Raw genomic sequence first — 72,089 nt, forward strand, 5'->3', positions numbered from 1 at the left:
CCGAGTCGATTCCAAAGTGCAGCTCACTCTCTGGCCATCGAATCAAATCATATCAAGACAAGCGAGCAAACATGCAACATGAGCACATGAGCAGGCAACCCCAACCAAAACCAGACCAACAGAGAGAGACACGCTCGACTAATTATGGAAATGTCATCAGACGTTGATAGTTCCCCCTGTGAGGTCTGCGGCCAAAATGGGAAAAATGCATACATTTAGTGCGCGCAATTTGCCTGCAATGCCTCGACACATGCGACAATTTTTAAGCAGCACTTGCCTGGCAATTTATTAAACTCGTGCGACTCGACTCCTTCGTCTCTCTCATTCTTGTTTTGTGGAAGAAATTAAAATTTTCGAGCTCGATTCGGTACCGGTACTGTGGATTGGGGAATGAGGATTGGGGCTTGGAGGTCGGGAGTCGGGAGTCGGGAGTCGGGAGTCGGGTGGAGGTGACGACAGACACTGGTTAAGACAGCCAGCGACGCCTCTGAAGTGACAAAAGTTCAGATCGTGGGTGGCAAAGTCAGACAAGACGGTGGCGTTGCCTCCATGCACAATGATATATGGTTTTGTCGGCTGTCATTTGGTTTTGAAAATTATTGTTGTGGCCTGCACTTCGGGTTTGCTGTCTTTTGTTTATACTCTTCGCTGACTCCGTCCCACTATGAGCCACTGCACTACTGCATCATAGTTGCTTGTGCTTAAGTGCGAGACTGTTGGAAACAAACGAGTCATTCTTATCCACTCACTTCAAATGCTTAATACTTTATGAACTATTTTATTTTTACTGCAAAAATGTTTTTTTTTCAAGTAAGTTACAGTATTCCATATTCGCTTAGACTTTCTCCCGCCCAAGTGTTTAGCATTCTGTTGTTTTTCTTTCATTTGCCGGGCTGCCAAGCTGCTGCTGCAATCGTAAATTTCAGTGAATTACGATTTACCTGCTTTCGCACAGAGCCAGCATGTCTGCATTTTAAATATGCAGTCGGCACTTATCACGAGCGCAGTATTGTCAAACAAGTCGGCGATTTTAATGGTCGCCAGGACTGACTAAGAAGGATCACCCAAGTCCCACGGGTGCGGTAGACACTCCGATCGCGATCGTGTATTACATACACTTCATATATCTCTTTAGGGGCTTTCCTACCCAATTGGCTACCTTAACAATTTACATGGTGGCCAGAAAGGACAGTCATATTTTATTCGAGCTTGTCGTTCGTTTTCGCTTTTCATGGTTTTATTTTTGCTTCGCGATGTAATATTTTTGTATCTTTTGGCGATTTTTCATCTCCATTATTTTGCAGGAAAAATAAATTTGCAAACGGTGGAAGAAATATTTTCACAAAATCCCCAACCAATAAATTTCATCCACCCACCCGTTTCCCATTCCCCATTTTCCATTCCCCGTTTTCCATTCCCCGTTTTCCATTTTCCATTCCCCTTGCCCGCCTGCCGTCGCCATTGCCGTTTTCCTTTCTTTCTGCGCGAGGTTGGGTGACAAGTCCAGCCTGGTCGAATGGGTTTTGGTGGGAGGAATGGGATGGGATCGGATGGTGGCTCCAATGATAAATGGTCGCGGCTAGAGGGAACTATAATGGCCAGCGCGATGGCGGTGGCTTTCACCTGCGATGTGGTATGGGCAAAATAAAACAAGAATCGGAAAGAGTATTGCGGAGGGCGAGGGCCGGCGAGATCTTCATCCTCGGCTTGTCAAAAGCACTGAACGTGAACATCACTTATATATGAGCTGCATGCCCCACAGCCCCTACCAAAACCCATTTCCAGGTGCCCACTCTGCTCCACTTCTTGTCCAGAACGATTCTCGGCTATATGTGGCGAAATGGACATTTATGAAAGAATTATTGATGCCAACGCCAATATGTGTGTGCGAGTGTGTATGTGAGTGTGTGAGTGTGTGTGTGTGCGGGTGGTTGGAAGGTTTGTGGCATATTTTTTATGACTCCCGCAGAGGGACAGAGATGGTGACCAGAGTCGGAGTCTGAACCATGTCCTGGCCTGGCCAGGTCAGAGGGTGTACCCAGTTCTCCCAGTCCCACTCCCCCGCCGTATAATACAATAAATTGTCAGGTGGGGCGGCTAGCTGTCAAAATGCAGGGGCATAACTCTCTCTCGACCTGCCCCACCACCCACCACCCACCATCTATGGCAAAAACGAAAATTTTAATTTATCGACGCCATATGTGGGCAGTGAGCAGAGGAACTATTGCCAGTCAACTGTGTGTGCCGCCTGCTTGCCCCTTAAGTTCCACCTACCATTTCTCAACTTCTTTTTGGGGAAATATAAAACTTGATTTACTGCCATTTCGTGTGTGGTAGTGGTAGCGGCAGCGGTAGCTGTTCCAGTAGCTCCACTGGTATAATTTAGCGGCAAACGTAACCGAAATGTTATGATTTGTGAGCCAATGGATACGTACTTGCTACATATACATACATATGTATATAGACTTTTTTCCGGTGGCTCTTGTTTGCCTTTGGCCATGACTTAAATCTTTTCCGATACGATTTTAGGCATCTGGTTTTGGTCTGCAGCCAACTGTTTGTGTCACTTTTCCCTGAAAAATGAACAGGAAGTCGGGGAAATGAAATATAATTGTAGGATTTTGAGTTTCGCCCTAAATTGACACTGAACTTGTTTATACAAACCCTTTTGTGTGGCCCTAATCCCTAAGTACTACTTTCAAATTTTCCATTCACAAATATAGAAGAGAAGACTGATTTGGTATTTAATTTTCTTTGATTTATTGATTTCTTTGTAGTGACTTAATTGAACATTAAAATATTGTTCATAATTACACATTTATGTTTAGGCATATGTATAGAATTAATATTTAGCAGTTACTCATATATTTTACAAGAATTTTACAACTTTTAGTTTTTGGACAATCTTTTCATTTCGTTAATTCCGTAATCGTTTCGCTTGAATAGAATAAATTAAATTAAAATTACCGTATGCGTTTAGTAGCAACCACAAAACACACAGACACACAAGGACGAGCGATATTTGATGTGCTGCACTATGTAATATATCATCGATATTTAGATATACATATTTATATCTAGACGCTAGAGACTCCTTAAGCTAAATTGTAAACACATTTGTATGTAACTACAGTACATTAGATCACTAGCTTTTCGTTTCACGAGTGAGTCATACATATACACCAAAAACACATAGAGATACGACGACGACTCAAGAGAAATGATGGGTTTGACTGAAGGCCGAACTTTCGCATGGTGCGATTCAATCAGCCGCCTACTACGGATGCGAAGATCCCATCCTGGGCCCGTATAACGAGTACGGCGCAAAGTACTGGGCCAGCGCCGGATGCGGTGGCAGTCCGGGCATTCCGGGTGGCGCCAGCGAGGGCGGCAGCATCGAAGGCTTTCCGTACGGATGATAGCGGGCCGCCGACAGCGGACTTAGCGGCGGGGTGGGGTAGGTGCGCTGGAAAAGCGGATGATTGGGCGGTATGCCGCCGGCGGCCGCTGCACTCAGTACCGCATCCGGCACGGAGGCCGTGTGGGTGCGCAGATGCTGGAACAGGTCGTCGGAGGTGCCGAATCGCTTGCCACAGTACGCGGCATCACTGCCGATCCACGAGCACACGTACGGCATCTGGGAGGCGGCGGCCAGGGCGGCCAACTGGGCGTGGTACGAGGAGGCAGCTGCCGCCGCCGCCGCTGCTGCCGCACTCGAGGATCCACCCGCTCCGCCCTGGCTGCCGCTGGACTTGGATGCACCACCTCCGCCGCCGCCACCGCCCTCGCACTGCGGACATCCCGCCGGACACGGCTGCCCCGCCGCCTTGTTGATGTAGTGCGGACTGGCCGGACATCCGGTGCAGTAGGGATCACGGCACACGTTCGGCGTGGCCGCCATCATCGACTGCTCCGTCAGCCCCTTCATCCGGGCGTAGTTCAGATACGGATTCATCGCCGACGCCTTGAACATGGCGTGGTGTGGCGACATCAACGAGCTGGCGGTCATCAAGTCCATGGAATAGGGGCTGCCATAACCTGCAACGGAATCGTAGAGAAATTTGTTTTAGCAACTGCTGCAGTATGATCTAACAGAACTGATTAGGTACAAGGCTCCAGAGTAATACTAAACTATTGCGAAACATATTTCTCTTATTTAAACCAAACTTGCAGTTTCTTAGTTATACTTCTAGTCAGCACCCTGAATTTCTTGCTCGTGCTTATAAAATTTGTTATATTTATCCCAGAGAATACTTTTGAGAATATTTATCAGCAACATTTAAAATTCCAGCACATTTCCAAGCTTCTATCTTGGGATGCCCTTCTAGCTTGCCTAGGTTCACCTAATCCCACCCGCCCACAATCCCAGATGGCACTTACCGGGCGGATAATAGGATGCAGCAGCTGCTGCGGCTGAGGCGGATCCTTGCTGGCTGGCCGCGTGCAGGGCCTTCACATAGTTGGCCTCCTTGGCGGCGGCGAGGGCGGCTTCCTGCAGGCGATTGGAGCTGGCGATTTGGGCAGCCGCCGCAGCCGCTGCCGCTGCACTGGGACTGTGCATGGCGGCCGACTCCTTGGAATTGCTGCGGCCGGGCGTCGAGGAGGCGGTGGGCGGCAGGCCGGGACTGCCATTATGATGCACACCACCGGCCAGTCCCGAGGTGGGGGTCCTTCTCAGTGAGCCTGAGGCTGCTGTGGGCGATTCCCGGTGCTGCGAGCTGGCACTTTGGTTCGAGTCGCAGCGCTGTCCACCGCCGTTCATGTTCGCCGTAGATTTGGGGGTCTTAACCCGCTGCTGGGCACCGGTGTTGTTGCTACTGAGATTTGTGGCGCCGCAATCGGCGGCTGTGGTTATGTTGCTGATGTTGTTGTTCGGCTCGTAGGGCTTGAATGTGGTCGGTGTCGGTTTGCTGCTGCCGCCATGGGCGGGAGGCAATTGCTGCTGCTCCACGGAACCGGTGCTAACGCTGGATGAATGACTGCTAACCGGCGAGGATTTATCGCGTGCACTGCCATCCATTGATGCCTGCTGGCCGAGGCCAAAGGAGCCGGATCCACCCGATCCGCTCGAGCCTTTGGACTGGTGCTGCAGTTGCTTTGTGGACTTCTCGATGTTGGCCGCCAGCAGCTTGGGGTTTGTGGTATCCGCCCCAATGGCGCTGCATGTTTGGGCCAATAGCGCCAACGGACTGCTTTTGTTGTCCAGCTGCTGGGTGAAAGAAGAAAAAAAAAGCAAAAACTTGGTTAAATTTGTGTACGAGTACAATATCGTGCGTTTTGTGCCCCAAAGATAAGATCGCGTCCTCATTGTCTTTTACTCCACCTCTACTTTGTTCGGCAAACACTTCTTTGCTGACTCTGGCCCAGATCCTTATCTTTCGCCACAAAACTGGTGCGATCTTGAAATGCTCGTGCAACTCGGCTTCATGCTCCTTTCTTTCAGGCGACATAAATAACAGGGCCATGGTCGTAAATATCTATAATCCCACAGCATAATAAAGGGAATTATGAGGCCATTAAAATGTTTGCCAAAAAGAGTCGAACGGAAAGATATAGAAATACATAAATATTGCAATGTGGTGTCGGAAAAAATCTAACTACGCCCTTGGGAGTGTTTGTTATTTGGCCCAAGGGTACAAATAAAAACTAGGGGCGTTTCCTGCAGTTGACATCATTTTTTGGATTGACTTTTTATCTGTATAAATAAAAACAATTCATAAGTTCCGAAATCAACCTATTCAGATTCTGGTTATCATAAATTAAAGTACTTAATATAGTGGGCTTTGACGACCAAGTCGATCCATCTTACTCGTTTTCTGCAGTTATGTGCACAGCTAATGTTAATAACATTTAATCAGCGCTCATCAGGTTTTATGGCCATTTCCAAATGAGCAATTAGGCTAATGAAATTATTAGCCATTCGTTATATATTGTGCAATAAAAGAGTGCCAAAGTTATGTGAGTAGTGCTGGTTGCTTAAACGGGTTGAGTTTTAGGTAGTTATGTGGGCAGTGAAGAAAGTTCTATTATTAAATGAACCACTTTTAGGGGATTTTGGTAATAAAAAGATAGGCAATCTTTATATAATCCAATTTTAGATTGATTTTATCCAATAAATGAAATGTTAGTACCAAAAACTATCTTTCATGCATTCGACTGTAGGTGATCGACTCTTTTAAAGATTGTAGTTAGGATATCGCTATGATATGATAACTTCAACTTAAACTAATTATAGATGGCTCTACACTCATTGCTTATCAAATGAGGTCTTCCTTTTATGACTGTATGTGCAATTATATCCATACTATATATAACTAGTTGGCCCATAAAGGCGATCGTATATATCAGCATTTAGAGCTATACGAGTGAAAATTACCGATTGAGTAGTACAAAGGGGTATCGAACGAGTGCCGACAAAAGCTGAAATTACAGTCGATCGTAGTTATAAGTGTACATAAATGAAATGAATATTGCCCACTCACAGTTTGTGCCATAAACACGAAACACGGTTTTTGCAATAAAATCCATTTCGCCGCATGCCATAAATTATGGCCAACGGAGGAAGAAGAAGCAGACGGCGTGGAAGCGGAAAGGGAAAACCCGAAACTGAGGCGAGAGTTGAACGTTCATAACTCATCGCCCAACTACAACGAGCACTCACACTCACACTCACACTCACACTAACACTCACACTGGCACTCGCAGCCACATTGAATATAATGACGTACACTCACTCGGCTTGTTTGTGGCAAGTCTGTATATACGAATATACGAGAGCGTAATTACGCTTATGCCCAACTGGCGCAAGTCGTAAACTACAAAATATTGAAGCTTTTATAACACTCAATGGGCCGCCATAAATTATTATGATACTATTGTAAAAATGGCAGAATTTCTTATCGGTACTTAAGAGTACTTTGGATGCCCTGTAATCAGAGTGCTTGTGTGTGCTCATGAAAGGAGTAACATTCATTTTTATGCAAGGGGATAATTCAGTGGCGAGGACGATGAGGCTTTATAGTAATAATTCAACAGGCCACAGCAGATGGTTAAATAAATAAAAAAAAACTTCAAGGATGTTCCACTTGTTACTATACTTCAATTTTCAAATATGGTATGTTTGAATTGTTAGGTATGGGTACTTAAAGTGCTTGCTATAAATATATTTTTTTGTATCAAGTATTACAGAGTATAGTCTTAGTCAACCTATAGCCACCCCTATCATACTTTATACAAATTTGATTTGAATTTTATGTGGGCATGCCAAAGAACCCCCACAGTCCAATCCTCCCCATCAAGACTTTATTAATTATTGGCGCAAACAGAGGGGCGAAACTCACTATATTCCGTCTCGTTTTTAGCACAATTAGTCATAATTTATTATCATGTTGATAAAGTTTCCGTATTGATTTTCGGTATTACGCATATTCGTGTCGCACATTTTGTGCTTTGTTTGTGATTTAGTTTATAAATATTTCCCAACCCCAAGCTACGTACATACGTACACGTACGTATACGTGTGCGTAGATAGAAGGGCCCATATGGGGCTTGTTTAATTTATGAGTGGACAATAGCTTCATAAAACGTAGATATATTTTATTTATATGTGCGATTCGAAATGGTATTATTACTCTGTGTCTGACCTGTTCACATAATAATTGAGGCCATGTGGGGGTAATTAAACAAATCAACTTCTGCTGTAGTGTAACTAGGCCTATCAAAACTGTTTACTAAGCGGTCTTCAATGCTTTTTTATGAACATGCTAAAACTTTAGAATATCCGCCCGAGCAAAATACTAGTTTTTAACACTTAATTAGCTCTTAAAAGCCAATGGAAAACGAAAACCGAAAACCAAACAAAAAAAACGTAATATATACGTATAAATTATGGGTATTGTGATAATTAAAATGTTACACCTTGTGAAAAATGTGTATTCAAAACATCGACACTAACAAGGTAAACAAACAACAACCTGAGTATGGCAATAAAAAACAAGTGACTACGACAACAGCAGTAGTCATGGCTGAGCAAGTTGGAAATGAAACCTCAACTGAAATGCATTTAGTTATGCCTTTGCACAATCAAGTCACAGCCGCTTGTTAAATGCGTATAATTTAATTAGACACTTTCGACTAAACACACTCAGCTGTCATGATTTGATTTGATTTATTATCGTCTGTGTACATATTTTTATATGCTAATTTAATAGTAAAGGTGTGTTAAGTTGGCCACAGGCAGAGCAAATGATCTGTTGTCCGACTTTTATAGTGTTTGAATTTTTCTTAGCAAGAGCACTTCCTTGTCTGTAAGACTGGTAAGCAAAGCCACCGATTACCAAGGCTGTCTAATTGATCCAATTTATCCAAGATCTTGGCCAAAACAAAAATAGAAACACCATTCATCATCACGCCATACAAGTTATTTGCTTGGCATTTCACACAAGTGTCACTAACAAATGCCTCAAGTATTATACAAATTAACAAGAAAAGCTAAATGTGTCAAACTATTTTATAGAGCCCCAAGCCACTTCCCCGCCAGCCCATTGAAAACACTCAGCATTTGAGAAGTATGACACGTCGACATACTTAAGTCATCATCGCACGTAAAGTTGGAACAATAAAAGAGTCTCTGGCAAATAAAAGTAAAGTAAATTATAAACAAATAAAAGCGGCACGCGAAGCTTTTGGGTTGATCGGGGGTCGAAGGCAAAGTGTATGGCTCACGCACTCGAAGAGCCCTTGAAAAAGCATACTTTATGTTAATATGACAAACAAAATGTTGAAACTTTGTGTGTTTCACTTCTTTTTTTGTTTTGTTTTTTTATTGGTAAAACGATGACATGACAGCCAAGTGGGGGGTACGTTTAATTCGAGGTGTTGCAAGGGAAGTCATGCAGACAACGAAAGTTGGTAAGAGACAAGACGAATGCTTGACTTCGGTCTGACAGTTTATCAAACTGAATCTTTTGATCGATTTACTTTGAACACCCTGCCGAAAGGTTTAATGTTTTGAAAAGAAGCAAGCGGAAGAGTGTACACTTGAGTTGCTTTTTTACGAGGGTTATCGTCAGGGTTATTAAAGCAAAGTAGCTTTAATTTCATATACTTGAATTATGTGCTAGTAAACAGCAATAAAAGTTATCTAAAATGGATTTCGAGATTTATCGTGCCACAACGACTCTTTCTTCTTTCACATTCTTTCACATTTTTGCCGGCCATATTTTGTAAAATGCAATTTTCAAAGATTCAGCGGCTCAGGAAATTTCCTTCCCTCGCTCACATTACGATACAGAAATAGCTGCTATAAATATGAATTACAGGATAAGCATAAAAAGCGGAAATTGTGTGCCGCCGCCATCGTCGACAACGTTTTGCATAAGCCAACGGCAACGTCTTCAGCAGACCTTTCCTCCCATTCGTAACCCAAAACCAACCCAACCCAACCCATTCCAACTCCTGACTCAGTTTTTTAAGACGCCCTTGCAGTTTTGCTGGAGAATTATAAAATAAGCGATAAAAATGGTATAAAACTTTATGCAGACTTTGTATTTTTTTCCCTTTCTTACTCGGCCCCTCCTCTTTCTGCCCCACATCGCGTATTCTGAAGACCCTGACACTGGGAGTGGGTACTCTGTCGTTATACATATTATGCATGTATATTATATCATTCCGCCTGTTAACACCTTTTTGTGTACGCTTATTTATATACGATTTTTTCTTCGTTTTCGGGCGATAATAAATTTTGGCGTGGTTGTGGTGAAAGAGGAACAAATATAAATGTATATGAGAAATTTGCATAAATGGCTATAAAAATATTAAGAGCCTTGCGCCCAAGTTGAATTAAATGATTCATCTAGAGTTTTAATACTGTGAGCTGGGCGGCATGAATATAGAAGTTTGAACAACTAACTGATCGCTTTTTTTTTTATTTTTAAATTCGCTTACATTAAGGATTAAGTAGCTGCCAAAAACTACTACCATATATGTACTCTTTATTTATGCAAACCTAATAATTTTAAAACCAAATAGTTTAAGACTCCCCAACAATCCTATTATTAGATGGTTTATTAGTTATACATTTTAATTATAATGATCAAGCTGTTTAACCTTTTTCAAACCCTCAATAAATTAAATTGCTTGTCAAAAAGACAATAATGTTAAACGATTACAACCATTTGTTTTCAGGGTGGCCTCACCCCTTAGGAAACCAAAGCACATGCTTAAAGGTCACAAATGATTAGACCCTCCGCTCAACCGTAACCCCTTTCCGCACCGTAGGTCCGTAGTCCGTAGTCCATAGTCCGTAGGTCCTACCACATGTATAGTAGATATGTAGACGGCCCGGCCAGTGCGACCACAACTGCAATTCAATATGCCTGTTGGTTTATTTTCAGCCGGCACGGCACAATGGGAGAAACACAAAACCCTGTCACATTAACTGTCAACTGCCGCACAACTGACACTTGTCATATTGACAACCGACAGCGTCATTTGACTGTCAAACGCGGGCCAACAGAGTGAACAAATGGCAAATAAAGCCGAGATCCGACGAGGCCATCCCTGGCACTAAAAAAGCCGACTGTTCGACTAGCCGACTAGCCGACTATATCCATGTGGCATGTGGCAATGCCTGGCGTGGCATAGAGTTGCCACTGCCCGTGAAGAGCACTTGGCGTTAGACAATGTTGCAATTTCAGACGTTGCATGAGTCTGAGTCCCAACTGTCAGCCATATCATTGCAATTGTCACAGTGGCTTGCTGCTGCTGCTGCAGTTGCTGCTGCACTGGGTGCACTTTGAGTGACACATTAATGCCATTTTCATGTGTCACTCTTTCTTTCATTTGCAGTGGCCCCACTCGGCGGGGTCTCTTGGAAAACTTGACTGGGGTCGTGTCTTGTTTCTCTGTTAGATTTCATGTCAGACTTTTGTCGACATTACGTGTCTATTTAGTTTTCAGTTGGCAGTTGTTATAGCTTCGCTGCTGCTGCTGCTGCTGCTGCTGCATTTTCCGCTGTTGGCCTTTTTTCGTTTTGGCTTCCAGAGCTGTGTATGCAAACATTTGTTTTTCGTCGCCGCATTCCTCACTTCGTTTTTCTTTACCAGCATTTTTTGTATACCTATCTTAGTTGTTTTTATTTTTGGTGTAGCTGTGCAAATTACTTTGTTGTTTCTGGCCTTTTTATTTGCATAGCGAGTTTTTTTTCTATCTTTTGTCAGGTGTGGCTTATTTGGCTGCCCAGGTGGGTGACTCAAATTAGGAAACAAATGCGATTACAGTAATTAGGGGATGAGCATAAATATTTAGGCGCTTAAAATAGTTTCAACCCTTTGGGTTGACGTAAGCGAAATTTCCCGACTGAACACGTGGACTATAACTTCTCATTTATAACAATGGCACGGAAAATAACTTTTACATGGATTTATTTATTTATTTATGCCAAGGATGGATTGTTTGTTTCCTAGATAAAACATCATTTAGACCTAACATTCCCACTTTTCTAGGTACTAAATTAAAGCCTGTGGGTAAAACAGTGCGTATACGCAATGCCATTAACCCCGTAGCCTCTACCAAAGTTAATTGCCACAGAATGGGAAAAACATTAACAAGGCAATGCTCGTTTGCAGATCTATCACTTAATCTCACTTCCCTCTGGCGATGTACACATTTTTTTTCCTGCTATTGATGTCAACGCCAATTGGCATATTCCATTATACCGCTCATCACTCATGTGGCAGCAGAGCAGCAAAACACAGCGTATACAAATAAAATACGACTCAAAAATAAGGCCTCTCAAGGTTGCTCTTGGATTAGCGCAGCTGTCTCAGCCTAATGGTGTTTATTTTTTCAATTCTCGCCATCTCTATCTGTGTATGTGTGTATCCTTAATTTGGACAACGTGTTTATCAATCATACGCAACGTGCGCCTGTCACCTGCCATCGTCTGTCCAGCGCTGTGATGGAATGCGTCAACGTGGGCGTTACTTTATGACGGGCTGTACTTCCTCCCGCAATAAAAAAAACACTGGCTTTATATGGTATTCAAAAAACAAAGTATACATATGCGTAAATAAATATGGAATTAACAGCTGTGAGGGTTATGCAAACGCGAATCATTGTTATTATCAGGATACGCAATTATTTACTTTTCGGATTCTTTCGGAATGACTCGGCTTAGATTATCTTATTTTCTTGGCATTATCTTTTTTTGTGGACAGAATGTCTCGCATTAGGATTGCTTAGAATTTTTAGTGCTATTAATAACATCACTTTATTGAGATTTTTTTGAGATTATCATAAGTTGTTCAAATATATTATTTATTTTTCTAACATGCCTATATACCAAATCAATCTATTTAGAAAGGTATAGTAATCATTAGGTCATTTGAATGGAATACTTAAGTTCTGGCAATCTCATTAGTCGAGTAAAGTGTATGCCTACAGTTTAGCACCTTAAAAATGGATCATGGGGGGTTCACAGAATTTCAATGTAGCATTCCCGCACCGAGCGCCGATTATTTCACCACAAATCTTTGTTGTTCATCACGAACAATAATTTCGATATTTTATTCCCCCATTTAGAGGAATTCGCATTTATTTGCGCCTGTGTGCTGTGGTGTGCTGTGTGGCAGCTGTTGGCCTGGCAAATTAGCATAAAACCAAGCAAAAGGTGTCTGTCATTGCTGTCAAGTGAATTGAATGCCTGTGCCCACATGCGGCATTCATTAATTCCTACTTTCCGACTGATCCGCGCCGTTTTTGTCGCTCATTTTTTCTCGATTTTATTTTTATTAAGAAAAATCTTTAAGCTGACAGCTGACTAAATTAATTTGACAATAATTAGCATTTCAAGTTGTCAGCGTTAATGAAATTTCCACCCCTCCCCGCCCGATGCACTCGCCGCCATCGCGATCGCATAATGAACCCAACGACACTTTATTATTTCAGTCCACTGCAACTGCAGCATTATTGGTGTCTCACTGGCATTGTTGGCTGTCAACTGGCTGTTGCCTTGGCTCGCCTGTCAAAATGCCAAATGGCCGACGAGCTGCGGGGTGGTTCGGGGTGCTACACGGTCCGAAAAGTCCTAGAACTAGTCTCTATTCCCCTTCAATTTTTTAAATACATACATCTTAACAAGATTTCCGAATGTCCAGACTTAAAAGCAAAGGCTTAAGCCAACTTTTAGGCAGCCGTCTTTGCAGAAAGAAAACATTCTGTTTCATAAGTAAACTCTTGCTTATTCACTTTCCTTAAGTCTTGCCGTTTCACTGTATCCCCCGTATAAAATCTCAAATCCGCATAGTATATAAAATTGCAAGAACGATTAAAATTCTCCGAGTGTATGCCGCTGACGATGAGCCAGAAGATGTGGATCACACCCCGCCCAGACTCACAAAATGTTCGTTCGGAGGTGTCATTCGCATTTGGCATCGCGTTAATTACGTGTTATTTATAATTATGCCGCTCTACAGTTGCGTTGACAAGTGTTGTCAGCATCCCGCCCTTCTTCCTGCCACGCCCTCCTTGCCCCGCCCTCTTCTGATTATGTTTTCATCTGCATTTGCAGCCTCCTCGTGTTTGGCATAATTCATTTTACCGGCTTCCCTTGCGTGCTTGAATTGCGTTTTTTTAACAACACCATTAAGTGGATTTTTGTCGTTCTAATATTCTTAACTTCTGGTGGCTGTTTTTTGCTTGTTATTTGGGTGAAAATTTAAATTTTTTGGTTGTTTCTTTTGTACATAAAAAATGATGTATTTAAACATTATTTTAAATTAGCTTCGGTGCCAGATTAGCCATGCTTCACTGTACATATGCAATAGATACCGTTACAGAAACGACTAACTGAAAGCTCGGTAAAGGAAAACAAATTGTTGTTGCACTTCCGTTGCCAGTCAACTCTGACAGCACGAAAGAGACGGCGCTAAGGGGGCAGAGGGAGATAGATGGAGAGTGGGATCTTCCACTATTTTAGCACTTCGCGCCGTTTCTGCCAAACTGACAGCTTTGTGTTGCACAGCTGTTAACCCATCTCCCCATCTCCTGACCAGTGCACAAAAAGTATGTTTTAGGAAAATGTTGTGTAAATCTAACTACAGCATTAGATCGCTGAAAAGATGTTGGCCTAAAATAATATTTCAAAAGGGTTCTGAATTTTGTAGTTATGTTTAAAACCTAACAGAGAATACTCAAGATCTCGTGTTAAATTTATATAAAATTTAAATTTTTCATTTTCCTCAGTGCATATACAATTCGCGAATAAAAAATGCACTTGGCCTGTCTATTCCAAAAAACGAAACTGAAGCAGCTGGATTTTCGAGGGGAGCAACAGAGACAGGGAGTACGGCTGAATGACGTGCTGACGCCTCTTCGCTCTCGCTCCCTCCCCCTGCCCCCTGTAAAGCCTTCTGCCTGTCTGCATAATAAAATGCGAAAATATGCAAATAGAGCCAAATAACGCGAGCAGTGCAACCAACAACACACGGCAGTGGAAAGGGGTTTTAGCGGGAGAAGCGGGCGGGGTATCAACCCCTTCGTTAGATTATTTCGCTGCGATAAGCCAAAGAAACTGAAAAAAAGGAGAAAAAACTGTGCACATTTTGTTGCATTTTTTATTCGCAAAAATACGCCGAAATGACAGGGCGACAAGCCAAAAAGACAGCGGAGACAGCTGAATAAATGAATTGCAGTAGGTACATTTTATTCGCAACACTCGCTCGGCTAATTTGAATAGGCAGGCCCCCTTAGTTCCCTCGATTTTCCCGATTCCCTCGATAAAGATGCTACCCACACGAAAAGTGTGGAAAGCCTTTGTTCGGCGCAAGATATTCGACACGTGATAACGCACAAGGCGAGCCTGGGAAAACTGCGGGAGGCGTGAGATGTGCATCGCATTGTTCTGTAACAACTCGATGCACTTCCTACCCTTTTTCTACCCAGCTTTTCCCCCCCTTCAAAGTCCATGAAAATGTATTAGCTCTGGCTTGGATGCAAGTCGAACAACAAATGTTTATAATTACTGTTCCAGATTGATTTGTTATTCAAACGTTCCCCAATGTTCCCCAATAGAAACGCTGTGCATTTATTCAGCATTTTTGACACATGATCATAATCAAACACACTGCATGTGGATCGTTGATGTGAACGATTGCCAATGTTCGTGGTGGCTGTCAGCAGCATTTCCCTGCGTAAGTCAAACGAATGTTTTTGTAGCTTGACATTTGACATGACATTCAAGTCATTGGAAAGTAAAAACTGTGACAGCGTCTTTAATTCGTTTTATTTTCCCTATGCGTTTTCTTTTATTTTCGTTTTGTATATTTCAACCTTGCCATTTTTGCCTTGAAGTGTCACAAGTACTGCCTGTCTATATGGGTGTGGGGTTGGGGAAAGTGTCAACGGCAGTCGAAAGACAACAAAGCGAAAGAAAAACGAAAGCCAAGAAGAACTAGAAATTTGTAACCGAATAGCAATCAAAAAGTGTCACTTTGACACATGTCAGTTTGTATTTAAATGAACTTTTCCGCCTCTTTTGTTGATGGGGCATATTTCATTGTTTTTTGTGCCCAGAAACAAAATTAAACAAAGTAGGGATAACATTTCTGCCAAGTGTCAGTCGCCTTTGAAGGCTTGAATTCAATTTTTCGGGGCAAACAAAAAATAATAATAATCAGTCTGCTTCTATCCTAAACGAACACATCTAATTTCATTTATTAGTAAGCAAAACTATAAATTTAATAAAATGTTATATGCAAATCATTTTTGGTGTATCCTAAAAAGTAGCACCGCTTTAAAGGCGAGCTGTAAATATTTAAATCTGAAGATTACTTATGAGCAATTTAATTTCTTTTGGTCTATTGTTGCGCCGTGTGACGACCGGGCCATAATTTCTGTATCGCAATCGGTCGAAAGTCACTTTCACTTTCGTTGCTCGCCGTAAATTGAGACCAGCTTGCAACACGAAAAGTAATTTGAAACGCTTTCAAATGACTGCCACAAAATTAATGGACACCAATCAGACACTCACACAGAGTGCGACTCGTTCAAGTGGCGCCAATTAAAATGATTAACATCGCGATAGAATAAATAAAAAAATACAAATACAGCCGAAAAAAGTGTCTACCAACGGCGGCCAACGGAAATAAACGGAATACCCGATGATAAGAGAGGGCTTTGATAGCTCACAAGTTGTTTCAGCGCATAATTGATGTGATTGAGATTGATTGTTTATTTGTTTTCCGCCCATTCAGCGGTTTGATTTGATTGAAATTGTCGCTGCCCAATCGAAGCCCAAAAAGGGCGCCACTTTGACCGCTTTGTGGGCTTATCAGCCTTACATTTTAGCCTACTTCTTTAAATACACTTTTTATGAGCCCCCTCTGGCTGCCTTTTACAGAGAAACCCATAAATATGAACATTCTTGAATGGCTTGCGTTTCTTTAGAATTTCAGACCTTCAAAAGCAATTTGTGTGCACTTAGTATCAAATGTTTTGTTGAGCTGTGAAAGCCCCCTTTTTTCCAGTGATCTGTTTTGGGGGTCTTGGTGAATGAGCATTTGGGCGACCAGTTGATTAATATTTATACACAATCTTAAGCCAATCACTCATACGCCCCGTAACCAACTTAATGATTGATACCATTTGAAACCCATTTAATTTTCACCAGATTACCAGGGCATTAAGAATGCCGCCGTAACGGTCAAGCGTTTCGCTGGACATGTGGGAATTATGGGATTTTTTCACTCTGCGCCTCGGCTTTAAAACCAATTTGGGAAAATGCTTAAAGTAAAACCCCTTTGTCACATGGCGACATGTTCATAAGCATGTGCTTGGACATAATTAAGGTCGTTATGGGGCGGCAAGTACCGAAACCTTTTAAACGGAATCTTTTTTAAGTAGCAATAAATACATTTTAAATATCGATATATATGACATGCAATTCTTTTGTATTCTAAAATAACACGAAGGTACTGAGTGAGTTTTGTGCATATACTTAAAACCTGGCGCAACCCGTTTATTCGTACAATTAAGTTTGTGACACATCTCATGATGCTGTTAATGGCGATGGTGATAATGCAATTGACAGTTATCAGCGGGCACATTAATTTGATTACTTCTATATGAATTTATTGGTTAATTTGTTGGAGCATTTTACGATTATTGACTTTGACTGTTTTATAACCCACATTCGCCTTTCCTCTTAGCCCCCTTCCCCTTCCCCCAAATCGATTATCTCGGGCCATAATTTGTAATGCCGCGACTTAACTCTATGGAGAAAAAAAAATACATAAAAAACGGGTTATTATTTTGCGGTTAAAGCGGCGATTGCAATTCATTATCATAGTTGCCGCCTCGCGTGCATTTAAATGAATTCATTGAGTTTCACCCATTCAATTTGTACATACGCAAGCATTTAGTTTTCAAAATGATATTTGCCGTGAATGGTTATGACTACAGTTTTGAATTGCAAGGGGTTTCGGAGGTGTTGCCAGCACGATTCGATGGGGCCGAGTTTTAACTGATAAATGCCGTTTGATTGTGCCCCTAAACGGCAGTAATATTGTTTGTGCGAAACGGAAACATTGTGCTGGACGCTGCTGTTCAAGTTTTATGGCTCTTTCTATTTCATACTCTATATTTATAGTTGCTTATTAACGAAATTGGATCGTTAAATTTATGGCCTCACCATAAAATGTCATAAATTTATTAATGAACTGCCACAGATATCGATCCAGTGACTGTATACTTTTTAAGTCTGTTCCTAATCGGTTTCTTATCTCTCCGCGAACCCAAGTGTTTCGCAGATAATCTATACCAAATTCGGTCCCATTGCAATTTTAACAAGCGAAGCTATTGTTAGACTGATCGATTGATTGATTTGTTGGAATTTATTGGGCATTTTGATTTGATTAGTGCATAGTATATTGTGCACAAGCGTGACTAATACTTTATTTACAAATGCTGATAAGAAGCAAATAAGAAGTAGGCTTAAAATGGAACAATCAGTTTTATTCAGGCGGAATTTTATGAACTTCCTGTATTTCTAGCATACTATCTTACTATATATCTTACTATCTGTATTGCTAAGCATCCAAATGGCTTTGCCAAATGTATACACCTCGTGTAAATTGACTTTTAACCCAGCCCAACCCCAATTAGAGTGCCATAACAATTTCGCTGTACATCTTGTACGTCGGTTGTCTGCCTGGCATTTCACATATTTAAAATGTTCCAAGAATTAATTAACACTTTGGACAAAAACTATTATTTGTGTGCGAGTACAAAAAATTAACATGACAGCTCTAGACATGGCAATTTATCACCAGCATAACACGTTGGGGCAACTCTACTCGACTCATTTGTTGTAGCCCGGCATTTCAGCTGTTGATGACACTTTAATTAGAGCCACACGCAAGCACAAGGCCCAAAGAATGGCCGTCCCCGGCCCATTGGGGGAAAATTCGCAGGGGAAAAGCCTGAGACAGAGCCGTTATGTCAAGCGCACACTTTAACTGCCAGATCCGAGCAGTTGTGTTGGGTTTATTTGGTGGCCCAAACCAAACCAAACCAAGCCAAAACGTTGGCTGGCAAGCAGCCTGTGGTTAACTGAAATGAACGTCGGACTGCATAAATGGCCGCTTGACTGACACATTTAATTATATTAATGATGTTTGCGGTCAGCTGACATTTGCACTTTATTTACCTTTTTCTGCTGCTCTGTCAGTTTAACTGTCCGAGTGTCTGAATGTCTTGCTATCCGACTGACTGACTGACTGGTCTTGAGCTCATGTTAAGCTCTGACATGGAACTGGAACCGAAGCTGACTTTCACGTTCACATTTCAGATTTCAGTTTTCAGTTTTCAGATTTTGAGTTATTGCCCAACAGATAGCTCCGGTCGCATTTATTTCCATTTTGCGACGCCGCTGCCTTTTTCGGGCGAAAAGTTTTGTAATTTTTCAACGTGTGACAGCAAATTATCAACAGTCACTTTGAAGATCTCTCTTTCTGTTTCAGTTTCTCTTTCTGTCTCTGTCTCTGTCTCGGTCTCTGTCTCAGCTTTTATGGGGCGCCACATAAAAGATATACAAATGATGACACTGACAGCTGTCAGGCTTAGTTTATTTGATTTTATTATAATTAATTATAAGCAGCTGCCATTAATCATTGAATAATTTATATATTCGCAGATAATATCGCAGATAAAGCGCTGAAGAAGAAGGCTAGTCAGTTACCGACAGACACGTAAACATAAATTAACTAAAAGAACTTGAGTCTTTAAAATAGAAAAGTATTGGTAGTGAAAAGGAAATATTTTTCCACTTTTGTGCATCTCATTACTTTAAGCCTCATCTCTTCACAGACATGAATCCTAGACTCGCAGAATCTGTCAGTCACTTGGCACCGGAACCAGTTCATCACGGGCCTCGTATTCAGATACGATCCGTTGATTTATGGGTTTTGCCTCATTTGCGCCACCGAAAAGCTTTCACACGACCAATATGGGCTCTCCCCCGAAATCAGTAAATCACGTAAGCTCCGAAAACGCTATTTCAAATTACCCAGTTAATGAATGTACTCATCGTGCTGGTGCCATAAACTGCTTCCGTTCTTTACGAACAAAATGCGCTGAACAAATTAAAATGAAAATTTATGAGTCTCACGGCAGTTCGAAGAGAGATAGTTTGGATAAAGTGAGTGGGGGAAATGGGGAGCACAACAACTTTGACTCTGATTAACTGCCATAGTTCCTCGAACTACGGGTGTGTGTGTGCCTGGTGTGCCTGTGTGTGTAAGTGTGCGAAATGGCATTTGTTTTCTGTCATTATAAATTCAAATTTGGCGCGCCATAAATTTAGATACAATTTCCAGAGGTGCACTCGACTCTCTAAACACTTTCAGACGGAGGCAGCTCGGCTGCAGATTTACATAGTTCAATATGAACAAAAATAAATAAGTTTTATGTGCAGATATTGCAGAATTTATCGTTTTACGATTGTGAATTCGCTATTTCCCTTTTTCCCTCCCCCTCCCCAGAAAGTGCTAGCAATGCACATGGCCCAAAGTCTTCTGTAAGTTTGGAGGAGGTTGTTCGTTTTGGATATTTCGCCAGTGGCGAGTGCTTCACGGTCGACATTTTTATTATTTATGAAATATGGCTCGGCAATCTATTTCCGATGTCTGAAATGTCGATAGTTTGTTATTCATAGCTGCTAGTCTTATAATCGAACGTAGCGAATTGGGTGTTATTGCTATGATCTGTGTTATTCATGACGATTCTGGCATTTCCCTTATTCATATATTCAGTAATCCGTATCTTTAGCCATAACAAGATTGGTTCTGCTTAGCGATCGGAACACCCAAGTAATGTAATGTGCTCCATAGAGAGCGTGAAGAATGCGAAAACAATTAGGTATGAAATGTACGTCGTTTTTTCCAAAGCTTGTAAATTTTTTAATACATTTTTTAACTCTTAACATAATCAAAAAAATGTACATATATTACAACCATTAGTTTTATGTTTCATTTAAAAGTTGCTAGGTATCCATCAGATATCAATTATCATTACTTCCAATATTAGACAGCTAAACGAGCTCACTAAAAAAGCAATCGCATTAATCAATGAGCTGTATTAAGCGATAAGCCCTATGTTCATACAAACGCAATAAATTTCCGATTGCCGAATAAAACACCTTGCGAATTATCCCCAAACCCCAAAAATGAGACAAAAGAGATGGGCTTACCGCTGTTGGGGCAGCTGCAGCTGTCATATAATCCGGTCTTAAATAATGATGATTGCTGGATTGCAGCATTTTATTATAATTTGTTAAATCCACTTTGACGGCTTTTCTTTGGTGGTTCGGTGGAGGTGTTGAGTGGTTGTTGTGGTTGTTTTTGCTGTTGTTGTTGAGTGGTTGTCGCTGTTGTGGTTGTTGCTTTTGTCCCGACCGCAAAGTACGGCAGCGCGCTTAACGGCAAATGCCAATTTATGTGGCGTGTGCTGCCAACTCGTGTGAAAAGCGGCGCCTGCGCCTTGCCTGAAATATTTTCCAGCTGCCTGACTTTTCGCTGATTAAGCCGTCCACGTTTCGCGGCTCTCGTTGATGTGAGTACTTATTTATGATAATATATTATTGTTTTTTTTTTTTGTTTTTGTATTTCTTGTTTGCCTTTTATTATTTATTCCGATTCCGATTTCGATTCGCAATCGTTATTGCTGATGCTCGCTGGGCTTTGTTTGTAATTCGATTTCATTAATAATTCAGTGCTGTGGCGCAGGGGGGATTTCTCATGCGTCGAGTTGTGACTTTCACGCCAGCGGCATATTAATTTGTTGTTGTTATTGTTGTGTTGTTGTGCTGGCTTCGCTTTAATTGTGCAATAAATTCATTAAGTATTATAATTGCCTCAGCGGTATTTAGTATTTATATGTGCACACGATATGTGTGTAAAAAAGAATTTACACATTACTTTCTTTGCTGGCCTGCATATGTATATTTATGTTTGATTCACGCATGGGCTTTTACAATGTATTCATTAATGGTTTTCCCTTTTGTTAGATATACTTTATTTATGTATTTCTTTGGCTTGGCCGTTTTTGGTTAGTGGTTTCGCTCGAATGCCTCGTTGAGGGCGCGTTTTATGATGAGGCACGTACGTTATTAGATGGTTCCGGGAACGTGGGGTTATCCAAAAGTTTGCTATTTACTGAGCTAATTTTGTTATTTTGTTTCACATGTATACTTGGTTTTGAACTCAGTCTAATTTTGATAAAGCACAAAGATCACTCGAAAACGATTTAAAAAATAGGCGATTGTGCGGACTTTTTCCTTCTATTTTTTTCAACTTTTTCTTTTTTTTTTTTTACTTATTTTTGCGTTTGGGGGAAGTGCATGTGTATCCGCCTGGCCAATTTTACGCTTTCGCACTCACAACACAACACTCCGGTCGTCACAGTCCGTCCGTTCAGCGCACGTACGAACTTTAAACGTGAAATAACGAAATTCGACTAAAAATCTATAAACAACATGACGTGCACGCTCCTTTTCGCTCTTCTCGTGTCACCCCCACTCTCCAAACGGCTCTCTCGCAGCTCAGTAGTTTCGCGCTCGCATGAAAACCAGTTCGCTCTTTGTTGTTTGTGGCCGTTTTCGTTTTCAACAAGTGTGCTTTTGTTGTTGTCCGAGGCCATGCGCTCCCCTTTTCTTGGGCAGCGAGAGCGAAAGAGCCCAGTAGTTGGGGCACGAGAGCAAAAGTTTTCAGTTCTGCGCTCTTTGCTGAGCGCGCATGCTTTTTGCTGAGGCAGCGAATTTGGCGTGGGAGCGGAGAGCCAAAAAGCGCAGTAGAATTGGCGGTTAGTAGTAGATGGGTACTTTTCGAGGGAAAAGCAGTGTTGACAATGGGAACTAAAGGAAATTTCTGGATATTTTTGAAAATGTATATTTACTGATTGAAATTTTATTGATATTAATTAAAGTAACAAACATTTAAAATAACCAACATTTTTTTAATACTTCTAAACAACTTTTAAATAACATTAAAATAAATCTTTCACATTCCTATAGTAGTAAAAGATTTGGGATTTGCCACAAGTGACTTTCCACTAAGATCAAGCAATAGGTCTTTGAAATTGCGTATACGCCCAGTTGGACCGTTTATCTTTTAAAATCGTTGTGTTTTCGTTTGTAGCTACATTGAAGAATTCCACAAATGTATAAATAAAATGTATGAAATTAAAAATAGAGGCAACACTCACACACTACGCTGGGCACACCGACACCAACACGCTCATTGGGCGATCGCCGCTTCTGTGTAGCCATTTTGGGTAATTTTGTTGCTGTTGCTGTTGTTTCGCAGTGTTTTGTGGGGAATTTATTTCCACACATGTGTGTGCAGCCATGGCGCCTGTGTGCGTGTGGAGAGCGCAACGGCGTCGGCCATAATTGTTTACGAGCAGGTGGGCGTGTGTGTGGCGCTTGTCGGGGAGCTAGTGTGTGTGAGTGAGTGAGGAGGGGTGGGGTATGTGTTAAAAGCTGCAAGCCGAGAAAATGTGATTTAGAGCAATAGAGACCCAAGGAGGGAGGCATTTACATGGAGAGAACACGATTCGGTGCATTTTCCTCACTTCGGAGAGAGAGAGTTTTCCCCACAGTAAACAGAAAACAGCTGGCGAAAATCTCATGTTGCAAATAAAGACGGGAAATGTCTGAGACGCACTTTTCACCCATTTTGCACACTGGAATCAATAATTCTCAAAACTCATTTAGCGGCTATAAATAAAGTGTTTTTTTAAATGAGGCCCTATTAAATTACATTGATGGAAATCAAAAAATAATGTTGATAAATTTGCACCATTAGAAATTCTAGAAATTCTAGAATTCTAGAAATGCTAGAAATTCTTCTCGTGCTCAATAATAATATCCTTGTAGCTTAACACTACAAGAATTTGTGTAATTCATTTTTGTTGCTTAAATTTCTACTGTTGTTTAATAAGCAGCTAAATATCTGATTCACAGCTCCCATGCTGAGACAATTAAAGAAATCAAATATAAGAGTCATAATCTCTGGTTAAATTGCTCTATTGGGGCCGCATCATCGTAAAAGGCTAAAAAGGTCGTAAAAACACAGCCAAGACCACGCAATTGGTTAAATATTCAAAAGACGAAATGTTGCTCCAGCTTTGCGGCATAAAAAAGTTTAGGATTTGGAAGAGAAATACACAATTATACTAATCGTGGCGCTTTGAATTAACAATCGATAATTTACATATTTTGGCCATATATTGACAGCTGCCACTGCTGCTCCACGCCTTCTTGGAGCATTTTTGGTGATGCTCTCATAAAATGCGCCCCTCCATTGTGGATTTTTGTCGTGTTCATTAAGAAGCTTTTGAAAGTTTCGCCTTTCAAAAACCATAAAATGTTTATTTAGATGCCACTTTAATGGCGGACAGAGTCAAACGTTTTATAGCTTCCTATTGTTTCACAATATGGTTTTAGTTTCATTTTCGGACTTAATAGACTCATTTCTGGTCTAACACAAAACAATCGAGTTTCAATTAACCACACAAAAAGTATATATCGCTCTCGCTCTCTGGGTGAACCGCAAAATTAAGTGGCTAACAGTATTTTGTGGCCACAACACATTACAAAACCCACAAGCGGACTGAAAAAAGGAAATTATAATAGAGAACCGGGTTTGCCCATATCCCTTTTTTTGTACCAGTTTGTCTGCCGCGCCCAAGCGAATATCCCCAACAGACAAATAAGCAGGGGTGCGTTTTTCACGGTGCGGGGGTCGTTTCCGTTTCGGGCTTTTGTTAGCATTTTAGCAGTTCATTTATGCGGTTCACAGGGGGTGGCGGAGGACGAGGGGGCGGCACATGTGACCGGAAAAGCCCTTTTAGTAACACAAAATGGTCACCAAAGTGGTTGAGTGCTTGTTAGTTTGCGGCATGTCTCGGGAATAATTTGAGTTGTGACAATGGGCTTAGAAAAAGTTCCTCATTCAGCTTCCACTCATATGTCGGGAAAACTACAGATGTGTATTTGCTTTGATGTTACTTGTAAGGGTGTCAATAAGTATGCAATGCTTTCAGCTCTCCCTGTAATTAAAGTCTAGATACTTGTTTCATTTAAATATTAAACAGTAGTTAAACAATATTAATGCGTTTCTTTGTTGGAAGCTATACAAATAAACCAAAATGCATATGTAATTATCCGCAGTGCTGCCAGTTGTGTGCTGTACCTCAGATGCTCTCGCTCTTATGTTTTTTTAGATAAAATTAATGCAAAAAAACGATGATATCGATGACATGAATTGACATGAAGATCTGTGCATTACATTAAATATGATCTGGCATATGACCACGGCTGCTCGGCTCTGACGTCCATGCATACTTTCCAATACCGTTTTCCATGTTCGTTTGCTTATCCGCATGACTACTTACCCCGTTTGCTTTTCCGATTTGGCCCACGTTGGATGATCGTTGGTTCTTTTCCGAGTTGGTGCCGCATGACGATGCCAACTGGTATCCTGCGCTGGTCGCCATCCTAATGCCTTGTTCTATACCTTACTTACTTACCGTTGCTCCTTGGTGGCCTGCTCATCCTGGCCATATTTTCCGGGCGACTTTCCCGCTGTACTCGTATATGTGTTTGAATTATATGCTGCACACTTTTTAACCCTTGGCATATTTTACAAGCTGCTTTACTAGCCCCGTACTTATACTTTGCTCTCCAATAAACATACAAATGCACTTACCCACTGTGTTTGTACATGGATGTCAGGAGTGTGTGTTTGTAGGGTTTTGTGTTTTTTTTTTCAGCTCGTTTGTCGTGGCCTCAAGTGCGCTGGTGAGTTCATAAATTTGACCACTGGGGCGTATGAGTAATGTGCCAAAGGGGCTTCGCTTTCTTCATGTAGAAGTGTGTGCAGCTCAGAAAAAAGGTTTGAAAATGAAAAAATCTAAAAGCCATAGGCCAGCAGGCAGCATATGCTGTCTTCAATTTAATATACTTTACTTTTCAAAATTGTTTTCAAAAGGAGCGAAGAGCTTTAAGCGGTAAAGTGTAGCTAAGCTGCGTCTTTAGATTGTGTTCGGTAAAAATGGTAAAATGTTTTGTGTGACATTTTTTTTAATAAATTTAAGAAGAACATTTCCCTCCTGGTTGATTACAACATGTTTTCTGTTTGTCCGACAAGCCGACAAGCATTTTAATTTCCTTCTCTTTGCTAACTCTAAGCATCTCATTTTTATTGTCCATTATATTAATTGCGCAATCTTCGCGATGCAAAAGGTGTCCCGGTCCTGGGCCAGTTTTACTTTAGTTGCCCACATCCGGTCAACTGGCGGCGTTTATCATAATTGCAGTTCATTTGCATGCCCGGGAAAATGCAGTCCGCTTTTCACGTGCACACTTTTTCCTGCTGCTGGTGCTCTCTTCATCTTTGCTGCTGTCGCCTGTCGCCGCCTCTCATGCGGCAACAGCAACTGTCGCCGTTGCTGTCACTTGATGTCGCAACGCATTAGAATATGTTGCATGTTGCCCTGCTGGCCCACTCCCCTCACGTCCCATGCCACGCAACTGGCAACCTGCAACGGTTGCAGTTGCATATGCAAAATGCAGGCGCGGGCACATTTTTATCTTATGACAGCTGCTGCTACCTCTGTTTTTTGTAATACCCTTACTGAGGGTAGTTAATATTATTTACAGTTGGTTTTATTTTCATGAGCCTATTACATAAATATAAATATTATATAAATATAAAATCCACTTAAGTTATTAAGTATAGTTATACTTTCGCTGTTCAGAAGTTCCCTTAATGGTAATAAGTATTTTACTTTGTTAGTATCAAGATTTTTGTTAGAGCATTAGCAAGTCGATCTTCGGTTTCACATGTGGCGCCTATGCTGATTCAGTTGCAGTTGCTAGTCGCAAAAAATATGTTGCTGTCGTGCCGGGTTGTTGTTGTTACTGTTGTTGCCGTGACTGTTGTTGTGGCTGTTGCCTTGTTACATGTTATGCCCTACGCACATGCGACTGGTGGCGGGGAAACGAGAGTCACACAGTTGCTGCGAGGAGGAAAAGGCGCCCGAAAACAAATGTCAGCTGTAAAAATCATAAATTTAATGCAAAATGCAAAAACGCTTTGCGCTTCGCTGGGCTTTTGCTCTCTGACAGGTGAACCCTTGCACCTCGCATTTGGTCCACCCTAGCTCACAGCACTCTGAATTTCTGCCGCTTCTAACTGAAATATGATATATGCGAGCTTCTGGGCGGAAGCTGCCACAATGCTGCTTCCTGAATACTCTAAACAGGGGAAAAATTAAGGATAGAGGACAGCTATTATAAATGGCATGGATATGTTGTTCTACAGAATTTTAGCTTGGGTGCCATGAATTATGTAAGATGATAATACATTTTCCTTTTGTAAAAGTATCAGAGAAAAATAACATTTCAGCTCCTTCTGTTGTGTTTCACCTATTTATTAATTAGCTGAGCCAAATCCATAAAATATTCGTTATGGTATTGTCCACAGATGTCAAATGGCATTAGGCTAAACTATAGTTATAATAAACACCACATAAATTTCAATCAGAAAGCGAAGCGATCTTCTTGTTAGGCATAAAGCTATAGGTGGACAAAGAGATCTGAAAAGAGCCACAGAAATACCTTTGAAGATAAAGCCAATCAATGATGTCACGCCTTCTTGTCTTTTGGCCATTAATGTGGGCTGATTGTGTCTGAGGGTTGAGAGCTAATACGGCAGTGTGTCTTGACACTAAAAGCATTTTTCCGTTCGACAAAATCTTTGTTGTTTACATTTCGCCTTGAGCTTTCAATAAAAACAAACAGAAATATAATTCACCGAATGACAAACAATCAAATTAATTGCGTTTTTATGCAAATGCGAATGGAGCAGAAATAATGAATTCGAAATGATGAAAAATAATTGCCAATATTAACGCGTTTTAACACAAAAAGTATGTTAGATATTGTATAAGCGATAACCAGCAGCAACCAGCAACAATAACAATAAAGTAGCATTCAAGTAAATGTTTATATTCTTTGTCCCCCTTTTTTGTGAGTCTCAAATTTGTTATTAATTAACATTCATTAATTATCATCAAAGTGACTCGGAAGAATATAGCAACTTAACGTTGCCTGCCTTTCGTGGTCTGCGTTTAATTTATAACTTATAAATATGCAGCAATTTATTTAACACGACGCATGCGTTCGATTAGCTCACAAATGTGGCCAGTGAGTGAAATTTATTGGCGTATTTATCGATCGGCTTGAATAATCTACACAATATTTTCCAAAAATGACCATTTTTTGGTCGTTATCCAGTACAGAATCATTCTTTTATCTTGATAACTTAAGATCCCACTTTAGTTTCAAATCATTTTCGCACTTGTTCTTAAATGAATGGCTCAAATCGATCCACACATCCCAGGTGATCTTCGAGTGAAGCTAAATGAGTTATTCAGCACCTGCAATGGAGCAGTAATTGTGTTGTTGTGGAAACCCGTTCGCTTACGGACTGTATAATTTGATTACCCTAATGAAATGTTAAAAGTTTTGAGTGATCCTCTGATCCCAGGTAGTTTTTTGCTCACCGCTTCTACGTGACTCCATCCGGGATGCAAGATTTGCCGAGAAAATGGTTTAAGTTGCGCTCGATGTATGTTATAAATATAAATATATAATTTATATTGTGTCGGCACGTTGCTGTTGATGGAGCCACTGACGCGCGATGCCACCCAGGGCCCCCCTTTCTACTCCTCGGGCGAATGGAGGAATCTTGGATGTGGATATGTGGATGTGGAGCTCAGCAGCTCTGGAAGATCACCGCGGCCTGATGTTAATGGGCGTGTCAACTAAATTATGAGTTTCGCACACACGAACGAAAGGCGGCAACTCAGGACCGACCGGTGGAGATCACATCCAGCTGAGCAGTAAGTATATGGGGCGCAGTGGAAAAATGCTTAAGTAAATTACAGTGCGTGCAAATGTGCTTGTGAACATGAAATTATAATTTAGCCCCAAACCGAGCGTGTTCCGTTCCAAGCCGCTCCAATTTACAATTAGTCGATGTTCTGCCCGCCCTGGCCTCCATTCACTGGGGGCTTTAATCAACTCAGCTGCGTACTCACTCGCATGTCTGAAATAAAATATAATAAAAAGGAGGAATAGGGAAAATAATGATGAAAATTAACAAGCAGAAAGCTGTTTTCATCTTTAGTGCAGTTTATGCCTGATTATTACGTTTGCGGGACGAGTTTCCGGGTGGTTAAGCATCATGTCCCGCACAGATGCCAACATAAATATTAAGAGTGCAATTGTGAGTGCCGGACCCTCGCACTAAATGAGTTAATTTGGTAGCCAGGCTGGGCCAAAAAGTCAATATGCTCGTTGCCATTTACATGGCCATTCAAAGTGCCTGGCAGAGGACGAGTGATGTATTCCATTTTGGTTACAATCAATTTTTGGCCTCCAGTGATATGTCAAACATTTTCCGAATCAGGATTGCATTGCATATTTTTGGGAAAATCAAAGTTCATGCATTCATGGAGTAACGCAAGTGCCTCTCAGCGAATTATGTGCTGTATTTTCAATCAAACAGATGTTTGTTAGCCTTCGGCTTTCTGCATATCTATACACACAATATTGCCTGAAATAGTAGCCAGTTATCATGAGTACCTATCACTCCGGAGTTGTAATTTGAACACACACAAATATCCACTTTAGGCATAAATTAAACTAGAAAAGGTCAAAATAATGAATTATTTCCTTCAAATATATTTATTTATTATATTAGGAATGGTGCTTTTCTCATTTTTGAATAGACATTGATGAAATATTTATTTGAATGAAGTTAGGATTTTGGATTTACGTGTTCCTATTAAGAAGGTGTGTCCTTATCATAACGTAAAATTCAAGAATTTACAAGATCTAAATTAGTGTGGGGCTCAATTAGAAAATATACTAAAAGAATTACACTCTCCAACTAAAACGAATGGATGCAGACAGCATATGAGTATATTGTGAAATGTGTGGCATTAACGTGTGAAATCGCCACATTTGAAGCACTTGCACTCAGTGGGCTCCCGGAGACGAATGTCCATGCTGCCCATTTCCGGAGAGGTCAAGCGGGTTCCGTCCGGGTCATAGCAGTGGGTTAGGGTGATGACCTTTTCCTTGAGGAAGCTTTCGCGGCAGCAGTAGCACTCCTAGAACACATAGTACCTTATAGTTCCCTACTAAATAGAGGCAGGATTGAGACTTACTTTCAGAAACCCCGTGGGCGTTATCACCGATGGCTGCACCTGGCTGTTGCACAATCCCTCGCATTTGTTGACGATGACGTCGGCGTTGCAGGTCCTCTGCATCCTGCCCAGCTCGTCGAACTCCTCCTTGATCAAGTGGATCTCCGACTTCAGAGTCTCGCAGTTCTCGTCGCCAGTTCCCTGGCTGTAGCGCAATGCCCTCAGGCATTGGGGCATTAGGATCGCGGCCACGAAGAGCAGTTCCTGGACATGCATGCTGACCCACTCCCAACGCCCAACTGTTCGCAATCGCTCCAGCCGGAGGCTCTTATATACGGGAGGAGGACTGGACCCGATTGGATTCCATGATATATGTCAATGACTGGCTGATGGAATGTTTGTGTCCTGCCCAGCGGGTGAAAAGTTGGTCGCTTAAGTTGCGGTAGGACATGGCCATTTACACATCGCTTTTGTGCTCAGTTAATTGGTAATTAAATCTAACGACTTGAACGGAAGTAGCCATGGTTTGGGTGTGAAACGCATAACGAATGTATTCGATTTTTTACATAAATATAATACATAAATATTATAAACACAATAATAAAATTGCTTAAAAAGTTACATCATATTTTAATAAAATTATATCTATTACAATAATTTATTGGTGTAAGCAACACACAGGCGAATGCTTTGAGCGTTAATCTTAAACGCGCCTGTTAAACGAGGGGCTTTCCCGAAATTTTCCGGCCACGTAAACAAAAAATGAAATTGCAATCTGTCTGAAGTTTTCCACCTCTCGTGTCTGAACTCCACTGCCTTCGGCCCTGTACTCCCCTGTTGGCATCGTCTTGGTCTCGCCCAATTTCGCAATAACCACATTCTCTCTCCCAGTATCTGTATCTGTATCTGAATCCCTCTGTGGGCCCGACGCCTTTCTCCACCTCACCCCTCTGTGGGCCATGGTCGATGGTTGCGCTTTAGAATCATCGACGCAAACGCAAAAAGTCTCAATGGCGCAGTAAATTATGTTTTATTATGCAATAAAGTCAACCATAAAAACGCAGCAATAAATTAAATTAACTACTAAAAATGCTGATTTTATTTTTACCCTCCGTTTGCGAAATGGTTGTTCAGTCAGTTCCAACTCCTCATGTATACACACACACGAGTATTTGAATACATAAACAAGGATGTATGTTTGTGTATCTATCGTTCGGCGCAAAGTTTGCTTCTGAATTTTTGGTTTACTGTCTGGATTTTTGCCTATTTTGCCTGCCTTTCTGTCTGCGAATAGTCTAAACTGCAGTTTGCTCGGAAAAACCATAGGGCTTAATGCTGGAATGCCATGATTGACTCTGGAATTCTTATTTTAAATTTAAAAAAAAATATCACTATATAAACTACTTTACATATTTAAACTGTACACACTGTAAATATTATACTTTAAAGAAAATATTTCTACCTTTTTGCATTCCTTGATAAAAGCTGAATAACTTGTGATAATAATACATGTAACATGGTGTAAAAAAACGTAAATATGTTCCGTCCAGCTTAAAAAACTGATGGTGCCCCAACGCAGATCAGATCAATGTTCAAATTAGTGGCATTCTCTAAGAAGTCCCGACATCAAAGGATAACCAAGGGTAAAAACATATCCTGCAGGCTTCGTGTCCATGAATGAAATCCAAAGCGACACACGACCAGCAGCAGAAAAACAAAAGCGCAATGCTTTAAATGAATAAATATGACACATAAATACCATCCAACAATGGCTAGCCCGTGTGTCGCTGCAAAAAATAAAAACATAACAAGGGAAAAAATTCAACAGATTCGGAAAGGCAAAAAATAAAAATAAATATAAAAGTAAAAAATCGCAAACATCGTAACAACAAAGCCAACCGACCAAGCGACAGGGACCGACAGTTAATTCCGCGAAAGAGGAAATTACAATTCATGCCCTTTGGCAGAACTCCATGATTATCAGATCGAATTAGTGTCTGCCTGGGCATCTCGTCCTCCCGTTCTCCGGTTCTCCGATCTGCCAGTCCTCCTTTCCGATTCAGGGATACTCTTCCGTGTGCCTGCCTGTTTGTCCTGGGGCCACATGAGCCACACACATTTTTTGCGACCCACAACCGAACCATTTGAATGAACTTGGACCGGCTGCTCCTTTTGTTTTCCGTTAACAACAAATACAACAATTATGAGTGTGTGCCCCGTCTGGCCGAGTCCTGTGGAACCTGTCATGAGCAGAGAGTTGCCCTTATTTTTTAGTTCACCGTGCGTTCACTTCGTTGTTGTGTTTCGCAGACAACCCAAACAAAAACATGTGGTAAAAAATACAATACAACGTTGTCATTTGGCCGGAAAGTGGGTGTGGCCATTGTAAGCATTGATTTTGAAAAAAAACAACGTTTTATGTTTCACTTTAAAGTACTAAGCTAAGCCTAATGAAGCATAATGCAGTTTCAAATTATGAAATACCTAAAAATATTTTTAAATGCGATGTCTGGACTTCTAATAGTTTTTTAATTTCCCCCCATTGATTGATTTGCCCTTGCCTAATTGATTTAGAATTAATACATACTGTCTGTGTCTAGTAACGCCAGCTGCAGGAATATACTCGATGATGAAAATGATTATCGGCAGACACATTAATTAAATTAAATCGACTTGGGAGCCTGGGGGCTGCCTGTCTGATGAGTAGAGACTGCGAGTGAGTCGGCTTCAACTGGCTCTTAGTTGGCCAAATCGCTGTTGACTCATTATGGTAAAGACATGTGTTAATTTATGTAACTTTCCCAAACGGCCCGAACGGCCATTGAGACGTTCATTAATCATTTTTCGTTTCGAGATTTTCAAGTTGGCCCCATGTCTCGCGGTGCGCTGCCTACTCTTTTATGTTATTTTTAGTTAATTGTTTGCGCTGTAAAATGTTTATGCGTTTTGGCCAGCAGCTCGGCTCGGCTGCCTTTGCCCTCTTTGACTAATGTGTGCCGCGTGTTCACATTTTTGTCTCAATGATTTATAGTTGTCCGCTGGACGAAGTCATTTTTGCTGTGGAAGCGGTTTTGTGTGCCTGCAAAACGAATCAATCATATCGGAAATTAATTTTGATAGCCACGTAAAGTCAGTCGTATAAAAAAGGGGAAAAAGTGGAAAAAACAAATCAAAGTATTGCAGCATAAGCAGAATCCTCAGTTTGGTTAATTACATGTTAATTTCTATCGGAATTCAATTGAGGCAAATAACTTGGCAGAGCACCTTATCGCACTTTGGATTGTTTTCCAGTACCTGTACTTTGCATAAAGCATTTGGGAGTAGCATTTTACAAGTGCCGCACTTTCCAGTGGAGAAGTTGAGAAGCGAAAGTAAGCAGCTCCACCGATTTGCCTGTTAGCCACCTCTACACTGCCCTGCATAATTACGGTGCGTATGTGGCCCCAACATTCAATCTCGCTGCCCCAACCAAAGTTTAAAAACAAAACCCCTAATCAGCATTAAGGCGCGCATAGCCTGTTATTAAGTTGATTACAATTCGGGATACGGGATAAGCGAAGGCAGCCAAATCAGCTGGGCTATGTGTGGGTAACACCCGGCGATCGGCGAGGTGAGGGTATATATGGCTATATGCTGGGAAGTGAGGATCATTTTGCACGATTTACGATTTACGAGTTGCAAGTTGCGAGCTGCGAGTATATGTATAGGTGTATAGAGTTAAGTACCCGGGGCTAGAGTGGCGGATAATGGTTACGGACAATGACGATGAGTGGATGGTGGCTTCTACTCTCTTCGCAGTGGAATGGAAGTAAAGACTGCCCCACCGTCGAGCACATCCATCAATCGTGATGGATAACTGACAGTTTGGGGCGTTGCGGGTTCTCAATTTTCATGGTCAGCTCTTCGGTGAAATAAAGAAAAATTCCATTTACCAGTCAACCCAATTTGTTGATCATTAATCATTGATACATGTAGTATGTACGAGTATACGGTGGTCAACCCGTTCGTCTATTCGGTTAGTTGCTGAGCTTATTTGGCTGTTTAAATGTAGCATTGACCCAATGGGGAATTGAATTGATTGCGCATGTGCCGCGTTCGATAATTGGCATAAATTAATATGGCCAACAAATTTAATTAGACATAAATCAATGAGTTTATTAAACAGTAGCCAGCAGACAGCAGCCAGCAGACAGCAACCAGCAGCCAATCATGCCAAACCGTTTTCCACCAATAAACTGCCGCAAATTGGCTAATACCGAATGGCGTTTATATGTCGACCCCAGAGTTATGCCCGCTTCCCTCTGTCTATCTCGCCAACGCCCACCAGTCTCGCCGCGCACATTAAAAATCAGTTAAATTCAGAAACACTCTACCCACACTACCCCCTGTCCCCCTGTCCCCCTTGGCCCCCAAAAAATGTTCATAAACAATTTCCATGGCAAAAAGTCCGGCCACGACTCACTGGAATCGAGGGACCTCTCACTGTGCCGGCTGTCGAGAGACGCAGCTGGATTCGAACTGGTTATGTGAACGGACTGGACTCGACTTCTGTGTGCGGTTGGATGTGCCACCAAAAGCCATTTGGCACATACATTTCAAACATTTATGGTTATTATAAAGCATTTAACATTATTATGGATGCCATGGGGCATCTGTTACAATCCGACGGCAGACAAACACCGGCAGCAGCAGCGGCAGCCCATATAGCCGGCTTAAATAATCACTCTGCGGTGTAATTAGCAAAATATTTATTGATATTTCGCAAAGTGTGCGCAAAAAAAAGGCAATGCAATTGGCCAAATGCTGCAGCTCTCGCTGCAATTCTGCAGTGGGAAGTGGCCATTCGGGAATCTAGGGGAAATCAGTTTTCGGAATTTACAGTCAATACAAATATTAGTCAATTTTTGGAGCCAATTTTTAGCTAATCAAAAATAATTTTAGTGAAGTTCCTTTATTGAATATTCAGCAAAGTTATGTCGAATACAGTATTTTTAAATATTCTTTTTTAAATAAAAGGTATTTTTAAATGAATTTATTTCGAGACGCACCATTCATGTTGGCACTTTATAAAACGACGTTAATTGATTTGGCATTTGTAGCTCATTTGACTGGACACAATCTCCTACCGAATCGAGCTTATTTATGTTTCACAAAAATCGTTCGCCTCACAAAAAGGCCAAAAACGAGCAGAAACTTGACAAATAAGTTACGCTTAATTTTCTGGCAAGCGTTTAAAAAACCGAAACACGCAACAAGGCAGGCAGCCACCTAAAGCAAAAGCCATTAAAAGCGACGCGACACTTTTGATAACAAATTCAAAGCCCCAAACCGAAGCCAAAATAAAAATCAAAATCAAAATCCAAGCCGCAGCCGAAGCTGAAGCTGAAGCAAGTTCAGCTTGAAAAAATCGAGCCAAACTTACTATACCGAAAATCAGAGGCTGCCCATAAACATTGGATTTTACGACGCTGTGTGGTCTCGTTTGACATATTGTGGGCTTTACGATTCCAAAATTAATGACACCATGGCCCAAGTCAGGTAACGGGCATTGGATTGGATTGGATTGGGTTGGATTGGGGGCGCCCTGCTCTCGGATTTGACTTGGCTGGTGCCATACCGGTTTGGGAATGCATATTTGGTTGGGCCAAACGACAGCCTCATCAGTTAATAAGACACATACCCATTTTTATGGCATTAAACGACGACAAGTGAAACATAAAATATATATTTACTTTATTTTTATGCGCGGATGGTCCGCTTTAGAGCTCAAAACTCACTTGACAAAGCAATTTGCAATGCAAATGGATCAACGCGTTTGGTTAGTTTCTCGCTTTCCTAAAAATTCATTCCGTTTTGCGTTTCGGCAACTGTGTTTTTTATTGCTTTGATTTCATTTCAAATAAATCGTAATCAAGTGAATTTACGACCTGTGGCAACAGCGACTTCACATTCCCTTGAAGCTTAGCTTAATTAATTTCAATTTAATTTTTTCCGAAACCAAATTTATGATTCAATTGCATTAGGTGGCATGTAAATTTTTCACTTGAGCTCATTAAGTGTCGCATCGCGTTGATTAAGGATCGTGATTAAGAAAAATTAGAATACAAAACGCATAATTTCCTTGAATGCCAGTTGATAATTTCTGTTTAATATTCAGAGATAATAATAAATGTGTAAATACTGGTACTTTATTTTAATGAATCTATCTTTTGACTGAAAGTAGGATAATGTAGTCGAAGCATTATGAAAAATACTATTTCTTGATTGATCTTTTAATATACTATAATATCTCTACTAAACCCATTTATTTCACAAATTATTACTAAATATTGCTTTGGGCAGCCTTACAAGTTGAACTTCTCAATATGAAAAAATGAAGCTCAATTAATCATTATTTGCAACACAAGACACAAAAATCCGGCAAAAAGTGCCATAATAAATATAAGTAATAGCTGTTGCAATTTTCGCACTATATCTCGCATATTACATAATGTAGAAAGTGCGTGCCGCACAAACACAAGGAACGTATAAATAAAAATAATAAAAAAAAATATAATAAATTACTCGGAGCGAGAGGCAACTGGAGTCCCGGTCGAGTTGGGTCGAGAAGGGATTTCTGTGGAGCGTTTATTATGCGCACAATAAACGCGGCGGGCGCAGCGGCGACATAAATTAAATTTATGATGCTTATAAATATTCCACAGTCATTTGTAATACAGCAACAAACGAGGGCAACAGGATAACGCAAGGATGTGCCGAGCCTGTCTGTTAAACAAATTGTAGCGAACTCGGATGAGGGGAAGAAGCAACAAACACACACACGCACTCGCGAATGCTAGGGAGATATATATTTGATTTATGGGTGTGCGAGGATGAATAAAGGACTTTCCACTCCGCAATTCCGATTGCCACCACTGAAAGTGAAAAGAAATCGTCCATAAAAAATCGCCATATATATAATGTGCATGCATGTATTAAAAATACAAGTTTCAGCCACCTGAATAGCCAGCGAATAGATATGCTGGCTAATTTATGGATAAGCTGTACAAATATGATTTATAATCATCGAATTTGTGATATATCTGGCCTGTCGTGTCGCACATTACTGATTCTGACCCGAATTACGGTCCATACGATTCTCGGTTTGGTGTTGAGTCGCGAATGCTTATTAAGTTCATAAATCACCATGTTCATGTGCCAAAATTTCTCTAATGACTGGAAATATTTCCATATTTGAATATTCCAAATAAAGTACTCTTTTCCGTTTCTTTTTTAAGTTAATTGTTCTGTGATATGAGCATAAGCTTTATAAAATTAGAAATAGCTGCAATAGCTAATCCAAATTGCGCATAATTTTAATTATGCGGTAATTTCTCAATAATAAATATAGCCTATATGGATGTGGCAAATGTTAAGGGACTTTGATCTCTATAGAGTTCTGAACCCTATTTAGGGAAATATAATTTGCCATTTTAATTCAAACTAGCCTTTTATATTTCAAAACGTTTGCCTGATTTATTTTGGTATAACAACAATGGGTATTTGGTAAGAGTTCAATAAACGATTGATAAAGAATTTGATGGTGTGGTGGTCAACTCAGTGATAGCCGTGTCCGTGCTCGAAGCCATGATCCTGGCCGTGGCTGTGTCCGTGTCCATGTCCGTGTTCCTGCTTCAGCGAGTAGCTGTGGGAGCTGCTTCCGTGTCCATGTCCATGGGCATGACCATGTCCGTGACCGTGCTCCTCGTGTCCGTGGATGTAGTCGTGTCCGGAGTGCGAGGAGTGCTCCTCGAACTCAACGTGTCCGCCCTCGTAGCCGCTGTGTCCGTGGCCATGGTGCTCCGCCTGGTGAGCAGCGTGGTGATCGTGGAGCTTCTCGCGATGGACATGGGCCTCGAATCCCTTGTGCTTGTCCGCCGTGTAGTGGACAGTCCGCTTGTGGCCGTCGGCGTCGATCAACTCATAGTGCCCGGTAACCGTGTGGCCATGTCGTGACTCGCTCTGCGCCTTTACATCCCCAGTCTTGTGATCCTTGACGCCGTAGTGGAAGTCATATTCAGCATGGGAGTCGTGGTGGTCATCGTGTCCGTGATGCTCCTCGTGATGATCGTCGTGCGATGTTAGGTGCACGGAGGCATGACTGGTGGCGCCACCGTGATGGCCATGGTGTTCGTGGCCGTGGAAAGGAGCTGCCCGGATAGCCGCAATGGCCAAGAGGGCAAAGGCGATAAAGAACTAGGGGAAATTATTTCCTTTGGTGGTTATCCTCTAAGTTGAACTCACCTTTTGAGCCATGGTACCGCAGCTAGTTTATGAGTTAATCTTGGCTAGACTACTGTTGTCTGATCACCAGACCAATGTGAACTGTACCAAAACACCTTTAACCCGGCCTTTTTATAGCTGGACTAAATCGACCCCATAGGTTAAACTTTCGAAAAAGAATGGGTAAATCGGCATTTAGTTACGCCCCAATTTGCAGTTCAAGTTCAGTTCAGGTGGTCGTACTTTCGCCCCAGAGACGTGCAATTATATTCGACTGGCCGTTCGACCCTTTTATTTAGCTGTTGTTTCGAAAATCGAAGGAAGGAGAAGAATGGCAGTGTAGTAATTCATTGTAAAATTTACTGTCGCAACAATTGCCAATTTAAAGTGGCATTGTTTATGCATCGCATCGCTGTCGTTGTCGGCCATTATAATCCCCCGACTCGGAGTTGGAGTCGGATTTGGATTGGGATTGGGATTGGGATATGTGGGCATAGCCAAGAAACAAACGAGCCAAAAGATTTATATGCCTGACAAACGTCTTCGAGTCGTTGACGTCAATCAGGCCTGACAAAAAGTCATCAGAATTGCAGTTTGCAGTTCTCCCCCTTGGCAGCGGCTTCTCCATTTTGGCCAGATCGGAGAGGCTTGTCTGCTCTCCTCAATCCCAGTTCCAATCCCAATCCCAATCCCAATGCCAATGCCAATCCCAGTCCCGTTTCCCGATTCCCGATCCCGATCGGGATACCTACTTTCGGTGGACTGTTGTCCCGCCAGTCCGCCTGTCAGCAGTCAATCGGCTACCGTCTGTCAATGTCGTGTCGCCTTCATCAAAGGCCACATTCGAGTTGACAATGGGGATATTGGTTCTGTTTCGTAATCCGCAAAGGATACGGATTTTCGAAAGTGCTCAAGTCTGGCAAGAAGAGCTGCATAGTTGAATGCAATTTGCATTTGATGCGTGAATTAGCTGGGAATATAATAATTGGATGAGAATGTTCAGGGAGAGTTAAGAGTTTAATGGACCATCTGATACAACCAATTTGAAATACTATTTTATCTACATTTGATTGTTATACTATTGCTAAGGGGAATTAAAATTCAGATTTATTCCACAGTTCTTCAGCATAATTTTTGAAATGCCTCTACAGATGCTTCTTAAACTGTTTATAGATCATTTTGTGCAGCAGACTTGGTTTAATTGATGCCGATTATGGTATCTGGCAATATGCATCCAAAGGGTCTGAGGTCTGTGCCCAGTGAAAGCCCCCTTCTTTCATCATCGAAATTGGCCTTATGGCAGTAGTGGTCTGAACGTGGCACAGACCCGCAATGTTGCTGCTGCAAGTTGAGAGTCGCAAGTTGCAAGTTGCCAGTTCCCAGTTGCCAGTTGCCCGTTGCCGTGGCTGTCGACTCATCGTTGTCAGTCAAAGGGGCAAAGGAAAGGCTGCGTTGGTTGGTTGGTTGGTTGGCTGGTTTCGTTGTCAGTGTCATTGCTGGCTGCGTTTTGTGGGCACATTTCGGCTGCTTGATTACTCATGTCAATCAGGCTTCCAAACAGCGACGACATGCTGTCAATCTTTGTGTCATGGCCGCTAAAGTTGTTGGTCGGTTGGCCGGTTGCTGGAGTCGTACAACAAGTACGCTTGATTGCCGGGCCCAAAAGGCTGGGTAAAAGGGTAAATACAGGACAGCAGCAACAACAAAAAATAGGAGGCGATGGGGAAAACCGATGATGCCACAAAGGTGCCCGGTGGCAGTGACAGGACTGTAGTTGTAGCCCATTCGATTGATGTGCATTGTATGTAAATTGGGCGGTCGTTTTCGCATTTGATGCCCTGTCAAGGGATAATCAACAGCAGCAACAGCAGCAGCAGCAGATCAACAACCGCAGACAACGAAGGGACAACTTTAACATTCACTTCCACTCGCTGCAAGTAGCAAGTTGCAACTCATTATGCGCTCGCATACGAAATTGTTTTCCACTGTAACGAGCTTAAGAAATACGATCAAAATGCCTCGATAATTTTTCGCACAGCTCCACAGCGGCCATAAATATCCTTCACTCGCATCCTGGCATCCTGCCGAAAATTGAAAACGACAATGTTGAGGGCTTGTTGACAGATACTCATTTGACAGGACCCCATCAACTGTCACTGTCAAGCGAAACACAAACTAAAGCGAAACCGAAGCTGAGTTCGCATATCCAGTTGAATCGCGATGAGCGAAGTAAAGAGGCATATTGCTTGCTAAAGTTATGGCCCGTAATTTAATTGGGGTTTTTACTCATCTGGTTACTCTTAATTCCAGGTTAATTCTATTCTATTTACTGCCAGCTAAATAAATCATAGAAAGGTCTTCTAAATCTAATGAAAATTTAATTAACAAAATTGTTTACTATAGTTTCTGGTTTTTTTAGTATAACTTAGTTTACTGATGGCGACCGATTTAACAGCTGTCAAGTGATTTATTCTCAGTTTGGTTTGGCAATTCGTCATGCGTGCTTACAAAATCCAACTCGTGCAAGAATTGAAACCAAACGATCATCAAGCAAGGCGTAGATTCGTCGAATGGGCCCAAAACGAGATTGCTGTTGTTCCCGATTTTTCATAAGCCTCCAAGATCTTGTGATTTAACACCGCTAGACTACTTTTTGTGGGGCTATGTAAAGTCATTGGTCTATGCGGATAAGCCACAAACGCTAAACCATTTGGAAGACAACATTCGCCGTGTTATTGCCGATATACGGCCAAATATTGGAAAAAGTCATTGCAAATTGGACGTCCAGATTGGACTACATCCGAGCCAGCCGTGGCGGTCATATGCCAGAAATCATATTTAAAATGTAATGCCACAAGATTATCTTTCATGTCAATAAAATTCATGTCAATCGAATAATCCATCGTTGTTTTATTGCAATTTAAAGTTCTATACCTCTAAAAAAAACACCCTATATTACATGAGCTGAAGAATGGAGACCTTATTCTCTACAGTCCTATATAATGTTGTTAAATTTGACCAGTTGTGTTCTTTATCGCTACAAGTTGTTAAGTTAACAGTGCTGAAATGGTATTGCCGCCATCGAAGAACCTGTTTAAATTTATTCACAATACTCATTAACAAATCTCTCACTCTATATACCATTTCTAAACTTAGCCATCCAGCACTACCTATGTACTTACATCCGAGGCTGACAATAAAATATCGCCAGGCGAAAAAGACGCAAGAAAATGCGTTGAGACAATTCACTGCAATTGCAATTGAACAAGAAACTGGTTGGCAGGCCATAAAGTTAGCTGTAATCGGTAATTGCGATAAATAAAGTAAGTGGCCGGGTACGAGGTGTTGGAACATCCAGCGGAGGATGAAGAGGCTGATGAGGATGAGCACATGCCCCCCAACATCCCGACATCCCAACATGCCAGGCATCCCCCCCATCTCCGATGCCTTCGGAGTCCCGAGGAGTGTTGACAATTCTCGTCAATTACGTTGTAATGCGTTTGCTCCATCGCAGCTGCCTTGACGTTCCAGTTGGGCCACTTGATGCATTGCTTGACACATTATGATGCTTGATTTGTTGTCATGGCAATTTTGCCACCATCCAGCGTCCATCCACTGACCATCCACTGACCATCCACTGACCATCCTGACCAGACCTCAAATGGCATCTACCCAATCTTCACCTCTCTCCATGTCAATAACTCCGCAGGCAGCGACGCTGTGTAATGTGAATTTTTCACTATGGACAAATGAGTTTGTCGCGGCCTTTTTGCGTTATAATTACAAACGCTTTTTGCTGCTGTCTCTGCTGTCTGTGAACAAAAATAGTTAGCAACGCAACAACATTGCTCAGCTTACCAGTTATTAATGGTTAAGTCTGGACACGTTGGTATTTATCAGGTTGCCTACATATCCTCTCCTTCTTGCAATTTGTGATCGCTTGTTGTCCCCTAATTATTTGCTGAGCCAGTCAGGCATTTATGAGGAATTTCCTACATATTTAGAATGCAAATGAAAACTTATATGAATGTGCTGGGATATTTCATAAACCACTGTGCCCCTTGGTGATGCAAATGCAATGCTTAGAACCCATTTAATTACTTAACTACGAGTCAGTATTATTCGCACTTAGAAATTAGTTTATGTGGACAATTCAGGAAGTTGCCTAGTTCAGTCGAATTTTGAGTGTGGGCAGGCAGGAAAGAGCTTTTCATAGACAGCCTGAGCTGCGAATCAAAGAAAAAGTGACTGTAATTGATTGTGAGGCCTTTTTTGAACCGAGCCGACGAATACGCTTAATAATACGTAATCACAGCATTCGAAATTGCCTCCCATGGTCTCGAATGGAACAGTAGCCACTGGATATGAGCAAATTATGCATGCTTCCATTCAAGATGGATTGAAAGACTTTTTCACAAAACGACTTACCAGTCATTATAAGCACTTGTCATTAATGACATTTTGGTCGCCGATACTTAAGACATTATCTCCACTCAGGTCCCACGAGTGAAGTAGAAGTAATAGTTGTAGAAGTAGTCCCGGTGGAGTGGAGGGAAAAAAGGCAAATTGTGTGGCATTTCCTGCCACTTGAGACTCCGTTTCTCATCTGATCTTTGGCGGCAACCAATAATTATATGCGCCATAAACGCTTTGTCATCTCGCTCTCGATGGGGTCTAGAAAATGCAGATTAATGCCCGCTTCTGGCCTGGCCTGGTCTTTTGTCATGAGCATAATTTTCTCATCGATCTTGTGATTAATCATAAATTGTATGCTTCGGCTCGAACTGGCCGCTCTTTTGTCCAAAAGCCGACACATATGCTTCATTAAAGCAACTTCTTTTTCTTCCTTTTGTACGAGGTGGCGGCAGCGACTCATATAGATTAATTTGAGGCCTGTGGGGCCTGTGAGAGATCACGTTCGATTACATCGGCTGCCAGCTACCAGTGTTCCACATTTGATCGATCTATCAATGATATGTGGCCCATTATGATCGAAATAAATGGTATGCACGATGGGCTCGAGTCTCAAGCTGAATTACACATGCTTAGAAACATACAATGGAGGGTAGTTACAGTTTGAACCGTTTTTGCAAAGAATTATAATTGGCTTGCAACAAAAATGAATTTTAGATGTGGAATTATAATCTTATATGTCAGATCAGCTAACTTGAGAAGCTTTCCGATTCCGTTTACTTTCGGGGTGATTTCCGTACTATACCTTATTTGCATACCTTTGTTTGAATTAATGGAATTTCTGTCACGAATCTCCCTGATCAATGAGCGATTTCAAGTGCTCCCCTTGGGAGAAAGGAAGTGCACCCAATTAGTTTGCAGTTTTGGCGACGCCCAAGGGATTGAACCAGGTACCTATACCTGTATACCTATTGTAGAGCACTGCTGGCTTCTGGCTTTATAGATGCCCGGACTAATCAGTGGCTACCAGATCTGCACAACAATAGGTGCATAGTGATGCATATCGTGTTACCTTCACCTAGGTCTGCATCGAATTTCACAGTTGTGTGAACCTAAACCGACAGAACTAAACCATACCGCATACGATAGCAATTGCTGGGGATTAGCCGAATTGAGGTACGACGGCTCGTCACTTGTATTGTTTGGTGTGTGTGTGTGAAACTACCGGGTTTTGTACGATCTGTATCTTAATTCGTTTGTTTTCATCAAATTACAAAATTGCGTGCGATAACAATCTGGTAGTTGAGACTGCGAACGAGGGCCTAATCCCCTGACGTGCAGTTTCCTTCTTTCTGAGAGCTGTCCATCATGGAATTAGATATTTATCATAAATGTGCAGAGGCCGTAAGAGGTGAGGAGTTTCGGGGCGAAACTCACACTCAAAGTTCGGAAATTCACCCCTGGGTAGGACCGGGCCAGCCCCTAAGTGCCATTGTATTTGACTGTCTGTCAGATTTGAGATTTGCTAAGCTGCCCCCCCCCCCCCACTTTACCACTGTTTACCCATCAGCCATTGTGCTACATATTTTGTCAGTTGTCTACCAAGTGAGTATCTCCGGTGCTCATCTCTAGGCCCTCTATGCTGCTCTACTCTGCATCGGCTTATTTAATGCATAAACAATTGCTTCCATCAGGATTTCACAAAAAGTCGACAAAAGCAAACAATTCCTGAATCCTGAGCCCTGAGCTCTGAGCTCTGAGCCAACAACAGCTGCTGGAGGACGGAGTGGGAAACGGTGTATCTGAGTTCTGAGTCGCTTCAGCTTTTTTCCAAACTGGATTTATGTTTTGCATAGCGATTAGCACAAAGGTGAGAATAGATTCTGGCATCACAGGGCGTTTTGAGCTGAGTAGTGCAGTGAACAGGAACCACCGCAAATATTTGTACTTCTCAAATTGAATCTTACTTGTGCCTTTTTTTAATTACTTAAAAACAAAACCTAGACCAGTTTGAAAAGGACTCAACTGAACATGGCTTACATGCACCCGTAGTTGTGAAATGTGAGCAAAACTTTTGAACGGATTACTCAGATTTCTGCTTTGCTCGTTGTTACTAACAAAAATGTAGAAAATACTTTAATAATCTGGAACCTTCTGTTTGAAATGAAAAACGATTTTTTTTAATTACTGTATGAGAGAATGAGCATGTTAAGATATAAGTAACTCTATAATTCGGTGCGTAATCATATATTACCTTTTTAGTAATTTCTACTAGTGACTGAAACTAAATCCTGGATGTTTGGTCATGTTCGCTGGTGTGAGATTTCCTGCTTTTGTCGAACTGAGGCCTGGCCAGAGGTTCCACCAGTTCCTATCAGTATTGAATTTCGCTAAAATCATCGATGGCTTTTTAGGGGGATATACGAGGTAAATTAGGGTTGACCCACTCCAGCCCGTGCCATGGCTCTCAATTAGACCGGGGCACCTAATTAGCTCTTGGTTTTAGGGCTTGAGGTATCAATTTTCCCTACTTCGCATCGAATAACACATACTCGTACACATGTGGCAATGTCTGTTCTATGTATTTGGAAAAAAGGGACCAATTTCCAGAGAGTTCCAGAGTCCTGTGCCACCTTTTTGCCCACCTAAATGGGGGCGCTAATCTCTGCAACAGAGATTAACAGCCGAGCAGACACAGAAACCAATTTTGTGTGCCGGCCAACTGGCCAGGCAGGAAGGCAGAATGGCTCTTGGTCGAGTGACAGCAGCCAGAAGGCCTAAATTTACGGCTTTCTGGGTAATTTGACACTTCGGACAGAATAAACGAGTGGAATGAGAGTCGGAAGGGAAGGGAGGACATGGGACATATTACGAGGGTTAGGTCCTGTAGGGATATGGGTTCGAAGTGGTCGAGGTCGGACCTGTGGTCACCGAGTGTCAATTGATCACAGACGTCTGCAGATGTCATTTCATTTTCTGGTCACGCCGTCCAACAGCAATGATCTTGGGGAGTGAGATAATTTGGTGCACGGTCAAATCGATTTAACCTTTAGCTGATTAATACAAATCGATTTGTTATCCCACTTTAAAATGTGTATATACATGGCACTACTTCTTTACTTATGTAAAAACGGAATGAATGTATCTTATCACTTACTTTTTTCTCTAAAAATGTTAAAAATATCTTTCTTTTACTCCACCTTTAATGGAGTGGTTTTAAGGGCATTAGTTTCTTCTTTAAGTGGGCAAAAAATGCATTGTATTCTACATTGAATGTATTTCTGTAAAATGGAGCTACTGTGTCTACAATTGTGATGTGAATAACTAATATTTATGGGTAATCAAATCAATGGTGTCCAGAACAAGTCCGCCTTCTTGCTTACTGTTTTGTGGCTCCATCAATACAGGATTAATCATTTTTCCTGGCCCGCTTCATTCAATTTACAAACTATGCACATATTTGCACTACCGGAGCCAGTGCAGGCCCAAATAAAATGGGGAAATTCATTTACATTCAGAAATGACTTATGCATGCCCATGTACACGACAAATAACAACAGCGGCAGCCAGAAATCGTGTGTGGCATTTCGACCAGGCCCAAAGCAAAAGACAGACACCCAAAGACAACAAACGAAACAATCGAACTGAAAAGCAGACAGAAGGGACAGACAAAATCCATCTGTCATACGGTAGTCATATTCAATCATGTATTCAATGCAATGCGATGGGCGAGCGAGTTTATATTTAAATAAAAGCCCCATGTTTACACACCCAAACCCGGGGGTGCTCGAAAAAACCAATAGAAGACATTGCTTATGGACCGAAAAGAAAATGAAAATGAATGAACAACGAGAAAAAAAAAGGTTGTTAAATATTTGCATTTTCTCCCGGCACTGTGTGTGTGTGTGTGTGTTTGCGTCAATGTTGCCTCTTCAATCAATAAAATGTCAGAAATGCATTGCGCAGACAGAAGGAACCAGTATCGGATTCTGAATCAGAATCTGTATCTGAATCTGTATCTGAATCCGTACTGGAGTCGGAAGCAGAACAGGGACGAGACATTGAGTGACTGACGGACTGACTGCGTGGCTTGGCTCGGTTTGGGTTGGTTGATTTCTAGGCATGACTGATATATGGCTTGTATTGACATGGACACAGTTCTTGACTTTCATTTTAGTTGGCTGGAAACCACCATCAGTCAGGCGGCCAGTCGGCCAGTCATCCAGTCATTCAGTCTTTCAGTCAGCCAGTCAGCAGCAAGCTTGTGTCAATATGTCAGTCAGTCAATCGGTGTTTGCATAAGTCTTCGCTCCGCAGATCGCCAGGTCTTTGATCGCCTGGAAGACTGATTAACATAACTTTCCGACAAAGGCACCCATACAGCCAACTGGCGCCGTCTGAATTTTGATTTGATTTGGAAATATAATTTGTTTGGCTTTTTTATTTTTCGCAAATATGAATACAAAATAATAAATAAAGGGCTTACCTCAGACCGACCAGAAGCAGCGAAATTCAAATCACATTCCATTCGCCATCTGATAAAGACGAAATTTATTGCCCTCGGCGATTACAACCAATTTACGATTTAAGTTATTTGCCCATATCACTTCTCAATTGTACCGATATCGCATACCTTATTTGGAATATGCATTCTGCAAACGAACTCAAAAAGTTCCGCATTTAATGACCCATAACATTTTGGCTTGTGTTGTGCATACCTAATTTCGAGATTTATTAATTTTCGTTCATCCATAATGGGTGTGTGACACGGCACATGCAAAGATTCAATAATATTGTCTAAAAAATAGGAAAGTCACATGTGCAATTGGCTTTTTACGGCCGTCATAAAATGTTTTAATACTGTGCTAATTGATGGAGCTGTGGACACGACAATTTCCGGTGGCAGTAAAAACTTATTGTTTAAACACGATTTATGGCAAAAACGAGGCAAAAGTATTACGTATTGAATAGAACATGCTAACGAGCATTAGAAAGAGGATGTCGATTTATGTAAAGATATTATTTAAATGGTCAAAGAAACGTGAGTTAATCCATGCCATTTTCTTTTCTTCTTTGTTAGAAAAAAACAATATTTCCTCGCACTGATGGCACTTACATTTTTGTGCAATCAATATTTTCTTCCACTCTAAGCACACTTTACGCTGAGACAATAGTCAGTTCAAAATCGTTGCCAAAAAGTGAAGAAAAGTAGAATATTCACATAAAGGTCAGGCATTGAAAACAAAACTGTTGACAGTTCTGACAAAGGAAATGATTGGCAGTTTCTGGATTTAAGCCAAACCGAAAAACGGTTGGCCATTGTGGAAGATACTTGTTTAGCCGTTCTAAGTCCAGGATTTGTTTTCGCTTTGGCTTGGCATTATATTGATCCTACTTACGGATACAGATACGCATGTGTGCTCTGATGAGCAGCCGGGGGATAAAGACTGTTTGCATATGGAGATTTCGCCGGGGGGTAGTTAAATAGCACAGCGGACGAACTTTTCATCCTGTCAACCGTCTCACATAAATCCAACCTTTATAAGCATTTAATTGGCCGTCTGCTGGGCTCTACTCACATCTTTGGGACAACCAGTTTAGCCATTGCTCGAGTACCATTTGTGTGATTACCGAAGTACCTAGAGCTGCATTATTTATGTTTCTGTTTCTGTTTCTCTTTTTTATTTATTTTGAATTTCCATTTTTTGTTGTGTTTTCATTACTGGGTGACCAGGCCTGGGTGATCAAGCCCAAGTTGTCGTCCTAAAAAAACAATGGGAAAAATTGGAACTGCAATCATCCCCTGAACCGGAACCAGAGTAAAGTACTCTCTGTTTGTACACAACACATGCTGCAGTTGTTATTGCTGCATTTAAGCACTTTGTGAGAATGTTTACTCATTGTTTATTTTGTCCAAAGCCTGAGTGGGCTGGATGACTATTTTGCGTTCCACAATCCTTCAATCTATTCCCACTATCGCCGTGGTAATCTATTCATTTATTTTTGGACTGCCAGATCCTTGTGGTTTCGGATAAGGCTGTCACATATGTGAGCATTTTGTGCTTGGGGGTTCATATTTTCAATACAAACAGTGAAAGATATTTTGTTTATTTGATTCGGGTTTGTTTTCTTGTCATCATATCCGTGTGGTCCAAAAGTCCACTTAAAGCGGAAACTATAAATTCCTAACAAGTTCTTCTGAGTTCAGACCACTTTTATATCTTTTTCCATTCATATTAAGTTATTACTAGATTTTCCAAGAAGCAGTAAACTGCGATCTTGACCGACCTGGGGATTCATTCACAAAACCACAGAAAACATAACTCTTTTTGAAATCCGCTTCTTGGAACTTGAGAACGTGTAGCACAATTTTACGTATTTATTTTGGAGATATTTTGTAGACTCACTGCACGTACTTGCTCGGAAAAGTTGCCCTCTCAATGGTTTTAATATGGTCTTTCGGCGAAACTGCTTTATTTAGGGAAGACAGCAATTTCTGGTAGTTCTTGTATTTTCAACTATCTGGACGTTAGATCGTAGTCACGTTCACTTTTGGTTGAGATGAAAATGTTTGTATCAAAGATTTCACTTATTTGTACTATCCATGGCTATGGATATGAGATATCATGGATATGGGATAAACTAAATTTTAAAATGAAAAAGAATTTATAGATATTAGCCATTTGTTATTTAGAGCAACATAATTATTTTCAGTTCTTATAACTCTTTTGTTCAAGGTATTTATTTATTTATTTGAGAATTATGGATAAGAATAACAGACACGAAATATCCTTTGAAAAATAACAGCTGTATCAAAATGATCTTGTCTACGCATTTGTAAAAGTCTAAGATGGCGACAGATCGAGATAAGTACTTTCAATTTCACCTTTGTCCTGAGTTTTATTCAATTACTTGTGGGTTTCCTTTTTTACGACCAAAATAAATTAAGGAGAGAAGGAGGAGCGTATCGCATGCACTCTGGAACCTGAAATCCCGAAAAAGACATTTGGTGTTACACTTGAAATTTATGACATCCTCTGTTTTCCAGTTCCAGTTGCCCCGCCACTCATTGTCTTAACGATTAGTCTTTGTCCTGCTGCCCGCTGAGCTCTACTTTCACCCCGAACCCAGAAAAAGTAGACACTACAAGGCACTCACGTCTCTGGAACTCGAAGATGTCTATCGCGTTGCGAGTTGGCAAGGACAGAAATATCAATTTCTCCCTCTGGTTTCCCCTTAGCTATCTTTGCCTGCCATTGAAAGTGTTAATTGAACCATAAGCGTAACCATAAATGGATTTTATTTCCTAGCAGAAAGACAAAACAAGAGATTCCCGAAAACCGAAATTTATGTCCCTCATCCTCACAAACGTTTTATGGCTTTGCCCATCTTTGTGTTCATTGTTCTGCTCACAGAACAGGGGATTTTCTTTATTCCTGGGTGTTTGCGTTTGCGGGGCATGTGTCCTTGCCACCAAGAAAAAAGGATCTGGTTTGCTTATGCAATTTGTTGCAGTCCTTCGCTTCCTTTTGTGCACCGCATTGTGTTTACGCAGTTTGCAGATCTTGGGAGATCTGTTAAACAGTAGCTCTAGTTGGGTGGGTTGCTTGTTGAATGGACTTATAAGGAATTACATAACCTTGTGCCGTGATATAATAATGGGAGTGCTACTGTAAGTCGCTCCTAAACCCATGAACTCGAGAAGGTTTTAGGATCAGTCCATGCAATCACTTATCAGTGTGCGCGATCTTGTGGGTTGCAGTAATACAACCTATTCCCTGGAAGGATTTGATTTTTGATCCTAAGTTCAGACTTATGTTACTCTGTTGTCGAATGTTTCCTTACAATGTAATTTGTTCACTGCCAACTAGAATGCTTAAAGAATTTCTTTACTCCCACCACAACTGGATTTCAAACGTAATTTATTCGCAGAAAGAAGGCCTCAACTTCACCCGGGCGTTTAAGTCTGGCATAATCACAACATCATAACTTAACGCTGTCTTACCTGATGGCTAGTTGCCCTTGAGAATCGATTCGCTCCTTTTCGCTGGAGTTGCCCTCATTCCCATTTCCATTCCCATTCCCATTTGGTTGGCCATCCCCTTGGCCAAATCACGACACAAATGCCGTATAATCACTTGTCGAACGCTGCTCAATAATTATAAGAGGGCGATGTAGGTAGGACCCGGGCATTTCGCATGCAGCGCGTTGCTATTAGGGCCCTGATTTCGTTGAAACCTATCAAAATACATAACAATCAGTGGGCTGGGACGGGCTGATGGCCCAACCCCGCCGCCGGGGCGGCATATACAGCGATGATGATGATTTCAGGCCGACAGCTACGTAATTATATCGAGCAAACATAAAAGGATCGGAGCGGCTTTGGTCCCAGACCATCATCATCCAGTCACCATCAAATCAGAGTCCCAGGTTCCTGGTCCCAGGTCCAGGTCCCAACTCCAGGTTCCAACTCCTGGTCCCTGTTCGCGATGGAGGCGTTGCCAAGACGCATAACAATGAAAACGTTTAAGCCGACTAACGAGCGAACGGTGAGCTGTAATCTTCTTCTCCGCCGATGAATCTTTTACTCTGCTGTTCAGCTAAAAAATGCCCGGCGACTGGGGGAGGCGCCTTGAATGAAGTTTAACAAATTAATATTAAATTACGTGCCAAATTGGCAGACATCGAAAGGAAACTAAACGCGACGCAAGGCAACGAAACGACTTGAACTTGAACCACATCAAAGGCAACGATGCCACTGGATTTCGGAGCAAACGATTTCCAGCGGCTTAGAATTAATGCCCTGTCTGGAAAGCTAGAGTTCGGATCCAGTCCATATGCCATGGTGACCATGGTAACCAACGGAAGTAGGAATTAAGCATTCGAGCGTTCTTCGGCGAGTTCCCCCAAATAAACCATAAAATTTGCCCCATTGGCGCCGCATAGTCATCAGTGATTTAGCACACGTTTCTGTAGACGGGCCTCTTCCACTCGCTGCAGATTTTTATTCACTTTTTCGTAGTTTAATGGCGTCCTTTTTAGGTTTTTATGGTCGTTTTGTCGGTCGTTGGGTCATTTAACGGACTTCGCTGCGTGCACTTTAAAATTGATTAAAGTGAAAGGCAAGGGTATCCGCTTTTTGCCCGTTTTAATAACAGGACTCTGCAGGCGCTTTTCGCAATTAGCTGTCATTCATCAAAATGGGACAGCTTAATTGTGCGGTTGCTATGCGCAGCTGAATGAAGGTACATAAGTCGCAAAGAAGCTATCATAGCCATCTTTCTTAATGCACTGGGGAAAAGCGGGAGAATCTATATAAGATAATTTACTTACTTAAAGTGTAATTATTATTTTATTTCTGTGGTAAATAAGTCAGATCAAAGTTTATTCATTTATACATAATAGAAACCATTTCCTATTTGCGTTCTTACTTTTACTTGGTTTCGTTTGAACTTATTTTAATATTTTAACAATTAACTAGTTAAATTTGTTCCGTTTCCTAGTTTCTCTGCACTTTCTAAAATTCCTAACATCTTAACTCGATTAAGTAAGTTTAGATGCCACACCGACGCAATAACTATTCCTGCTGCCTCAACGATTTATTGGTAATTTCCCGTCAGAACCGCCAGGCAATATATCTCCTGCATATGGTCACGTAGGGCCAACCCATTGGAGCCAATGATGGGTGGGAGTAGTTGTGCTGTTAATAAAATCTAATATGCTTAACCACAAAATGGTTGTATTGGGTCTTGTAATTATGCACCTTAATTTGCCCCCTTCCCAGCGCCCGAGCTTTGCCACACTAATTGTATATGCAGCCGGTGTGGAAGCCATCGTCAGTATCAAAAGAGGATTTTAAGGGAGGAGTATCGAATCCCCCCGTCTCCACGTTTGTATATCTTTCCCTTATACCTGCCAGCTACTTATGGAAATCGCTGTGCACTGAGCAGACTATGGAAATTTTCATTTTATTGGCGCCCAGAGCGTCTTGACTGCTCGTAACCCTCTAACTCCAACTTCTTCTCGTCTCATCCCAGCCCCCACCTCATCAAGCAAGCCACACGCACTCTGGCATACCAAAATCCTATAAGTAATTGTCAACGTACTTTGGCGCCTCCTCGAATCCTCCTCCTGGCAGCCCCAACCATTTGTATTTATATTAATTAAGCGTCGTTGAGTTGTCTTCCTGTTGCTGCGAGCTGGGAGCTTGGGATAGGGAATGAAGAATGTAGAATGGGGAATGGGGAATGGGGGTTGGGGATTCCTCCCTATCGACAATGTTGTTATCTGTTCAGCTGTCGTCGTTGTTGTAGTTGCTGCGGCTTGTTTTACAAGCTGGATGGGCTTAGGGTTATGGTTATGGACTCGAAACTCCGGCACTGCGGCACTACGGCAGTCGGATGGCAACCCAGCCCAACCCCACCGTTCAGGGGCAGACATTTTAATTGCTTGAAATTGATGATAATTAAGCCGATCTGCATATTTGTACTTTCGGAATGTGCTTTGCTATTGTTAGCCAAATGAGTTTTTGGGGGAGTTCTCCTGACTTTCCCCTCGCCCATTAGGCTTTTCGATTATGAATTTTGTTCCAATCAGTTTACTTTCGGTTTGGACAATTTGATTAGCTTATGCATAACAATGTCGATGGGATTAAATCTGTGGCTAAACATTTAAAATGGTATCTTCCGCTCCCTTGATGTGAAATGTATAAATTGCTTATATATGGATAGTTCATATAAAACAGTTAGGCATATTTATATGGGTAAACTAGAGAACTCATACCAATTGATTAGTAATTTATCAAACATAATTTGACAGTATTTTGCTTATATATACAGCAGTGAATACAGATTGCTTATCTGTATTTCTGTAATGATATCTGCCTTAAGTAAATCTAATTTTGCTTTTAGAATATATTTCATGTTGAATAGGAGATTATGGGTGTGCGTTACATTGATATTACATTCCCTGCTATATTTTTTATTGCTGGGTCTTCCCAAGGTACTTAGTTATGGTCACAGCCGTTTTGCGTACCCTTAGTCGAGGATTAGTGCGTACTTGTAGGGTTTTACCGCTAATTACACTTCATCCGGATATTAAGTACACACAGACTGCACCTAAGCCACATTAGGGCAAGTGTGGGCGCGCCACTGATCGATAGATGGGAAGCCATAGGAGGACCTCGGGGGAAGTAATTGAAGATTTCCAAACTGTTGCGACTGAAGTGTATAATTTACTCAATACTTTCGCTAAGGTGTACAATTAATCAGCTTTCTCAAAGGCGATACTTAGACCGGGTAATGGTAACAACCTTCAATTAAAAGTCAATTAGCCTTGTCCGGTGTGGAAAGAGCTGGGGGCCCTGGGAAGGATATGGGTTTGGTCGGTCATGTGAAACAATTTGAGACAGCTGTCGAAAACCACACGTTGCTAATTGTTGGCTGTAGCCGAATATGTGTATGTAGGTATGTACTTGATTGGTACCTTCTATAGGTGGGCGGAACCCGCAGAAGATTAAATAAGAAAGAACAAACCTTTTTGCACCTTTGCAGTGACAAGCGATGATGACGTTCAACACGTATGTAGATAATATAGAAGAAGTCCTCTTATAAATACTCTTTAGAATATGCTAAAAGATTTAAAAAAAAATGTAGCTCGAGAAAGAAATCTTCATTATAATAAATCTGTAGTCAGTTGCTTTTTAGAGGCTATAACAATGTGGTTCACTACTGCATTACTAGCTTCATAAGTCTTGAATATTACATTAAAAACTGATTAATTATATAAGTAACAGTGGCTTATGTGTGGCAAATGCATCAAACTCAGTCTTAAAAATATCTTTCTGTGTGGTTTTTGAGTTTTTCTTGCAGGAGTCACAAACTGTATCCTATAGCGCATATGCCCTCACAACTTTGTGAGTTCGGGCAACCACAAATACAAGAGTGTGAACACATCACCCGGGCCGGGGGCATTGAGGTTAACCCGAAGCGGCAGTGACAAGGATGCCAGGCGACAGGAAGTGGTAACTACTAAATAAGCAGCTCCGACTTGTGGGTGTGGCCATTGGGAACCGGGCCAGGCCAAACCGAACGGAACCGAGTGGAACGGAACTTGACCAGGGTCAGCAGTTGGTAGTTGGTAGTGAAGCGCATGTGACAAAAGTAGGATGAGCTGTGGAAATGCCACAACACAATTTTTCCTTCCTTTTCCTTTCTTGTTTTTTTTTTGTATTCATTTGCTTGGCATACAGGACTACTGGTCGTTGGTGTCGTTGTCAGCTTACCGAGCTGGTTTTCTGCCGGGTTTCTCCGGCGGGTTTCTCAGTGTCTCAGTTTCTCAGTCGTGGCTGGCTGGGCTTAATTCTGTTTTCGGGTTAAGTAAGTGAATAAGTATGCGCTAAAATTCAGTCAACCGCATTAAGTATTTAAGCACTCAGCACACGCTCAGCACCGAGACTTACACACTCGTCGGGGTATCGCATTGCCATTGCCCCGCTTGGGCATTTCCCATCGCTATTCCATAGGCTACACACTGAAAGAAAAGAGTTTAAAAGTAAAATATATAAAATTATTATTATTCAAGTGAAGCAAATTCTTGTCTTTCTGAAACCATTTAAAATGATAATTAATAAGCGTTTATTGTTCATAGCCAACTATTCCGATGTAGTGCAAGGTACTGCTAAGATATGAAAGTGCTCAAAATAAATTAGATTCAAAAGTACGAGTACTTACCACTTTAGTTGGCCAGTGCACGTACCTAGCATCTGCCTTGGCAGAACCGCTTGGTTAGCATTTTTCCACAACAACGCATACACTTTGAGGTAGCTTTTCCGCTAATGAACGCATTAGGCGAAAAGGCGACGACACAAACGATGGATGAGGGAACCTTGTTGCCGGCTTAGTTCCTGCAATGGTGGGATATTTTATTAAGTACTTAACATGCCGCTTTCTTTGCGCAGACACATTTAGGCTCCCCTGCCATTTGCCTACAATTACCGACTTGCTACAGTTATGTGGATGTGGACGGTACGCTGAATTACACAACGTTTGAGGTTAAGCGGATTTTGTAATTATCCGACTCGTAGCTACAGCGAAATAGCAAAATAGATGGGGGACTTAAGCATAGGCTCTGGGTAAATGAAAGGGCCATGGACTCACACCCGGCTCGAATGCCTGACTTTCGAGCTGCTTAACTCTTCATGTCGATCGCATCAAGCCATTTGCAGCTGCAGTTGGGGAAGGCATCGGTGTGCAGCCAGTGCAGTTGGTTGGATAAGTGCACTACATCTGCATTGTGTTCTTATAGAACCATAAATATAATTAAATGGGAGTTGAGCCAGGCTTGGGGGGATTAAAATGACTCGAAAGGAAATTATAAAGAATTGTATTGCTACGATTTTTCGCTTAAGGAAACACATTTAAGATAAACTTTTTCGCGTTCAAGTCTCAAGCTAGAGTCAGTATCTTTTCAGTCTCGTATTCCTTTATAAATCTCATATATCGTATTCTGTATATTATCCTATACTTGTTTAAGCGGAATATATTCTCAAAGCATATATTACTAAACATTAAAAAATAATCAATTAAAACAAATTTTTTCTCTTTAACTGCGGTAAAGATGACTAATATTATACTTATGTGCGTGAACTTAATAATTCAATAAGCTTTCAACCTATTTAATTATGTTTTGTGCGCCGTTTCACTGTGAGCATCCTTTCATCTCTCGTTACCCTATGTTATTTGTATTGTTACGCGAAACTGCTTGTTTAACAGATACCGCCTAATGATCGAACACGAAGCAGTGCGCATCGTCACTACGTGTTCTACGGTCCGCGGTGATAATATGCGATACATTGTTGCTCCGAAAACTCCTCTCTCTATATGTTGCCCATAATTTCATTCTGCGGCTGCATTTACCGCATTTCGCTTGGCCAACACCACTCGAACACCACGAACCAAGTTAAGTCATTACTGTGTGTGATGGGTGGCGTCATGCACAGGCACTCCGAGTCTCGTACACGCTTATGATTTCCAGAAATTACAACTACTAATTGTCATAAAAAACCATTAAGCACATTACCATTTATTAAATCAGGCAGGGAAGCGTGCCTCCTTCGGCCCCGAATGCATTTCGTTTTAATTATGCCACGTAGCGGCGCAGAGTGTCGATTGGCGGGGGATGCGGCGAGTGTTCTGAATTTCCACGAAAATTTCATGTAATTATATGTATGAATGTATGAACGAAGTAATGTATGGGCCATATACCCACGCCAGCATACCCATGCGGCATAATTTTTAATAAGTATAGGTGGTGTGCAACATCGGCGCCAGCCACCCGACTGCCTTCGATAATGACTCGATCCCTGGGGCTCACCCCCGCCCTCCTCCCCCATTTCAATTTTCCACTTGCAGCTAATTCAACAAACAGCAAATGTGCCAAGCAGATGCACGTGATAGCTATGCTATAGAGTTATGGAGCTGAGCTAAGCAACATTGTCTTCATAGCTGACACTCCCTTTCAATTCAGTACGTGTCTGCTCTTATCTCCTTCCACCGGATTTCTTTTGTATGAATTTCATATTTTTATGGCTTCGTGGAAAGGCGAAAACCCATAAAATTTATAAACGCACACAAATTTGTACGTAATTACAATAAAAACCCATAAAATATATCATAAAAATCCAGAAATTCCCATCGCCGCCAAACGCAAACTCACTTACAGGAAGCCGCGAGGGAGTTTCTCAACAAAATTTCTAAGCAAATTTATTATTATGACACAATTTTTATGCTCTTTACGATTATTTTTTGTCGTGTGTCGTCAAATGGATGTGGGTGTGTGAGTGTGATGGCGGGACATTTGATAATTTATGGGTTGAGTTTTATTACGTTTGATTTGTTTATGTGGCAATTCCGAAGAGTGCTGGCCAACGAAAAATTATAATAATAAATAAGTTTGGCCACATCCCCCAGCCCAGAACCAAGAATCAAGAACCCATCCCATTCAATTTGAAAGGTGTGCTCGTGTAGCGCCAGATTTCCTGTCCACGATTTCGTTTTATATTTCTGTTTATTATAGGCATAATTGCACGCTGCTCATACTAATGAAAGGTTGTGGGTGTTCCTCTGCTGCCAGTTACTAAGCAATGGGGGTTTTCAACGAGGTCTAGATCTATCAGTACGTGGAATTTCAGTTTGGGGTAGCTCCAATCCATAAACAATAAGTAACAAACTTGAATACGCTATTGATAAATTTAAATAAGTTAAAACTAATATAATGTGAAGCACTTGCTAATATTATTTTAAATTTCATATTAATTTCTGTAATTTATTACAAATAAATAAATAAATATATGTTTTGTAATCATTACTATGCATAATATTTTAAATTGTAGGGAGATATCTATTACTGCCTTGGTGAGATAGATAGAACTATCTTAAATTGTTTCAATCCTGTTGCACTCTTAGATAAACCCCAATGTTTTTGGCATGCGACCATCTGCAGTCGAGGGTCCTTTTCAAAACACGATTCGATGCATCAAGTCGAGCATTTGATATGTTGAGATCCAAATAAATTGTTGACATTTCGACGGACGCTGGGCGAGTGGCCAACCCGAATGTCCTGTTGGCCTCCCGTCTCCCGCCTCCTGTTTTGAAATAAAATACATCTGTCGCTGTCGTTGCTGTTGTTGTTTCTGCTGTGGCTGCTGACAAACTGGAAACCATATGAGAACAATAATGGATTGGGTGTCCAGAGCAAATCCTAGAGATGCCGGCTACGTGCATCTTCCAGCTTTACGCTCAACTGCAAGCAAATGTGTGGGCAATAAATTATAAATTCGTTTGACTTCTGCTGCCAGCCGCCTGCTGCCTGCAGACTTCTGCCTGCTGAGAATGGGGCAGAACCGAATATAAGGAGTGTGTGCCGTGTCCTGTGGCCCTTTTCTATGGCCGTTATCCTTGACCGCCGCCCTCGCATTGAAAGCGTGTCCCTGGCACCTACCCGGCTATCTGTGTGTGTTTGCCCGACCATAATTCACCGTGACAAGCCAAAAACCATTAGTGAAGGCAATAAAAATGACAATAGAAGTCAATTTCCATATTGTGTGTTCCAGTTTTCGTTACGGATTTTCCATTGTGCATGTCCCTCTGCTGATGCAGTTTTTCTCCAGCAATTTTCAGCCGCAGTCGACGTTTCCAGCGCTTAATGAGCATGTTCCATAAAATTGAACAATATTCAAAATGAACGCCCATAAATAAGTCACATAAATCACGCCGAAAGTGGTCCAAGATATTAGGGCAATCAACGAATAAAAATTACGTCCACCCATCGTCACAGCGCCATCAACGAAACAAACCGCCTGTTCTGGGTTGTCCAAATACATTGAACATTTCCGCCGAGGGGTGTGGACACTTAAATTATTGGATTATACAAGAACTAACGTATAAAGCAACTAACTAGTTAAATCCCATATATATTTATATTTGGAATTTATAATAAAAACCATTTAGAAAGCAAGGGATTTTTACTGCTAATATTTCTTGTACAATAGTACATCTTTTAATACTTTCCGTCTTTATAGTTTTGTTGCATTTTCTGAATATTTGTCTAAAAATGACTAAAATGTATTTTAAAAATAGATTAGCTTATTTGCCATATTGTTTGTTCAGCACTGTTGCGTTGACACAATGCTAAGCATTTTTGTTCTGCTGGACTGATTTATACATTATCTTAACAACTAAACGAAAATTCCGTTGAAAATTAAAACTGTCATATTTTGAAATGTTCTGTGTCATGTTTATTTGCTGACATCCGATGTGCCACCAGTGCCGAGTTAAGTTTCAGCTGTAAATTGTGTTTTCAAAAGAGTTCTCCACTCGCTCCGCAGCCAAAAATAGCGCCAGGTCATGGAACATTTAGAAAATGAGGAGGCGGTACCAGAAACAAAGCGAGAAATAACTTTTTATGGGACTTAGGCCGTCTCGGGATATTTCCTTTATCGCATGCCTCTCCGTTCGATGGTTTTCGGGTTAAGGGGATGGCAAGCGGAGGCTGTGAGGAGATTTAATATTGTTTATGAGGCATCACCCAGTCAAAGCGGGAAGAATTAAAATGTGCAACGACGTGAAGGAGGTTGAACTGGCATGGAAATGAAAATGCCGCCGCCAACATAAATTATCGCATTTAGTGTGAAAAATGTTTAAATAAATTAGTCAGCATGAGAGGCGTTTTGGGATTTGGCGGGGTATCAAGGGATTAGGCCAATGGAAATTATAACATAAATAAAGCCTACATTTTTCAGTTATTAATTTTTACAGGCGCGTATTTCAGTCAAAGAAAATTAGTCAAGGTGGATATGAAATTATGTATAAATCTAGGGGTTTTACCCAAATGAAAACTGTAAGAATTGTATGGTTTGATATTTTTTAAGTTTTAATAAATATGGCGTACATATAGAAACTATTGACCGGGAAACCATAATTTTGCTGCCTTTATCGCTCTGTTAGAGCCTTTATTAAATCGGAATCAGGGTCGCCGAAGTTCGTAAACAGGTTAATAAAACTGTCATGAGTGCCAGCTCAAACGCTGCGGGACATCATTGTCAGGTCAGGAGCAGGACCAGGACCAGGACCTCGCAAAGGACCTGTGTGACATGCATGGACAATGAGCCAGCTGAAAGGAATGGAATTGCAGCAGGACTCGCAGTCATAAATTGCCTGCTGTTTTCGGCTTCGGGATTGTGCTGGTCCAAACTTCTTCTACGAGTGTATGTCGCCCAATAATAGGTGCCAATAAAAATTTATTGCAGTTTGACCACCATGAAATCATCGTTAGGCAGTGACAGTTCCTGCCGCGTTCGGGTCACCGCCTCCTGCAACTTGAGAAAAGAGATCAGATCGGCTCAGGGGATGCTCAGCGGGAAAAGGTCAATGGAATCACCGCAGGACATGGTTTGAGACACGGAGAAGGTGAAGGTTGCTCCTGCCGCCCACATAACTTGACTTCGCTGCCCTTCTGTCGTTTTCCCCAGCGATGGCTCACACAAAGCGCACACCAGCTCACTCGGCTCGTTTGTCACATTTAACAGATTTGTTATCCTGTCGAGTTAATGTCGGGCACACAAGTCCCGACTGCCCGACTGTCGCACACATGTCCTTCCACTCCCGGCACCCCTCACTCCGAGCCTTGAGTCCTGGCTGAGTCCTGGATTCACGAGAATCGCTTGACAGGGACCTTGGGCTGGCAATAAAAACAAAAGATTGATGGCATTGGGCACACGTTCGATTTGTTTTCCTGTTGCTCGACAGCTCGCCCACCCCTCTCCGCTGGGGCATGTCCTTGTGCCTTTTAGTGCTTTGTAATGTCTTAACATTTGACACATCACTTGGATTTCATTCCATACACCGGCATACAACAGCAGCCCACCCCGATATCCATCCACTAAGGATATTGCTCGTTAGTTAAGGTTTCTAATAAATTTGTGCAACACATTTCATTCCTTTCGGGGCTTGTTGTTCGCCATCCTCTGTCGTCGCTTGTAACATTTTTATTTGATAACATATTGCATTTGCCCTTTTCACGAAATCTGTTTCCTCTTGCCCGTTCCGTTTGGTTTTCGATTTCGGATTTCAAGTCCTCGTTGTGCTCTGTGCCCTGTTTTCCCAGCCATTTTGCTCGGGTTTCCTCTCTAAAATATTGGCTGGAAACTCGAGCCATCGTCTGGCGTCTCAACTGGACGCCCAGTGGCCAAGTGATTTATGGCGTCTGTGTTGGTCATTCAACTGCATTTGATTTAGGTTGTAAATTGTTGTATATTGCGGCCGTCGCGTTTCGCTTCCTGTTTATGTTTGCTCCCTAAATTAAGCGCCTTCTTCCACTTTCGCTGCTCAAACATTTTTCGCTAATGAATTTATGGCAGAATTTATGGGCGCGGTGAAAACTTTGAGGGTAAGATGCAATTCGTATGGGCGCAGCTAAAAAAGTCACAGGAAAGTCAATTAGGATTTTTTAGTTTTACCAGCGAAAAATATACATTTGTTATACAAATTAGCAAATTGCTTGTTTTACAATTGTAAATATCTTTAAACTCCTATTTACTGTACTTAAAATGGAAGGTTCAGTTTCTCTTGTGTCCGTTCCTTGAATTATGTTAAAAATCTAAGCCACTTTGAAGGCTCTTGTCATGCCGGATATCTCTCCAGCAAGAACAATAAATCTCGCACATTTCAAAGTCACCCAGTGATCATTAGGAAAGTTACACGTTCTTTATTTTCCCGCAGCTTAACTAATTTTTTGTACGGCTTTTTGCGGTCATCAGTGGCTTAGCTTAGCCAGATGGAAGGTGTGAGTCATCTATGACAGGCGAATATTATCCTTTGGCGGGACGAGAACGAAAGTGATAAACGATGGCGTGGCATAGCAATAGGAATAGGAAAAGGAAGGGGAATGGGAAGAGGAATGCCAAAGAGCCTGACACTTGGACGTGAGCACACAAATAACACTTAACACAATAACAAACAAACTTTTCGACTAATGACAGTCCAAGTAGCAAACAATTTATCGAATGCCAGAAAGGAGCAGCCAGCAGGACGCACACATACTCGCACACCCATTCGCACTGAGAGTTCCTTTTGCCAAGTCATTAATCTTGTTTCGCTCTGGTCGATATGGCATGGATGGGGCTCAGGGGAAGTCAGCGGGAGTCCCAATACCCGATTCCCAGCCATGTCGTCGTTATCCTTTCAAGCGTGAACACATGCGATTACGTCTTGGTGTGTGTCCTCGTTGTTGCCAGTTTCCGCATTTTCCTGCGCCAGGCGGCTGCCATGATTAAGTGCCATTTTGAAAAGTACTAAAATCCTGTTGGTCATGGCCCTGGACCTCAACGCGAACCCGCCCCTCTGCCCCTCCGCCTCCCCCGCCAAACTGGCAATGTGGCAATGTCAAAGTGTCAATGATATATGTTATACGCTCCGATAAGACGCCCTCTCTGCGGAGGTAAAAGGACCTGGGCGGCAGGACCTCTGGGTGGGTTGTAAAAATCCCGTGTTTCTGGCTTTGCCCGACTGCGGAAATCTGTGCACGTTCGCACAATAACATAATAGTTCCCGGATATCATCCTTCCCTCGCTTCTCTCATTTGGCACTCGTTATTTTTCCTCAGTTTTTCTCAGTGTGCTGCTTCCTTGTGCTGTGTATGTGTTCCAAATGGGTTGCCAATGACTTGATGCATTGCAAAATCAGTTAATAAAATGCAGTATTGATACAGCTTGATAGCACTTTAATAACTTTTCTTTACTTACTTACTAGTTGGTTTATATATACTTATAAAGATGCGTTAAATTATTTTAAGTCTCTTTATATAACTGCTGCAACACGTTTGATTTATTTCAGTAATTATTAATATAAATGGGGCGACTAAAGTGCTTATTTTAGTGTTCAAAACGCAGTAACAAATGAATTAAGATACATTCATTAAATTACTTATTACTCACTCATCGAGTTCGGAGTCAAATCAAAAGGATTTTGATATGACAATCATAAAAATGATGGTTGATTAAGGATCAATAACGGAGTCAATCTAGCCATGTCCGTCTGTCCGTCCGTAGGAACGTCGAGATCTCTGGAACTATAAAAGCTAGAAAGCTGAGATTCAAGTTTGTTAACTCATGTTGCCACGCCCACTCTAACGCCCAAAAACCGCCCAAAGATGTGGACCACGCACCCGGAACACGCAAAAAACTGTCTCCTTTGCACTTCCACCAGCTAAGTAACGGGTATCAGATAGTCGGAGAATTCGACTATACAGTTCGCTCTTGTTTGTACTTCAGCCTTTAAATGGTCTGAAGTAGGAAAATATTTTACCATCGTAAATGGGATTTTTCTGGCGATTTCTCGGCCTATGGCTGATTGAAAACGTGTAGTTTCCCCAGTTCCGGCAATAGCCTCCAATTTGCCGGCGGTGCTGAGTTTTCGCCAGCTGTAAATTGATTCGGCAAAGGCGAAATCTCTCAAGTGGGTGCGAAACTGATCGTAAACAGCCTCTTTGCCCACTCGTTCCCACATTTCCAAGTACTTTCGATGTGATCGAGAGATCTCGTACCGACAAGACTGATGATCGTATCCATTGGGCCATCTCGTAGCCCAAAAAAAAAATAAGAAATAAGAAATAAAGAGCGGTACAGGCCAGCTGAGAGAAACGTAACCGGAAAAAATCAAAGGCAAAACAATGATCAAAGCTGTCATTACAGATCGAGGGGCGGTCTTTGATCTTGCGCCGCAATGTGGTTCAGTTGGGCGATTTTATGTTTTGTTTTTTATTTGATTTTCACTTTGTTCTATCAATCAGCGCCTACTACTTTGCGACCCACCGTCCGAGAGGCGAAATGGAGAAGGGTATACTAGTGCTATACGGCTTTACGGATCAGTTCCGTTCGGCATGGGTTATAAAATGATCTTGAGAGCATCGGTATGCGTGTGTTTTCCTTACTTTTCACGTAATAAAAACACATTAACAACAACAAGCAACACGTTAATTTCGTTTAAAAATAAAATAGACGAAATAATTGCCGTTGCAGGGGCTTCCTCACCCTCCCTAGCCCTCCAAGTCGGAAAATCGCATTTGATGGATGACGATGTAGGAAGTCGTCGCTTCTCGCGCCTGTTGAGCATTGGGCAAGTTGTCGATTTGGGATTTTGGATTTGGGATTTTAGATGTGGATTTCGGTGGATTACCAGTCAGCTGCTGTGTAATTTCGTGTATACACATAAAAGCATTTTGTGGATTTCCTGGAATTTATGCGGAATTTATCTTTCTTTCGAGCATTTTACGTGCTTAATTTGTTGGATTGTGATTGATCTTTGGTTTGGCGTTTTGCCGACGTCGGCATTTGATTAAAGGCGTAAATGAGAGTTGTGATGGGATTAACGTACTGTGCTGGATATTCTTAAACGACTTACTCGTTATTTGTCATTGAGAAATGCAAGAATTTTTCACTTGAAAACTGAGAGAAATCAACCTACACATTGTCAATTAGCTGAGAAAAATGTAGTAGCCTTAGGAAACATTTCACTAATTTCTATTTGTGTTCATTAACAAATCCAGTTTAAAGCCCACAGAAATGTCAACAGGCAAGGAGGCGAAGCAAAACAGCTGCAAATCTTCTTCGAAAATTTCCAACAATGTTTCTAAACCACAGAAACGTTTTTCCTGGCCTTACGAATGAAATTTATGGCATTTAAAAACCCCTTTATGTGTCTTCGTCAAACGCACTCTGGCTACAAAATTAGAAGCAGACACCGAAGACACACAGAAGTTTTTCTATTTTCTATTAAAAATCACGTAAACTGTCGCCTTAATTTCAAATGAATCGAAACGATTCAACCGAAGCCCCCAAAACAGCACTCCAAATAATTTCAGCTTAGGCACGATTCTCTGCCCCTGAACCATAAATAATGGGAGTAGAAGATTCGGTCGCAACTCTCTATTCTGAGAACCCCTTTTTTCGAGAGGCGAAAGAAAGGGCTATCAATTTATTTTTGATGGCAGGGCCATCCACAAATCCTCTCGCTAGAAGCCACAAAGAAATCACACAAAGAAATTTATGTAATGCCTTCGCAGAAGTAGCAATGGGAATCTTGATGTTCCTCATCTTGATCTGGATTCCGTGGCTACTGTAGCGCACATCGGGAGTGTAACAAATTGTGAGTGCTTCTGTTGTTAACACGGTTAATAAATCACAATTGTCCAAACAAAAAGGTGTCCAGGTGAAGATATGACTCCCTCAGAAATCCGTGACTCGTCCCTTGCGCTCCCAGTCGCCGTAGCGCGTGGGTTCTGGTCCCGCCTGTCCACCGATTTCCCCGGTATAGGGATTGGTATTGTTGGGCCACGGCTTCAGGGGCTCCTTTTCGTGGGCCGGATGTGGTGCACACTCGGGCAGAGGTTCCAGCGGCGCCTCCGATCGCAGCTTTTCCCGGAACTCCAGATAGCGCTTGCTCAGTTTTTCCTCGGGATTTGGTGGTATCTCCACCCTCTGTCTATTTGCTGGTGTTTCCATTTCGACATCTTCTTTTCTCAAGTGAATCGCAGTTTTCGATTGAGAACATCGTCTTAGGTGTAGTCCACTCTTGGTGATAAGGGGTCGAAAGGCTCTAATCATTTCGCGGCTTTAATTTTTGTCTAGTATAAGGTGTTTTGGGTAAACAATTTCCTACGACAAAATATGTTTCAAATGAAAGCTTATCTACTTTTGCTTACTGTGTTTCGTTTAATAAAACTGTTGTCAATATATTTAACTAAGTTATGTATAGGTAAGTTTCGAATATCTGTTTTGCAATCGGAAAACCAATTTATGTCTTTTCCCCAATTAGATCATTTTGCCATTAAGCCATGAAACGTCACGTCACAAGATCTTTTCCCAAAGGGTTAGAGCCCGTCTCATTTCACATTGTATCCATTATAGGCGGCATTACCAACATGCTGTCCAAACACCGCTTGAATCCACGACATGAATCCGACTGACAGGACAGATCAAATGTCTGTCTCCGTTAGGGAGCCTCAAAGTCTCAGCTCGAAGCCTTAGCAAAACGCTGGCTGAGTGGAGTGACAAGGCTGACGGAGTCTAATGACTTTCAAGCAGCTGCTGCTGATTCGCTGCAACGGAGATAAACTTCCGGAAACGAGTAGCTGTCCAAGGCAGTTAGCCAGTCGAGCTGTCAAGTGAGTGCGTGAGTTACCACATCTACATCTACTTCCCCACCCCCTAAACCTCCACGCCAGAACCATTAGTTCGTTGGCCCACATCTGACCACATCAGCAGTCCACGCCACTACTTCCCCACCCCCCTAAAACTCCACGCTGAGCCGCTAGTTCGTTGTCCCCTCATGTTGCAACAGTGTAGGCGGAAACAGCTCAGCAAAACGGAGGCATTCCCCAAATCCGCTGGGTCAGCAGATTCGCGACAACACAGAGCCATACATAATACTTGATTCTCCTTTGTAATAAGTTAGTCTTAAGCTACACTCGATGAGAGTAAGATCTAAATAAAATCACAACCTTAAAGGGAAATACCTTTTTTTTAATTAAAATCGGGAAGAAACAATAGAGGGAAAAGAAACACAAAGGACCACAGAAGGAAGACACTGGAAGGCTTCACTCGTTAATTGGCGCAGTCGGAAACTGGACCTGATGCAGCTCCTTTTCATCACAATTGTACTTAAGTGAGTAGAGTGAGAGAATAAAGAATAATAAAATGCCAATACACAAAATGAATTGCCACAACACACAAAATACACAACAAATAAATAAGCGAGTTAAAAAGATGCAATCATATTTAATGAAAATTACATAACTAAAGAAATTTTATAGAAGAAGAAATTAAATATCTAATCATGTAAAAGTTCAAATAGAACAATTATAGTGATTAAACAAATATAAAGATCTTGGTAAAATGATTTAGACAAATCAGAAAATATTAAAAATATATTTATGTTGTGAATCAAAATATACAAGGGAGTGATTGAGGCTCGTATGTTGGAGCGGAGTTAGTGGATCGCGTCAAACTTGTGTGAAAGTTGGCCTCAGCGGTTGGGTTGATGTTTGAACAGATCGCTGACGGTTTAATTCAAATTCGAAGGCAACTCAACAGCGACGATACACTGGCGTGTCTAGCGGTTGGGTTGATGTTCGAACAAGTTGCGCTAGTTGTCAATACATGTCGAGACAGCTCAACGGCGACGATACACTGGCGTGTCTAGCGGTTGGGTTGAAACTCGAACAAGTTGCGCTAGTTGTCGATTGCACTTCGAAGACGGTTCAGCAGTGACGATACACTGGCGTGTCTAGTTGTTGGACTGATGTTCGAAGAGGTTGCACTAGTTGTTCATAAGAAACAATTGGTTCGACGGCATTCGTGACGTGGTTGACCCTCAATTATTAGACTGATTCAATCGACATTGGTATTCAGGGCGAATATCCAATGCGGCAACAAAACGATCCATCAAACCTGTATGAGATAAAAAACACCTACGGCCTGATTTAGGCAAACAATCCAACAAATTAAGACAAAATAATAATACAAGAATATATTTTTCTTCTCTCTCTCTCAATAAAGATTGATATAAATATGAAATTATAAACACATACTAATGCATCTGTAATTACAGATTCAACACGAATCCATCGTTCATCATCTGCAAACAAAAATATTCAACACACAATTAATTAAGTATACATAAAAACACACAATTAATTAAGTATACATAAAAACACACAATTAATTAAGTTCACGTACACAGATATACACTATTAATTAAATACATACACTTAATTTTTTTTACACAATTACACAGAATTAAGAATTGAAGGATTTCTCTAAAAGAGTAAATGTCTAAACTTGCTAAAGTAAAGAAGCTTATTCCGGCGACTAGAAGTAGTACTCGTTTGAGTGCGAGCTTATCAGACGTTAGGGAAGACCAGGTTGCCCTACCACCCAGAATTAGACCTTCTTCGAGTAGTGCACCAAGCACAATGACTAGTTCGTCAGAGACAAGTAACTTTTCTTCCCCACCCCCTCCAATTTCCCCTCAGGACATTTGCCTATCCCTAAAAATTCCGGATGGCATTCGCGACCTTACTCCCTATGATGGAGATCCAACTACCCTAAACGAATTTATAAATAATATCGAGGAAATTCTTCTTCTCATTAGAGGCACGGATAAAACTCCGTATGGTCAGTTCTTGTTAAGAGCAATAAAAAACAAGATAGAAGGTAAAGCAAAGGCGTTATTAATATCATTAGGCATAGGCTTAAATTGGGATGACATCAAAGAAGCATTAATAGGGAAATTCGCTGACAAAAGAAGCGAAGAAACTCTAAACTTTGAACTTCACGGACTTGTTCACAAGAGATTGCCACTGCAGGAATTTTACGAACGAATTTTAGACATCCAAGCAACTTACGGTAGAACCATGGAAAACATGGGAATAGAAACAGCAGCACTAAATCTTAAAAAGGAATCTTTTGAAAAAACATGCTTGTATACGTTTATACACGGCATTAAAGGCCCATTGGGGTCTACTGTCAGAGCATTTAGACCTAGGAGTCTCCAAGAAGCCTATGATGTGGCAATTAAGGAAAGGGATATTTTTATGAGAGAAAATTGGTCTAGACAAACACAGAGTTCGAGATCAAACAATTACAATTATAATGGGAGAGATTATCGTAGAAATGACGAACATCGGGTTGAGAAATATAATAAGAAATCGGAGTTCGACCGGAACATCAGATCTAGGGATCAAAGAGGAAGTTATTCAAAGCCCAGAGACAACGACAGAAATTTTAACAAAATGAGGGCTATTATGCCAAAAGAAGAGGACAGAAAACGCTATGACAGAGACAATAATTACTCACGGAAATCCGGGACAGCAAAGACAGACCCTTAACAATATTGAGACAGCAGGTGTACAGGAGTTACATAATATTGATGATGAAAATTTTCAATTAAAAGCCTCGTCGGACAGACGGGATACTTAGAAAAATTTAAAGTTGGAGGTTCCTTATTGTACATTTTAATTAACTTCGGTCCAACCAGTCCACTAAAATTTCTAGTGGACACAGGTGCCACTTCTTCCTTCATTAATCCAGAACTTATTGAGGAACATAACCAACAAACCCTAAATACACCAATCTTAATCACAACAGCACTAGGCTCTCATAAAGTAAACAAGATAGCCAAAATAAAATTATTTACTAAACACAACTGTAACGATACCTTTCCGTTACTTCTCTTCAAATTTCATAATTATTTTGACGGTCTTATAGGCATGAACACGTTGAATAAAATTTTAGGAGTAATAGATATACCAAGTAAAATCTTATCAACACCCAAATTCAATTTTGAATTACTGCAGCAAGTAAAACAAAAAGCTGAATTATTTAACATAGAAGAAGCATCCAAGATATTGGTAATGCTACCCGTCACAATTAAGGAGGGTACATTTTTATTTGAAGACCAAAAGGTTTCAGGGAATTTGTTTATTACCGGAGGCCTGTACACGGCCCACAACTATTACAGTTGTATGGAGGTGGTAAACTATTCCAAGAAGCAAGAAAAATTATACCTAGAAACACCAATAGAGGTAAATCACTTTAACACGGACGAATTCTATATAGTAAATGATATTAAAGACTATGGTACGATAAACTCCGAAAAGGAAAAAGAAAAGTTCAGTACCCTAAGATTAGAACATTTAAATTCAGAAGAAACAACGGCGTTCAAAAAATTATGCAAACAATTTCCTAATATATTCTACAAAGAAGGAGACAAATTAACATTCACTAATAGAGTCAAACATAGCATTAAAACCACTGACGAAATACCAGTACACAAAAGACCTTTCAGATACAGTCCTGCAGAAAAAACAGAAATAACCGACCAAATTAACAAACTCCTAGAGCAGGACATAATTAGGCACAGCCATTCACCTTGGAGTGCTCCAGTTTTTCTGGTCCCAAAGAAATTGGACGCTTCAAATAAGAAGAAATGGAGACTGGTTGTAGATTTCAGACAATTAAATGACAAGACGATCAAAGATAGATACCCAATGCCCAACATCAATGAAATTCTAGACAAACTAGGGAGAGCTCAGTATTTTTCGGCCCTAGATCTAGCAAGTGGTTACCACCAAATTGAAGTGGAGCCTAAAGATAGATCGAAAACAGCCTTTTCCGCAGTAGGTGGTCATTTCGAATTCATCCGAATGCCATTCGGCTTATCTAATGCACCCGCAACCTTCCAAAGGGTGATGGATAATGTCTTGGCAGAATTCAATGGCAAATTTTGTCTGATTTATCTCGACGACATAATAGTATTCTCGACGTCCTTACAAGAACATATCAACCACCTAAGCTCGATCTTCAAAAAACTCACTCTGGCAAATTTAAAACTTCAGCCAGATAAATCGGAATTCCTCAAGAAGGAATTAGAATATCTTGGCCACATAGTGACCGAAAAAGGCGTTAAGCCGAATCCAAAGAAAATTGAAACTATTAAAGCCTTCCCTATGCCTAAAACCAGAAAAGAAATTAAGTCATTCCTGGGGTTGCTGGGTTACTATAGAAGATTTATCAGAGATTTTGCCAAAATCACTAAACCTCTAACTCAGCAACTTAAAGGAAAGTCAGACGTGACCATCGACGATAACTATATTAAAACATTTGAATTTTGTAAAACACTCTTATGTAATGACCCCATACTACAGTATCCCGACTTCACTAAATCGTTTATTTTAACAACAGATGCTAGTAATGTAGCAATAGGAGCAGTGTTGTCCCAAGGAACTGTAGGAAATGATAGACCTATAGCATATGCAAGTAGGACACTATCGGAGTCCGAAACGCATTATGCCACCATAAAAAAAGAATTACTGGCAATAGTGTGGGCAGTGAAATATTTTCGACCATACTTATTTGGAAACAAATTTCTACTGGTCACTGATCACAAGCCTTTAGTTTGGTTAAAAAACCTAAAAGAGCCTAATTCCATGTTAGTGAGATGGAAACTCCAACTCTTAGAATATGACTGTGAAGTCATTTATAAAAAAGGTTCTCAAAACGTGGTGGCAGATGCATTAAGCAGAATTGTTGTCGAACTCAACACTAATGAAGCCAGACCAATAACCTCAGATACAGAAATTTTAACCTCTAACAGACCAATAAATGAATTTGCAATTCAGATCATAGTAAAGATTGCAGATTGTGCAAACGACTTATTGGAAACACCTTTTAAAAATAAACTCAGACGAATTATTTCCAGACCTCTGTTCGACGATCAGACAATGATAGACGTATTAAAAACGGCACTAAGATCAAATAAGACGCATGCAATTTATACCACTGATACAATTTTCGAATCAGTGCAAAAAATTTATGCAGCATTTTTCGCTCCAAGTAAATCATATAAAATTATAAGATGTACAACATATTTAGATGAACTCCGAACACCAGAAGAACAGGTCGAATACATATCTGACTACCATATCAAGAACAACCATAGGGGCATTGACGAAACCGTTAGTCATATTAAACGACAGATTTATTTCCCCTGTTTAAAAGAGAGGGTTTCCCAACTGATAAACAAATGCGACATCTGTCAAACCCTCAAATATGATAGACAACCTCAGAAACCAATATTTCAGCTAACAGAAACACCTAATAAACCACTAGACATTGTACACATAGACCTATACTCAATTAACAATAAAACCATTTTAACAATAATAGACAAATTTTCAAAATTTGCAGAAGGTTACACTATTCCATCTCGAGATTCCATTAACATCACTAAACATATGATGTTCTTCTTCAAGACCCATGGTATTCCCAAAACAATAGTTTGCGATCAAGGCCCCGAATTTGCAGGAATTATTTTCAAAGAATTGTGTAATCAATACAATATAACTTTACATGTAACATCTTTTCAACAATCAAGTAGTAATGCCCCAGTTGAAAGGTTACATTCATCGTTGACGGAAATTTATAGGATAATTTTCGAAAAGAAAAAGGCATTAAAACTCAACCTAGACCATGATTGTATCCTAACAGAAACATTTATAACGTACAACAACGCCATACACTCGTC

At 41.2% G+C, this 72,089-nt stretch overlaps 4 protein-coding genes across 5 annotated transcripts; all 4 read right to left on the reverse strand.

Moving 5' to 3' along the window:
- Window positions 1-2,783: 2,783 nt before the first annotated feature.
- LOC120456806 (zinc finger protein Elbow) lies at window positions 2,784-22,006 on the reverse strand. 2 transcript variants are annotated; one of them, XM_039643856.2, is made up of 3 exons: window positions 20,747-22,006; window positions 4,381-5,206; window positions 2,784-4,038 (listed from the first exon to the last, which is right to left on the reverse strand). In XM_039643856.2, exons 1-3 carry the CDS (start codon window positions 20,813-20,815, stop codon window positions 3,278-3,280), a joined length of 1,656 nt encoding a protein of 551 aa, XP_039499790.1. In that variant the 5' UTR covers window positions 20,816-22,006; the 3' UTR covers window positions 2,784-3,277. The 2 variants fall into 2 exon arrangements, with proteins under 2 accessions (XP_039499790.1, XP_039499781.1); XM_039643847.2 differs by having other exon boundaries at window positions 4,381-5,209.
- A 7,503-nt stretch (window positions 22,007-29,509) lies between these two features.
- On the reverse strand, window positions 29,510-30,051 carry LOC120452964 (partner of bursicon). The gene is made up of 2 exons (XM_039637460.1): window positions 29,797-30,051; window positions 29,510-29,739 (listed from the first exon to the last, which is right to left on the reverse strand). The coding sequence occupies exons 1-2, from the start codon at window positions 30,049-30,051 to the stop codon at window positions 29,569-29,571; spliced, it is 426 nt and encodes a 141-aa protein (XP_039493394.1). The 3' UTR covers window positions 29,510-29,568.
- Window positions 30,052-37,365: 7,314 nt separating this feature from the next.
- Window positions 37,366-48,146, reverse strand: LOC120452956 (histidine-rich glycoprotein). The gene is made up of 3 exons (XM_039637448.1): window positions 48,030-48,146; window positions 38,059-38,336; window positions 37,366-38,010 (listed from the first exon to the last, which is right to left on the reverse strand). The coding sequence occupies exons 2-3, from the start codon at window positions 38,068-38,070 to the stop codon at window positions 37,372-37,374; spliced, it is 651 nt and encodes a 216-aa protein (XP_039493382.1). The 5' UTR covers window positions 38,071-38,336; window positions 48,030-48,146; the 3' UTR covers window positions 37,366-37,371.
- A 16,769-nt stretch (window positions 48,147-64,915) lies between these two features.
- Window positions 64,916-65,716, reverse strand: LOC120453163 (succinate dehydrogenase assembly factor 4, mitochondrial). The gene has a single exon (XM_039637726.1). The coding sequence runs from the start codon at window positions 65,606-65,608 to the stop codon at window positions 65,231-65,233; it is 378 nt and encodes a 125-aa protein (XP_039493660.1). The 5' UTR covers window positions 65,609-65,716; the 3' UTR covers window positions 64,916-65,230.
- Window positions 65,717-72,089: the final 6,373 nt, after the last annotated feature.

The sequence above is a fragment of the Drosophila santomea genome, chromosome 2L (genome assembly GCF_016746245.2).
Source record: "Drosophila santomea strain STO CAGO 1482 chromosome 2L, Prin_Dsan_1.1, whole genome shotgun sequence".
Classification (NCBI taxonomy): Eukaryota; Metazoa; Arthropoda; class Insecta; order Diptera; family Drosophilidae; genus Drosophila; species Drosophila santomea.

Coding starts and splice junctions, on each gene's coding strand:
- LOC120453163 (XM_039637726.1), bottom strand. CDS start 65,608: ATGATTAGAGCCTTTCGACCCCTTATCACCAAGAGTGGACTACACCTA.
- LOC120456806 (XM_039643847.2), bottom strand. CDS start 20,815: ATGCTGCAATCCAGCAATCATCATTATTTAAGACCGGATTATATGACA. Junction 5,210..20,746: donor CTGCAGCTGCCCCAACAGCG/GTAAGCCCATCT, acceptor TCTTTCACCCAG/CAGCTGGACAACAAAAGCAG. Junction 4,039..4,380: donor TGCATCCTATTATCCGCCCG/GTAAGTGCCATC, acceptor ATTCCGTTGCAG/GTTATGGCAGCCCCTATTCC.
- LOC120452964 (XM_039637460.1), bottom strand. CDS start 30,051: ATGCATGTCCAGGAACTGCTCTTCGTGGCCGCGATCCTAATGCCCCAA. Junction 29,740..29,796: donor CGCCCACGGGGTTTCTGAAA/GTAAGTCTCAAT, acceptor TATGTGTTCTAG/GAGTGCTACTGCTGCCGCGA.